The sequence below is a fragment of the Canis lupus genome, chromosome 26, assembly GCF_003254725.2.
Source record: "Canis lupus dingo isolate Sandy chromosome 26, ASM325472v2, whole genome shotgun sequence".
Lineage (NCBI taxonomy): Eukaryota > Metazoa > Chordata > Mammalia > Carnivora > Canidae > Canis > Canis lupus.
The window spans coordinates 17,320,154-17,388,240 of record NC_064268.1 but is presented as its reverse complement, the minus strand read 5'-3'; the positions used below and the strand labels follow the sequence as shown (position 1 = coordinate 17,388,240).

The 68,087-nt window shown below is 42.7% G+C and overlaps 1 protein-coding gene across 1 annotated transcript; it reads left to right on the top strand.

Annotated features, from left to right (window-relative positions):
* The first annotated feature begins 41,090 nt into the window (after nt 1–41,090).
* Nucleotides 41,091–67,525, top strand: LOC112676358 (piwi-like protein 1). Its single transcript, XM_035706759.2, has 21 exons — nt 41,091–41,284; nt 42,298–42,433; nt 42,814–42,835; nt 49,515–49,643; nt 50,236–50,450; nt 51,203–51,321; nt 51,952–52,032; nt 52,344–52,541; nt 54,356–54,467; nt 57,002–57,128; nt 57,341–57,458; nt 57,832–57,946; nt 58,421–58,608; nt 59,133–59,205; nt 61,351–61,551; nt 61,691–61,794; nt 64,418–64,488; nt 64,886–65,042; nt 65,698–65,823; nt 66,955–67,102; nt 67,251–67,525. Exons 1-21 carry the CDS (start codon nt 41,091–41,093, stop codon nt 67,365–67,367), a joined length of 2,751 nt encoding a protein of 916 aa, XP_035562652.1. The 3' UTR covers nt 67,368–67,525.
* The last annotated feature ends 562 nt before the right edge of the window (nt 67,526–68,087 follow it).

Genomic DNA, 68,087 nt, shown 5'->3' with positions numbered 1-68,087 from the left:
TCAATGCTCATCACACACATATGGGATGGTTTGTTGACTCTCCCTTCTCCTCGAGTGAAGAAACAGAGGCACAGAGATGAGGTTCATGAACTCTGAATTAAGGAGCCAGGATATGAACCCAGCTGGTAGTCCCAATGCTCATGCTCTAATTACTGAGCTGAACTGTAGTGATTGCTCAACCATGGGATCATTGGTTACTGTGCAAAGGAGCTTTAGCATCTGTATGTCAGGAATTATGTGATCCAAGGGGAATCCCAACACTGTCTACCATTACGGGGTAGTCTCAGTGGTCAGATTGCCAGGGAAGCTCTTGAGCCATAAAAATACAGATCTTGACATGGTAATTAATATGAAAAGGAAATCCAAAGCACGGTCAGTTCAAAGCCAGGGTTCTGGTCAGTTCAAAGATTCTGAGAGTTTGGAGGCACCATTTAGGACACCCTGGTCAAACTCTTGTTAGTTTTGGGCTACTCCTCAGCATCTGACCTCAATCTGGTCAGAATTGGGGAATTTCTTTCATTTGATGGCATTGCCAGTATGAGTGAGCCCTCATAATACTGAAATCCTGTGAGTCTACCATTGGGGCACTGAAAAGTAAGACTCAGAGTATCAGTTTATGGTTAGCTTGGTATTCACTATCCTCATTGCTATTCCTGTACAGCTGAGATAGAGAGATGGTCAGTGTCATGGCATAGTCACTTTTCAGGACATGACTCTAATATAATAAGAATTGGAAGCATAGTGGAGGGTTCCTGGCTGTTTCAGTCAGGGGAGCATTTGACTCTTGATGTCAGGGTCATAATTTCAGGCCCCATGTTTGGCATGGAGCCTACTTAAAAAAAAAAGAATCAGGGGCATATTGTAGTATATTAATAACACTATCACCATCAGCCCTAAGAAATGATTGAATGTCATCAACTACTTAATTTAGGGATAGTAACCAGTAAGAACTCAAACACTCATGACCAGTATGGTGTCCATCATTCTTGTTTTGACATTCTTTTCCAGATGGGTCAGGGAGTGTCCGTGATCAAGTGGAGCCTTTGCTCCTTTTCTCTCCCTTAATTTAAATCCAATGGCCAACATATATTACATCATAATTTTCAGATTTAGAGTTCAATAATTCATCAGTTGCATATAAAACCCATTGTTCGTCACATTCTGTGCTCTCTTTAATGCCCATCACCCAATTACCCTATCCCCCTACCCACCTCCCCTCCAGCAACCTTCAGTTTGTTTCCTATAGTTAAGAGTCTCTCATGAGGGTCATCTGGGTGCCTCAGTCAGTTAAGGATCTGCCTTCGGCTCACGTCATGATCTCAGGGTTCTGGGATCCAGTCCCGCATCAGTGAGGCTGATGCAAAGCAGTGAGGAGCCTGCTTCTCCCTCTCCCTCTGCATGCCACTCTGCCTACTTGTACTCTCTGTCAAATAAATAAATAAAATCTTTAAAAATACAAAAAAAAAGAGTTTCTTATGGTTTTCTTCCTCTCCGATGACTTCCCATTCAGTTTTCCCTCCCTTCCCCTATGATTCTCTCTGATTTCTTATATTCCACATGAGTAAAACCATAATTTTCTCTGATTGACATTTCACTCAGCATAATATCCCCCAGTTCCACCCACGTTGATGTAAATGGTAATTAATCATCCTTTCTGATGGCTGAGGAATATTCCATTATATATATATATATATATATATATATATATATATCACATCTTTTTTATCCATTCATCTGTAGATGGACATCTCAGCTCTATCCACAGTTCAGCTATTGTGGACATTGCTGCTATGAACATTGGGGTGCAGGTACCCCTTCGGATCACTACATTTGTATTTGGGTTAAATACCTAGTAGTGCAATTGCTGGATCATATTGTAGCTCTATTTCTAACTTCTAGAGGAACTTCCATATCATTTTCCAGGGTGCCTGTACTTTTTCTGATATTTGCAAATATCTTTTTCTATTCTGTAGGTTGCCTTTTAGTTTTGCTGACTGTTTTTTTTTTCTTGTTTTGCTGTGAAGAAGTTTTTTACCTTAATGAAGTCCCAGTAGTTCATTTTTGCCTGTGTTTCCTTTGTCTTTGGAGATGAGGAAATCCCGTGTCCTTTGTCTGGAAAGAAGTTGCTGCACCAAGGTGGAGGAGGTTGCTGCTTGTGTTCTCCTCTAGGATTTTGATGGATTCCTGTCTCACATTTAGGCCTTTCATCCATTTTGAGTTTATCTTTGCATATGGTGTAGAGAATGATCCCGTTTCACTCTTCTACGTGTGGCTGTCCAATTTTCCTAGCACCATTTATGGAAGAGACTGTCATTTTTCCATTGGATACTCTTTCCTACTTTGTGGAAAATTAGTTGACCATAGAGTCGAGGGTCCATTTCTGGGTTCTCTATTCTGTTCCATTGATCTATGTGTCTGTTTTAATGCCAGTACCACACTGTATTGATGATTACAGCTTTGTAATATAGCTTGAAGTCTAGAAATGTGACCCCCCACTTTGGTTTTCATTTTCAACATTCCTCTGGCTATTTGTTGTGTCTTTTTTACATTTTTAAATTTAAATTCAATTTGCCAACATATAGTATAACATCCAGTGCTCATTCCATCAAGTGCCCTCCTCATTGCCTGTCACCTAGCTACCCCATCCTCCCACCCACCTCCCCTTCTGCAACCCTTTGTTTCCCAGAGTTAGGAGTGTCTCATGGTTTGTCTCCCTTTCTAATGTTTTATTTGGGGTTATTTTGAGGTCATTTCCATACAAATTTTAGGACTCTTTGTTCCAATCTGTGAAAGCTGCTGATGTTTGACAGGGATTGCATTGAATGTGTAGATTGCTCTGGGTGGTATAGACGTTTTAGCAGTATTTATTTTCCAAACCATGAGCATGGAACTTTTTCCATCTCTTTGTGTCTTCCTCAATTACTCTCATAAGTGTTCTGTAGTTTTTAGAGTACAGATTCTTTACCTCTTTGGATAGGTTTTTCCTAGGTATCTTAAGGTGTTGGTGCAATTGTAAGTGAGATTGATTCCTTACTTTCTATTTCTTCTGTCTTAGTGTATAGAAATACAACTGATTTCTGTGCATTGATTTTTAATCCTGCCATGTTGTTGAATTCCAGTATGAGTTCTAGCAATTTGGGGGTGGGGTCTTTTGTGTTTTCCACATAAAGCATCATGTCATCTGGGAAGAGTGAGAGTTTGACTTCCTTTTTGCCTATTGGAATGCCTTTTATTTCTTTTTGTTGTCTGATTGCTGAGGCAAGGCCTTCTAGTACTATGTTGAACAAAAATGGTGAGAGTGGGCATCCCTGTCATGTTCCTGACCCTAGGGGAATAGTGCTCAGTTTTTCCCATTGAGAATGTATTTGCTATGGGCTTTTCAGAGATGGCTTTTATGATATTGGGGAATGTTCCCTCTATCCCTACACTGTGGAGAGTTCTAATCAAGAAATGATGCTATATTTTGTCCAATGCTTTTTCTGCATCAATTGAGAGGATCATATGGTTCTTGTCATTTCCTTGATTAATGTGATCTATCACATTGATTGATTTGCAAATGTTGAACCACCTTTGCTGCCCAGGAATAAATCCCACTTGGTCATGGTGAATAATCCTTTTAATGTACTGTTGGATCCTATTGGCTAGCATCTTCGTGAGAATTGTGGCACCTATGTTCATCAGGGATACTGGTCTGTAATTCTCCTTTTTTTAAACGATTTTATTTATTTATTCATGAGAGAGACACACAGAGAGGCAGAGACTTAGACAGAGGAAGAGGCAGGCTCCTCGCAGGGAGCATGATGTGGGACTTGATCCCAGGACTCCAGGATCATGCCCTGAGCCAAAGGCAGACACTCAACAACTGAGCCACCCAGGTGTCCCTGTAATTCTCATTTTTGATGGGGTCTTTGGTTTTGGGATCAAGGTAATGCTGGCCTCATAAGATGAGTTTTCCTTCCATTTCTATTTTTTGAAACAGTTTCAGAAACATAGATATTAGTTCTTCTTTAAATGTTTGATAGAACCCCCCTAAGAAGCCATTCAGCTCTGGACTCTTCTTTATTGGGAGAGTTTTTTGATTACTGCCTCAATTATCTTGCTGATTATGGGCCTGTTCAGGTTTTCTATTTCTTCCTGTTTCAGTTTTGGTAATTTGTAATTTCCAGGAATGTGCCATCTTTTCCAGATTACCTAATTTGTTGGCATATAGTTGATAATAATGTTCTTAAAATTATTTGTATTTCCTTGGTGTTGGTCTTGATCACTCCTCTTTTATTCATGATTTTATTAATTTGAAAATTAATAAAATTTCTCTTTTTTTCCTTTTTGATAAGTCTGGCTAGAGGTTTATCTTACTAATTCTTTCAAAGAACCAGCTTCTAGTGTCATTCATCTGTTCTACTGTCCTTTTGGCTTCTATTTCATTGATTTCTGCTCTATTCTTTATTTCTCTTTTTCTGCTTAGTTTAGGCTTTATTTGCTCTTCTTTCTCCAGGTCCTTTAGATGTGCAGTTAGTTGTGTTTTTGAGACTTCTCTAATTCTTGAGAAAGACTTGTATTGCTATGTACTTCCCTCTTAGGACTGCCTTTGATGCATCCCAAATGTTTTGAGCAGTTGTGGTTTCATTTTCATTTGTTTCATGAATTTTAAAATTCTCCTTTAATTCCTGACTGACCCATTCATTCTTTCATAGGATGCTCTTTAACATACACATTTTTGAGTTCCTTCCAAATTCCTCTTGTGACTGAGGTCAAATTTCAAAGCACAGTTGTGTGAAAGAGATCGGAGTAATCCCAATCTTTTGGTATCAGTCGAGACCTAATTTGTGACCCAGTTTGTGATCTATTCTGGAGACTGTTACATGTGCACTCAAGAAGGATGTGTATTCTGTTGCCTTAGGATGGAATGCTTTGTGTATATCTGTGAAGTCCTTCTGGTCCAATGTGTCATTCAAAGCTCTTGTTTCCTTGTTGATCTGCTTAGCTGATCTGTCCATTGGTGTGAGTGGGGTGTTGCAGTCCCCTACTATTATTGTATTATTCTCAATGTGTTTCTTTAATTTGGTTATTAATTGGCTTATATACTTGGCGAATCCCAAGTTAGGAGCATAAATATTTATAATTGTTAGAGCTTCCTTTTTTTTTTTTTTTTTTTTTGTTAGAGCTTCTTGTTGGATAGATCCTTTAAATATCATACTGTGTCCCTCTTCATCCCTTACTACAGTCATTGGTTTAAAATCGAATTAGTCTGATATGAGGATTGCTACTGCAGCTTTCTTTTGAGGTCTAGTAGCATGATAAATGGTTCTTCACTCCCCCACTTCAAATTTAGAGGAGTCTTTGGGTCTAAAATGGGTCTTTGGTAGACTGCATATGGATGGGTCTTGCTTTTTTTTCTGATTTGATACTCTGTTTCTTTTGAATGGAACATTTAGACCATTTACATTCAGAGTACCTATCGAAAGATATAAATGTAGTGTCATTGTATTACCTGTAAAGTCCGTGTTTTTGTAGATTGTCTCTGTTTCTTTCTGGTCTATGTTCCTTTTGGGCTCTCTCTTTGCTTACAGGATCCTCTTTAATATTTCTTTTTTTTTAAAGATTTTATTTATTTATTCATAGAGAGAGAGAGGCAGAGACACAGGCAGAGGGAGAAGCAGGCTCCATGCAACAAGCCTGATGTGGGACTCGATCCCAGGTCTCCAGGATCACCCCCTGGGCTGCAGGCGGCGCTAAACCGCTGCGCCACCAGAGCAGCCCTCTTTTTTTTTTTAATCAGGGACTGCCCCCAAGAATGTGAAGTACCAAAACTTTTTTCTTTTTTTAAATTTCTTTTTCTTTTTTTCTTTTTAAATTTTTTAATAAATTTATTTTTTATTGGTGTTCAATTTGTCAACATACAGAATAACACCCAGTGCTTATCCCGTCAAGTGCCCACCTCAGTGCCCGCCACCCAGTCACCCCCACCCCCCACCCACATCCCCTTCCACCACCCCTAGTTCATTTCCCAGAGTTAGGAGTCTTTATGTTCTGTCTCCCTTTCTGATATTTCCCACTTATTTTTTCTCCTTTCCCCTTTATTCCCTTTCACTATTTTTTTATATTCCCCAAATGAATGAGACCATATAATGTTTGCCCTTCTCCGATTGACGTATTTCACTCTGCATAATACCCTCCAGTTCCATCCAAGTCGAAGCAAATGGTGGGTATTTGTCATTTCTAATGGCTGAGTAATATTCCATTGTATACATAAACCACATCTTCTTTATCCATTCATCTTTCGATGGACACCGAGGCTCCTTCCACAGTTTGGCTATTGTGGACATTGCTGCTATAAACATCCGGGTGCAGGTCTCCCGGCGTTTCATTGCATCTGTATCTTTGGGGTAAATCCCCAGCAGTGCAATTGTAGGGAAGATCTATTTTTAACTCTTTGAGGAACCTCCACACAGTTTTCCAGAGTGGCTGCACCAGTTCACATTCCCACCAACAGTGAAAGAGGGTTCCCTTTTCTCCACATTCTCTCCAACATTTGTGGTTTCCTGTCTTGTTAATTTTCCCCATTCTCACTGGTGTGAGGTGGTATCTCATTGTGGTTTTGATTTGTATTTCCCTGATGGCAAGTGATGCAGAGCATTTTCTCATGTGCGTGTTGGCCATGTCTATGTCTTCCTCTGTGAGATTTCTGTTCATGTCTTTTGCCCATTTCATGATTGGATTGTTTGTTTCTTTGCTGTTGAGTTTAATAAGTTCTTTATAGATCTTGGAAACTAGCCCTTTATCTGATATGTCATTTGCAAATATCTTCTCCCATTCTGTAGGTTGTCTTTTAGTTTTGTTGACTGTATCCTTTGCTGTGCAAAAGCTTCTTATCTTGATGAAGTCCCAATAGTTCATTTTTGCTTTTGTTTCTTTTGCCTTCATGGATGTATCTTGCAAGAAGTTACTGTGGCCAAGTTCAAAAAGGGTGTTGCCTGTGTTCTCCTCTAGGATTTTGATGGAATCTTGTCTCACATTTAGATCTTTCATCCATTTTGAGTTTATCTTTGTGTATGGTGCAAGAGAGTAGTCTACTTTCATTCTTCTGCATGTGGATGTCCAATGTTCCCAGCACCATTTATTGAAGAGACTGTCTTTTTTCCAGTGGATAGTCTTTCCTCCTTTGTCGAATATTAGTTGACCATAAAGTTGAGGGTCCACTTCTGGATTCGCTATTCAGTTCCATTGATCTATGGGTCTGTTTTTGTGCCAGTACCACTGTCTTGATGGCCACGGCTTTGCAGTACAACCTGAAATCTGGCATTGTGATGTCCCCAGCTGTGGTCTTCGTTTTGAATAGTCCCCTGGCTATTCGGGGTCTTTTCCGGTTCCACACAAATCTTAAGATGGTTTGTTCCAACTCTCTGAAGAAAGTCCATGGTATCTTGTTAGGGATTGCATGAAATGTGTAAATTGCCCTGGGTAGCATGGACATTTTCACAATAGTAATTCTTCCAATCCATGAGCATGGAATATTTTTCCATCTCTTTGTGTCTTCCTCAATTTCTTTCAGAAGTGTTCTATAGTTTTTAGGGTATAGATCCTTTACCTCTTTGGTTAGGTTTATTCCTAGGTAGCTTATGCTTTTGGATGCAATTGTAAATGGGATTGACTCCTTAATTTCTCTTTCTTCAGTCTCATTGTTAGTGTATAGAAATGCCATTGATTTCTGGGCATTGATTTTTGTATCCTGCCACACTGCCAAATTGCTGTATGAGTTCTAGCAATCTTGGGGTGGAGTCTTTTGGGTTTTCTACGTAGAGTATCATGTCATCGGCAAAGAGGGAGAGTTTGTCTTCTTCTTTGCCAATTTGAATGCCTTTAATGTCTTTTTGTTGTCTGATTGCTGAGGCTAGGACTTCCAGTACTATGTTGAATAGCAGTGGTGAGAGTGGACATCCCTGTCTTGTTCCTGATCTTAGGGGAAAGGCTCCCAGTGCTTCCCCATTGAGAGTGATATTTGCTGTGGGTTTTTCATAGATGGCTTTTAAGATGTTGAAGAATTTTCCCTCTATCCCTACACTCTGAAGAGTTTTGATCAGGAATAGATGCTGTATTTTGTTTTTTTTTTTTTTTTTTTTTTTTAATTTTTATTTATTTATGATAGTCACAGAGAGAGAGAGAGAGGCAGAGACACAGGCAGAGGGAGAAGCAGGCTCCATGCACCGGGAGCCCGACGTGGGATTCGATCCTGGGTCTCCAGGATCGCGCCCTGGGCCAAAGGCAGGCGCCAAACCGCTGCGCCACCCAGGGATCCCGATGCTGTATTTTGTCAAATGCTTTCTCTGCATCTAATGAGAGGATCATATGGTTCTTGCTTTTTCTCTTGCTGATATGATGAATCACATTGATTGTTTTACGAGAGTTGAACCAGCCTTGCATCCTGGGGATAAATCCTACTTGGTCATGGTGAATAATCTTCTTACTGTACTGTTGTATCCTATTAGCTAGTATCTTGTTGAGAATTTTTGCATCCATGTTCATCAGAGATATTGGTCTATAATTCTCCTTTTTGGTGGGGTCTTTGTCTGGTTTTGGAATTAAGGTGATGCTGGCCTCATAGAACGAGTTTGGAAGTACTCCATCTCTTTCTATCTTTCCAAACAGCTTTAGTAGAATAGGTATGGTTTCTTCTTTAAACGTTTGATAGAATCCCCCAGGGAAGCCATCTGACCCTGGACTTTTGTGTCTTGGGAGGTTTTTGATGACTGCTTCAATTTCCTCCCTGGTTATTGGCCTGTTCAGGCTTTCTATTTCTTCCAGTTCCAGTTTTGGTAGTTTGTGGTTTTCCAGAAATGCATCCATTTCTTCTAGATTGCCTAATTTATTGGCGTAGCTGTTCATAATATGTTTTTAAAATCGTTTGTATTTCCTTGGTGTTGGTAGTGATCTCTCCTTTCTCATTCATGATTTTATTAATTTGAGTCTTCTCTCTCTTCTTTTTAATAAGGCTGGCTAATGGTTTATCTATCTTATTAATTCTTTCAAAGAACCAACTCCTGGTTTTGTTGATCTGTTCCACAGTTCTTCTGGTCTCGATTTCATTGAGTTCTGCTCGAGTCTTTATTAACTCTCTTCTTCTGCTGTGTGTAGGATCTATTTGCTGTTTTTTCTCTAGCTCATTTAGGTGTAAGGTTAGCTTTTGTATTTGAGTTCTTTCCAGTTTTTGAATGGATGCTTGTATTGCGATGTATTTCCCCCTCAGGACTGCTTTTGTTGTATCCCAAAGACTTTGAACGGTTGTATCTTCATTCTCATTAGTTTCCATGAATCTTTTTAATTCTTCCTTAATTTTTTGGTTGATCCTTTCATCTTTTAGCAGGATGGTCCTTAACCTTCATGAGTTTGAAGTCCTTCTAAACTTCTTGTTGTGATTTAGTTCTAATTTCAAGGCATTATGGTCTGAGAATATGCAGGGGACGATCCCAATCTTTCGGTATCGGTTCAGACCTGATTTGTGACCCAGTATGTGTCTATTCTGGAGAAAGTTCTATGTGCACTTGAGAAGAATGTGTATTCAGTTGCGTTTGGACGTAAAGTTCTGTAGATATCTGTGAAATCCATCTGGTCCAGTGTATCATTTAAAGCTCTTGTTTCTTTGGAGATGTTGTGCTTAGAAGACCTATCGAGGGTAGAAAGAGCTAGATTGAAGTCACCAAGTGTAAGTGTATTATTATCTAAATATGTCTTAACTTTGGTTATTAATTGATTGATATATTTGGCAGCTCCCACATTCGGGGCATATATATTGATGATTGTTAAGTCCTCTTGTTGGATAGATCTTTTTTTTTTTTTTTTGGATAGATCCTTTAAGTATGATATAGTGTCCCTCTTCATCTCTCACTACAGTCTTCGGGATAAATTTTAGTTTATCTGATATAAGGATGGCTACCCCTGCTTTCTTTTGAGGACCATTTGAATGGTAAATGGTTCTCCAACCTTTTATTTTCAGGTTGTAGGTGTCCTTCTGTCTAAAATGAGTCTCTTGTAGACAGCAAATAGATGGGTCCTGCTTTTTTATCCAGTCTGACACCCTGCGCCTTTTGATGGGGTCATTAAGCCCGTTCACGTTCAGAGTTACTATTGAAAGATATGAGTTTAGTGTCATCATGATATCTATTCAGTTTTTGTGGATTGTTCCATTGGATTTCTTCTTAAAGGGGAATTTTAAGAGTCCCCCTTAAAATTTCTTGCAGAGCTGGTTTGGTGGTCACATATTCTTTCAGTTCCTGCCTGTCTTGGAAGCTCTTTATCTCTCCTATTCTGAATGAGAGCCTTGCTGGATAAAGTATTCTTGGCTGCATGTTTTTCTCCTTTAGGACCCTGAATATATCCTTCCAGCCCTTTCTGGTCTGCCAGGTCTCTGTGCTGTTAATCTGATACTTCTCCCTATATAAGTTAGGGATCTCTTGTCTCTTGCTGCTTTAAGGATCTTCTCTTTATCTTTGGAATTTGCAAGCTTCACTATTAAATGTCGAGATGTTGAACAGTTTTTATTGATTTTAGGGGGGGATCTCTCTATTTCCTGGATCTGAATGCCTGTTTCCCTTCCCAGATTAGGAACATTTTCAGCTATGATTTGTTCAAATACATATTCTGGACCTCTGTCCCTTTCGGCGCCCTCGGGAACCCCAATTAAACATAGATTTTTCTTCAGCCTGAGGAAGGCTGTCGCTTATTTCCCTTAATCTACCCTCATTTTCTTTTAATTGTTTGTCTCTTTTTTCCTCAGTTTCCCTCTTTGCCATCAATTTGTCTTCTATGTCACTCACTCGTTCTTCCACCTCGTTAACCCTCGCCGTTAGGACTTCTAGTTTGGATTGCATCTCATTTAATTAATTTTTAATTTCTGCCTGATTAGATCTAAATTCTGCAGTCATGATGTCTCTTGAGTCCTTTATGCTTTTTTCTAGAGCCACCAGTAGCTTTATAATAGTGCTTGGCCTTGTGACATTGAATTGTAATCCAAATTTTGTAACTCTGTGGGAAAGAGGACTATTTCTGATTCTTTCTTTTGAGGTGAGGTTTTCCTTCTAGTCATTTTGCTCGGTGCAGAGTGGCCAAAAACAAGTTGTATTGGGAAAAGGAGAAAAAGAGAGAAGAGAAAGAAGGAAAGAAAAAGAAGAAAAGAAAAAAGAAAAAAAAAAGGTGAGGGGAAGCAAACAGAAATAAAAACAAACAAACAAACAAACAAAAAAACAAGGGGGAGTATCCTCTGATTCTGTATACTGTAAATCCCTCGACTTCTCCTGGAACTTTCCAGTGCTGCTTGGTTAATAATTTGTTTTTCCCCTGTCCATCTAGCTGGTCTTCTGGGGGAGGGGCCTGCTGTGCTGATTTTCAGGTGTTAGCACCTGGGGGAGCTGTTCAGCCCCCTGCCTGGTGCAGGGCTCAGTGAAAGATGTTTAAGCTGTTTATCCAGTGAGGCCACTGTGAGGCTCAGTGGGGGTTGTTTACCCTGTGAGGCCCCAGGAGGAACAACCCCAGTGGCTGCGGCCAGCTCTCCAGCCCTGGAGTCAGCTCCCACAGTAACTACAGAGCTCTCAGTCTGCAGGGGCCTGGATGCTCCGGGGGCGGGGCCGCTGATCTGCTCAGCTTGGGGCAGGAGTGTCCCTGCTGTCCTGTGCCCTCCCGGCTTCTGCCTGTCCCTGGGGGAGGCCGGATCCTGGGCTGAGCCTCCGCACCCTGGGCTCCCAGGCCTGCGCTGCTGGATTCGTGCTCCCGGCCGCGCAGCCCCCTCCGTGTGAGCTTCTGCCTCTGCTGCCGCCGAGATGCTCCCGGGGCCGTGCAGCCCTTTTTAATATTTCTTGCAGGGCTTGTTTAGTGATCACAAATACTTTTAGTTTTTTGTGTGTCCTGGAAGCTTTTTATCACCCCTTCCAATCTGAATGGTAGCCTTGATGGATAAAGTATTATTGGCTGCATGTTTTTCTCATTTAGTACCCTGAATATATCATGCTAGCCCTTTCTGGCCTGCCAGGTCTTTGTTGATAGGTCTGCTGCCAGTCTAATGTTCCTACTCTTGTATAAAAAAGCTGATATAAACACACTTGGGCAGTTTTTTTTGTGTGTGTGTGGACAGACCCAGGAGTGAGAAGGCTGGATTATTCTACAAGACTGTTTATCCATTTTACTGATATTTAAGAAGAACCAGCTTTTGTCTTGGTTTTGTTGACTTTATCTGAGACTTTTCTGTTTTCAACTTCATCGATATCTGCAATAAAGTTATTTTTTCTTTTGCTTGCTTTATATTACATACTTTTCTTTGTCTTGTTTCCTAAGGCAGAGACCTATTCACTTTAAGTCTTTCTTTTTTTCCAACATGTGGCATTTAGTACTATAAATTCCCGGGCAGCCCGGGTAGCTCAGCGGTTTAGCGCCGCCTTCAGCCCAGGGCGTGATCCTGGAGACCTGGGATCAAGTCCCACGTCGGGCTCTCTGCATGGAGCCTGCTTCTCCCTCTGCCTCTGTCTCTGCCTCTCTCTCTCTCTCTCTCTCTGTCTCTCATGAATAAATAAAAAATCTTAAAAATAAATAAATAAAAATAAATTCCCCCAAGCACTGCCATACCACAAATTTTTGTCAAATTATATTTTCATTTCATTTAGTTCAAAATATTTTTAAGTATCTCTGGAGATTTCTTCTTAGACCATTGTGTTATGCAAAAATATATTTCTTTTAAAAAAGATTTTCTTTCTTTCTTTCTTTCTTTCTTTCTTTCTTTCTTTCTTTCTTTCTTCTTCTTCTTTCTTTCTTCTTTCTCTTTCTTTCATAGAGAGCACAAGCAGCAGGAGCAGATCACACAGGGAGAGGGAGAAGCAGACTCCTCACTGAGCAGGGAGCCTGATGTGGAGCTTGATCCCAGGACTCCAGGATCATGACCTGAGCCGAAGGCAGACGCTTAACCTACTGAGCCACCCAGGCACCCCCAGAAGCATATTTTAAAATCTCCAGATATTTTGGGATTTTCCAATATTTCTTCCTGTTGTTGATTTCTAATTTAATTTCACAGAGGTCTGAGAGCAGTTCTTGTATTATTTCTACTCTTTTACATTTGTTGAGCTGCGTCCTATGGCCCTGCATGTTGGTTTTTTTTTTTTGTTTTTTTTTTTTTTTTGGTGAATGTTCTATAGGAGCTTGAGAAAAAAATTGTATTCTGCTAGAGAATCTTAGCTCCAGTAAAACTTGCTTCCCTGAATTCCCTTTTCTGTCTCCTGGGGGCCATGCATTGCCCTGTGTCCTCTCCTCTATTATGAAGCCCAGAAGAGTGTTTGATTTTTCAGTCTGTTGGGGCTTTTTCTTGCTGTTGGGATGGAGAGATGATTTCTATGCTCCCTGAATGTGGAATCTTCTACTTTTGTTTCCACATGTCTTCACTCTCCTCTTCTGAAATGTGTCTTGAGTATAGCATATTTGGGCACACGCTGCTTCTATTTGTAGAACTAGTTTTCCAAAACAGCTGAGAAGAATATATCTAATATAAGTTTATTTACCAAAACACACATTTTCTTTTACGTGTTGGCTGATATCCCATATTATACTTTTATGTAAATATCAGCAATATGCTTTCACTCAAACTGTTATCCTCCCTAGAGGAAAGTCCTGGTGAAAATAGAGAATATATTTATTCTATATGTTGGCAAATTGAATTTAACTAAAATATTTTTTAAAAGATCAAATCTAAAAAAAAAGAGAGAATATATGTATTTTTACATATATCCAGCCTTTCACACAAAATGATAGACGAAAAAATCCTTGACAGAGATTGATAGATAACCAAGTACACAGGGAGTTTGTAACATAGAAAAAAAAAACCCTAGAAGATAATGTGTTGAGATGAAAAGAGAAATAAAAAATTGTATATATAGATAATTACATACTTTCGCATATAGAGTTCCGGCTTTAAAAAAGAACAAGTTTCTATTGTTTTTTGATGTAATGTGCAACTCAAGTCCCCTGAGTCTTCATCCAGAGCTTTTTTTCAAAGGCTAAGCTATGGTTGTTTGCATGGGTTGGCAACAGGTCTTAGCTTGAGGTACTCACACTTAGGAGGAATAAATTTTACAAGATGATACTGTTTCACACATTTTAGAACACCAATATATTATGTAGATAATCCCTCTCTCCCCTCTGTTGTTCATCACGTTTGAACAGATAATCAGTTGATAATGAGTCTTCCATGCATTCTGGAAGCATCATGCACATTAATTTGGAAAATGGCCACTTTGTGTGTACTTAGGCAGTCACCAATAGTATTTTTGAGACCTTTATAGGACTCCTTAAAACCAGGTTTGCTTGAGATAAAGTGGTCATTTTTAGACAAAGCAGTTGTATGTCATGGAAAAAGCACTGACCTGGGTGCTTGGACCCCAGGGTCTGAATGCACCTCTGAGTTTTGTTAAGTTGTGGGATCTCAGACAAAACATTTCACCTTTAAGTGACCTTCTCGAGCATTTTCATAGCAGCTCTGTGTACATTAATCATTCAACCCTCATCACCAATGTGGTGGTTTGCTTGCTAATGGCACTCTTCAGATGGAGAAACTGAGGCATGGAAGTGAACGTGCCCAAGTACACAAGCTCTTAACTGGAAATGCCAAAATGGGAACCCAGATGTTTGGCCCCATGCTGATACTCTGAGATATTGAATTACACTTACCCTGACAAGGGTAGCTTTGAGGAATGGGATCAATAGAAATCATACAAGATCTTCTCAAGGCCTGTGTATATTTCTGGAACTGCATGAGTCTACAGAGATCCCCAACACTGTCTATCAGTATAGGTGGCCTGAGTGGTCACATGGACGGTCAACTTTGGCATAGCCATTAGTGTGAAACGCACATAGAATGTCCAAACTGTCTGGTCCACTCACAGATGTTGAGATTGGGAGACACTACATTGAAAAACCTGGTAAATCTCTCTCAGTGGTGGGTCACAGAAATCAAGAAATATTTTAGTGCTCATTGATGGCATGATCACCCTGAGCCCTAGAAAGGCTCAAATGCTGGAAACTACACATCCTAGCAACAAGGATAAATAAGAACTCAAAGTAGCATTTGGCTATTAACCCAGGGTCCATTATATTTCTTGCAATTCTCTTACAGATCTGGGTTAGATAATGCGGGGAGGAACCCAGGCCTCTCATTGTAAAGAGCCATTCCATTAGTGGTTGTCTACTGTTAGCATCAAGAGCTGCCCATTTTGGGATGCCTGGGTGGCTCAGCAGTTGAGCATCTCCTTTCTGCTCAGGGCATGATCCTGGAGTTCTAGGATTGAGTCCCACATCAGACTCCTGCGGGAAGATTGTGTCTCCCTCTGCCTATGTCTCTGCCTCTCTCTCTGTGTCTCTCATGAATAAATAAATCTTTAAAAAAAAAAAGAGCTGCCTATCTCAATAAATACACAGATGAGATGCTACTGGATGGAAAAATACCATAGGATTAATTACAGTTATTTTATTTATATTTGTGTTTTTAAACTTTTTTTTTACTATCTTCTGGTTTGAGGGAGTCTTTAATTATTATTTTATTTCATTATTTTATTTTGTTTATTTTATTTTTAAAACTTTTTTCTTTTTTTTTATGTTTTTTTTTTAAATTTTTTTATTGGTGTTCAGTTTGCCAACATAGAGCATAATACCCAGTGCTCATCCCGCCAAGTGCCCCCCTCAGTGCCTGTCACCCAGTCACCCTCACCCCCACCCACCTCCCTTTCTACCACCCCTTGTTTGTTTCCCAGAGTTAGGAGTCTCTCATGTTCTGTCTCCTTTTCTGATATTTCCCTCTCATTTTTTCTCCTCTCCCCTTTATTCCCTTTCACTATTTTTTATATTCCCCAAATGAATGAGACCATATAATGTTTGTCCTTCTCCGACTGACTTATTTCACTCAGCATAATACCCTCTGTAACTGCATATTTTTAAGCCAACCACATCTATCTACACTCTTCTCTCATTTAAGTCAAGCAGAGCTCTCTGAGTAATTAATGATATATGCCACTAAGGAAAGCCTGGAAGTTACTCTGTGTCCTTCTAGTTTGTCACCTGTTTGGATGGCCAGTTGGAGGAGCTTCCTTCTGGCAGGACAAATGAAAAAAAAAAAAAAAAGACTTCACAACGGGCAGAGGGAGGGGTGGGGCTCCCCCAGTACATCACAGTTTACATTCAGTCTACTCATTCGCAGAGCAACTGACTTGCATCAATTAGGTTGCCTTAAGCTAGGAGTCAAAGGCTCTGTTTATCCTTTATTTCCTATTCCTCTGTTTGCTTTTCCTTTTCCACCAAGGAGGATGGCCCAGCAGCAGCTCAGTATATGTTTATTAACCAGTCAGTACCATACAGTGTTGCGCTGTATCCATATAAACGGTGATCCTTCATAATTCCTGAGCAGGACCACCAATGGACTGATAGTTACTCTGTGTTCTCTTAGATCTAGCCAAGCATGTGGTGCAGGAACTTTGCGATGACACATCAGAGGAAGAGCCTCCACCTACTACTCTGGTAAGCTTGTCTATCTTTGCCTGATTTAGAAATTTTCATTTCTTGGTTTTCCTCTTTTTGAAGTGAGTTTAGATATGACAACATGACAGTTTACTTTTTAGATGTTAGATAATATTTTCTTGGGGTGTTGGAAGGGGAAGTTGTTTTTTAAAAAGATTTATTTATTCATGAGAGACACACACAGAGAGAGGCAGAGGCACAGGCAGAGGGAGAAGTAGGCTCCATGCAGGGAGCCCGACGTGGAACTCGGTCCTTGGTCTCCAGGATCATGCTCTGGGCTGAAGACGGTGCTAAACCGCTGAGCCACCCGAGCTGCCTGGAAGGGGAAGTTGTAAACTGTGTGGTAGGGGACTTTTTTTCAGAAGCAGTTTTCCTCCTTAAATTAAGAATTTTGTAATTGCTGTGTCAGTGAACTTGATAGATCTACCACCAACCCCCTCAGGAAAAGCTCATGTGGTTTCCATGGTTTACACTATGCTTGCTTTGAGGGCCTTTGACTTTACTACTGTTTTTTTGTTTGTTTTTCAATAGTCACCAAGAGAACCAATGACAGAGTACACACATGACCTGACCCTCATGGTGTCTTCTTTTCTGTAACTTCAGGTGATCTCAGAAACCAGTGAAAGTGGTACGTATTCTGGAATCGGTCTCTTGTTGGGAAAAATTCTAGATAGTAAGGCAGGTGGGGCATCATTGTTGTCCTCAGTCTGAAGAGCCACCCTGATTCCAGGTTCCTGGTAGAACTGAGGCTTGGTGAGGGGAAAGGCAGATTTTCCAGGTGAGAAACTATGTTCATGTTTCTACAATACTAGGAAGCCAATATATTAACTGTGTGTAGTGTGGGTATGTGTGTAGTGTGGGTATGTGTGGGGTGGGGTGTTTGTGTGACTGTATGTAGTGTGATTTTGAGGGTGTGTGTGCGTATGTGTGTGTGTGTGTGTGAGAGAGACAGAGAGAGAGAGACAGAGAGAGAGACAGAGAGAGAGAGAGAGAGATAAGTTTCTCCTGGATATATATCTGACAGATAAGTGCATGATGTCAACCTTCTCAGAAAAAAGTCTCTTCAGAACATGAGAGACTCCTAACTCTGGGAAACAAACAAGGGGTGGTGGAAAGGGAGGTGGGCGGGGGGTGGGGGTGACTGGGTGATGGGCACTGAGGGGGACACTTGATGGGGTGAGCACTGGGTGTTATGCTATATGTTGGCAAATTGAACTCCAATAAAAAAAAAGAAAAGAAAAAAGTCTCATTACACTGCACACTTTACAGCCTTTTTTCTGTGTGTGGCCCAAAAGAGGCAGTCAGTCCACACTTGTTAACCAACTGGCTCCATATGCTCTAGCCTCATGTCTATACCTAGCTACACTCCCTGAGTTATTCTTGAGCAGGACCACCAATATGCTAACAACTATCCTGTGTCCTAGATTTCTTTGAGGTTCTACTAGAAACACTTCCTCAAGACAGAGTTTATGAAGAAGACCTGTCTATTGCCAAGGTGAGCTTGACTGTCTTTGCTTTCTTGGTTTCTTTACAATTAAATTCAGATAAAAACCTGAGTGTATTTTTGAAATGATATATATAATTTCCCTGGTGGGGAGAGTGCTGAGTGGTTGTTTCTTGTCAATAATTACTGGATTTGAGAGGATATTTACCATTGGTGACACCAAACTGGTTACAAGTGTTGTGGTAGGATCCTTTCCCTTAGCAACAGTTTTTCCTGCTGAGATAAAGAATTTTGTAGTCACCATCCTGAATGGACTGGAGAGATCCCCAAGGAAAAGCAACTTCCTACAGGCATCCTCTTTACTTCCTTTGGGTGCCTTTGACTCAACCACTGTGTTCCATCTGGTTTTCTAAAGTCACCGAGAGAGCTAAAGATCAGTGAAGACAGAAAATGTACAGCATGACCTGAGCCTCATGGTGTCCCCTTTTTTCTGTACCTGCAGGTAGCCTCAGAAACAAGGGAAAATGGTATGTATTCTGGAACCAGTCTCTTGGTGAGAAAAATCTCTAGATGTTAAGGCAGGTGGGGCATCTTGTCCTCAGTCTGGATAGCCATCCTGATTCCATGTTCCTGGTAGACTGAGGCTTGTTTGTGTGTGGCAAAGGTAGATTTCCCAGGTGAGAAACTATGCCCATGTTTCTACAATACTAAGAAGCCAATATATTCCCTGTGTGTGGTGTGGGGGATGTGCATGTAGCTTGGGGATGTCTGGTGTGATTCCATGCAGTGTGATTGTGTGTGTGTATGCATGTGTGTGTATGTGTGTGAGAGACAGAGAGAGAGGAGAGAAAGAGAGACTGAAAGGCAGAGACAGACAGACAGACAGACACACATAATGGGAGATGGAGAGACAGAGCGAGAGAGAGGTTGTGTGTTTCCTCGGGAGATAGAGTCTACTGACATTGCAAAATGGCCAGTGTCAACATTCTCAAAAAAAAAAAAAATCTCACCACACTGCACACATTATAGCCATGTTGCCCTGTGTGGCCCAATGAGGCAGTTCAGCCCACGCTTGGTAACCAAATGCCTCCATATGCCCTAGCCCCTGTTCATGTTATTCTTGAGCATCGCCACCAATGTGCTGACAGGTACTCTGTGTCCTTCTAGATGCCCCTGAGGATAAAGTGCATTGGGCATGGCTTCTTAGGAACAGAGCAGAGGAGCAAGGCATGCCTATTGCCAAGGTGAGCTTGACTGTCTTTGCCCAAGGAACAAGTGTTGCTTTCTTTACAATCAACTTTTTTTTATTTTTTATTTTTTTTACAATCAACTTTAAGGAGAATCTGACAGTGTACATTCAAGATGATGTGTGTGTGTGTGTATATATATATATATATAATTATGTATATGTATATATAATATGGTTTTATAATTTCACATATATATATAAAATTGCCCTGGTGGGAGAGTGCTGAGTGGTTTCTCTTTCCCACCATTACTGGATTTGAGAGGATATTTACCATTGGTGACACCAAACTGGTTACAAGTGTTGTGGTAGGATCCTTTCCCTTAGCAACAGTTTCTCCTGCTGAGATGAAGAATTTTGTAGTCACCATCCTGAATGGACTGGAGAGACACATCCCCAAGGAAACACAACTTCCTATAGCCATCCTGTTCAATTCCTTTGGGTGCTTTTGACTCAACCACTGTGTTCCACCTGGGTTCCTAAAGTCACTGAGAGAAGTAAAGATCAGTTCAGACAATGTACAGCAGGACCTAAGCCTCATGATGTGTTCTTTTCTCTACCTGCAGGTGGCATCACAAACTAGTGAAAGCGGTACGTATTTTGGAATCCGTCTCTTGCTGTCTTTAGTCAGGAGCACCATTCTGATTCTGGGTTCTCATTGGAATGAGGATCAGAGGTTTAGTGAAAAAATGAGTCTTCCAGGTGGAGACCCATGGTCATGTTTTTACAAGCGGCTATGTAACATGCAACTAGTGAGTTTGTGTGCATGGCAATGGGGTGTGTCTATGTGTGAATTGACAGGGTATGATTCTGAGTGTGTGTGTGCTTGTGTGTGTGTGTCTTTATCTGTGTATATTTCTCTAGATTTATGTCTCCCTAAACAGCACAGTTGCTGGTGATAGCTTTGCCATTTAGAAAAAAAGAAAATCCCCTCATCTTGCCTCATTGGTGTGTATGTATGTCATAGCTTATTGAATTGTATGATTTAAATCTGTATGTTGTGTATTGAATGTGAACTATACCTTGTTTCATCTAAAAAAATCTGGGAAAATATTCACTGCACTCTGAACGACCACCTGGGCCCAGACTTGCCCACACTAACCATGACATTTGGGCTCCTTCTGAGCAGGGATGAGGCAGGTTGCACAGGTGGCTGATATGAGCACTGTACGGACATCTTCCTAAAAGTGTGGAAAGAGGGGATTCAAACTGTGGAAGGAGCCTCGGGGTCCATCGAAAATAAAGAAGACGTGGTCTATGTATATGATGGAATATTACTCAGCCATTAGAAACAACAAATACCCACCATTTGCTTCGACGTGGATGGAACTGGAGGGTATTATGCTGAGTGAAATAAATCAATCAGAGAAGGACAAACATTAAATGGTCTCATTCATTTGGAGAATATAAAAAATAGTGAAAGGGAATAAAGGGGAAAGGAGAAAAAATAAGTGGGAAATATCAGAAAGGGAGACAGAACATGAAAGACTCCTAACTCTGGGAAATGAACAAAGGGTGGTGGAAAGGGAGGTGGATAGGGGGTGGAGGTGACTGGGTGGCGGGCACTGAGGGGGCACTTGACGGGATGAGCACTGGGTGTTATTCTATATGCTGGCAAATTGAACACCAATAAAAAATAAATTTATAAAATAAAATAAATAAAATAAAATAAAAAGAGGGGCTTCCTTCCTATTCCGTCCTCTTCACTTATATGAGTGACAAAACAGGCAGAAAATGGAGTCAGGTCTCCTGTTCTCCCACCCAAGTCATATCAGAGGGATGGAAGCAGGGCCATGTAGACATAAGGAGGTTCCACCCAGGGCCTGATCCACCCAGGGCCAGGAGGGATCAATTTTTACTTTCCTCCTTCTGGGAGTCACCTGACAACCAGTCCTTGTCTACATGTTGTTGGTCAAGAGTTTTCTGGCTTGCAAACACATTTACACTGAAGAGATCTCATGCCATGTGGCCACAGTGGATGTAGAACATTCTAGTTGTGGGAGATGAGAGGGGCGCAGACTCCAGTGCTTGATGACCTTAGCACATGGGGGCTGATCCCAGAGTCAAGGTGCTCCTTGCTGCTTGCTTTCATGGCCCAGAGGACATCAGTTTGAGAGTTTTCTGAAATGGCCTTAGAATTCTCAGACCCAAACTCATGGGGACAGGAGCCCTTGCTTGTCTGGGGTGTGGGGCCCCACACTAAGCTAGGTTCCTGCCCAGACTCTAGTCAGGACCAGGAAGGGAAGGGTGGGCTCCTCAGAACAGTGAAGTATCCCCTCTCTTCCCCTTTGATCTGATTACCTCCAGTACATGTGTCCAGGGTCATGTTGTTCACCTCTGCTTACAAGTGGCCCCTGCTGGAATTCCTCTGGGACCTGGGTGTGGACATTCCTGCGAGTGTCCCTAGGAACTTAACAGAGCTGGCATGTGGGCAGGAGCCTAGGGACAACTTATAAATGAATGGTCAGATTGGGACAGCAGACTCCTCTGCAGGAACCACCAAGGTGTGGGGGGGTGGTCACATCTTCCTCATCTTTGGATCCTAGACCTGGCCTATCCAGGGGAGGTGGGGGTGGGTGGGCAGCAGCTAGCCAGACTTGCTGCTCTTGCTTAAATTAATTAAAGTCAATGAAGTTACACATTCCATCCCCCGTCATACCAGCCACATGTCAGGTGCCCAGTAGAGCATGTTTACAGCCCAGACCATTTCCGTGACCACAGACGGCTCTCCTGGGCAGCTGCTCCGGGCCTGCATAGGGACTGCACCTGGACCCCACCTAACCCAGCGTGTGTCCATCAGAGCTGGGATCTCAGGTGGATCCGTGTGCAGGTGAGAGCTGTCATGATCCTGTGGAGATGGGGAAGTGCCAGGTGAAGGGGGATCCTTTCTGTCACTGAAGGTTTGCAACTGTGGTCACTGTCCTGTTGAAGGGCTCTAGTCCACGGAGCCCAGGAAGGTCTGAGGACTTGGAGGAAGAGCAGGTGTTGCCAGGTAAGCCAGCCTGGCCTCAGCTAGAGTAGCAGCAACAGGGGAAATGCTCTCTAATAACCTGATGGCCATGCTTGTGTCTCTAAAGATTGGGTGGTGGAGAGTATATATCCCTCCAGTACTAAGGATGAAGACTCTTCAGATAGGGAACCCAGTCAGGTGGGAATCAATGGGAGATGGTTCCTGGGAGCAGTCGGGATACATTTGCTGCTTTGTAGACTGACAGTGGGAGGTATGAAATCAGATAGGCAAAGGAAGTAAAAGTATAGAATGGTTTTGTTCTTTTTCCCCCCTTTTTAAAAGATTTTATTTATTTTAAAGAGAAAGAGTGAGCAAGTATACGAATGGGTGGGAGGGGCAGAAGGAGAGGGAGAAGTCGACCCCACGCTAAGCAGAGAATATGCACAGGCCTGATTCCAGGACACTGGGATCATGACCCAAGCCAAAGACAGAAGCTTAATGGACTGAGCTACCCAGGTGCCCATGTTTGGTTCTTTTGGTATAATAGTAAGAGGTATTCTGTTTCTGGGCTTTGAGTGTGCTCTGTAATCATATTTTTTTATTTGGTATTTAAGATTATCTTTCCCAGAAGACCAGTTCTGGCTCCCTTTGTCACTGCCAAGCATGAAAGCCCTTGGTTATGTTTGATTAGCATCTTTTGGGAATAGAGCCAGAGAGGTTTGTGTTTGGGTTTTTTGCACTTACCTCTGATGGAGGCAATCTCTGGAAACACAGCTCTCCCATACACATCTGACCCTGGAGACAGAGGCTTCCGTCTGAGCCAGGTGCTGGGGGAAGCTATGCACCCTCTCCCTCTGCAGCTTCAGAGGGAGATGAATTGTACACTGATGAATGAAGCAGCACCTGCAGGGTCTACCGTCAGGTCTGCCCTTGGGTGAAAGGTGCTCCCGGGGTGGGCAACTCAGAGAACATTCCCTCTCAGCCTCCTGCACCTGCTCCCGGGTCCTGCTGCAGAAGTGAGGTGGGTGGCGTCCTGGAGCACATTTCTATCCTCTCTTACCCCAGACCTCCAGTCTGGCACATGAATAGAATCTGCACCTGTCTCCATGTGAGAGAGGCCCATGCGCAGCCTCCTGGAGACTGTCCCTGGCTGGCAGGAATCGTAGAGGCCTCTGTGAAAGCTGCTGGGCTGGCCACATTCAGTCCCTCTCAAAGTCCTGCAGATCTGGTCTCCTGGGACTGACTAGGCCCAGGACAGAGGCTTTGAGCACCAGAGCCAGAGTCCCTGCTTCTGTCAGTACCTGCTATTCCAGCCACACAGTGCTGGGCCTGCTCCCCACACCAGGGTCCTGGCCCCACCTGGGAACTTCCCTCAGGCCTGCCCAAGGCTCCCCTGCCTGGTCCTTCCAGGGCTCAGGGCAAATGCTGGCAGACAACCTGAGTTTATGTGGCCACATCCGTTTTAGAAAGTCCATCATCCCACTTTTAGACTAAAGGAAATCAGGCAAGTTACTTTACATCTACTGTCACCATTTCCTCTGTGGGCTAGGACACTTATAGGCTTCTATAAGGGTTAAGTGTGTCTCAAGTATATAAGATCATGCCAGGTACAAGGCAGTCAGTTTATATGCCCAGTGGGGTGTCATGGCCACATGCAACCCCAGGCTTCCAGGCCCATGGTAGCTGCCCTAGTGTTGGCTGGATTGGCTCTTTGATCAACTGATGGATTAGAGACGGTGGCAGTAAACCTATAATCATTCTTCTATTGTCCCCACATCAGATAACAAACTGGATGTTGGAGGTGACAAGAGAAGGGAAATGAGAAATTAATGATTAAGAGAAAGAAGTGGAAGTGAAGGAGGAGGGAGTAGAAGGAGGTAGGAAAACATGGGGACAAAGTCATGGGCACTGTGGCTGCCTCTTGGAACAATGGGATGACAAGCTTTGCTTTCTGGTCCCAGGAATGGAATCTGAGACCTGAGAAGGGCCCAGAGACCCTGGGCCCTATCCTTATTACAAGGGTGAAGGGATCAAGGTCTCAGGGGTGGGCAGGTGGGGGGACTACAGAATGAGGGCAGAATTGAGTTCTGGGGTTGAGGATATAAATCTCAGGAGCAGTGGCCCATATCTTCCTCTCACCTTGACTGTCCCCTTTCCTTTCCCCAGGCCACCCCATCCCCGTTCCTGTGGTTGTACACAAGGAAGACAATTTCACAGATTATGAAGATTTAGACCCATAGATCAACAATCTGTATGTAATTTGTTTCCTCTTTCATCTCTTTATACTTTCTTATTAAAAAAAATCATTTGGAGGGACACCTGAGTGGCTCAGCGGTTGAGTGTCTGCCTTCGGCTCAGAGCATGATCCTGAAGTCCTAGGATTGAGTCCCACATTGGGCTCCCTGCATGGAGCCTGCTTCTCCCTCTGCCTGTGTCTCTGCCCCTCTCTGTGTGTGTCTCTCATGAATAAATAAATAAATAATCTTAAAAAAATCATTTTGAGATAGAGCATTTAAGCAGGGGGAGGGGCAAAGGGAGGGAGTGAACCTCAAGCACACTCCCTGCTGAGTGCAGAGCCTGACACTGGGCTGTATCTCAGGATCCTAAGATCATGACCTGAGCCAAAATCCCACATTGGATGATTACGTGACTGAGCCACCAAGAGCCCCTATTCTCTCTCTTGTTGATAAACTCCTTTTGGTAGTTTTGGCTAATTTCCTCTTTCCTGCTTTTTATGATTCTCATCCTGACCTGGTCTCATCTAGTCACTTGATGTCCTTGGATTTTCAAATTTATAATCTTTCTCTTCAGCCCCGATCAACTATTTCCTTAGCATTTTCCCGGTTTCTGGCCCCCAGTCTGCATAAAAAATTGAATGTACAAATGGGCCATAGCCAGACCATACATAAAGATAGGTTTCTGATCCACAAACAATCCAGGAACCAACCCATCATCTTGTTGTCAGCTGAAGAAGCAGGACTACTATATATAAGTCAGGCTTGCAGGAAGTTTGGCTGCTGTATCTAGCAAATGACTTAGGATTCTATACCTTAACCTTCATAACAATTGGCCCCAAATGACCATATTTATATTTGAGAGTGTCTTTCTTATCCATCTTTGCAACCTAGGACTGACTGATCAACCAGAAACAAAACCAAAATACACTCCCAACAATCACATAGGATGCCTTGCTTCTGGACCGCTCACTACATCCTCTCCATACCAAAAGCCTCCCAACAGGGAGTAGCTGAAGCCTTTCTTCCCCCGTCCTCCCCAGAATGAGTTCCCACTCTTCTGTCTGATGTTGAGTCTCTGCCCAACACAAATGATGGTGGCTGACTCCCTTGCTGTAGGGAGCTCTGAGTAAATATTCTCTGCTTGTTCTCACTTGGTTACTTTTGCTTTCTGCACAGGTAATCACAGAGATCCCACTGAGACCCCATCTAATTTCCCTGTTGCTTTAAGACCCTAGCCTTCAAGCAAGTAGTGCTCACAGAAGCCCCCTGGGCCTTGCTGCTTGCAGGTTGTTTGGTCCATGATGACATGGTGAATGAGCACTGGATCTGAAAGTTGTTCTCTGAGTGAGTCCCTATGCTACCAAACTCGGTATGACACCTGGATCTTGTTTTTGGTTCCCATTTGTTTTGGCCTCCTTGGTGGAGTCAGCCCATTCCTTCTTGTTCCCCTTCTGCTGTCTTTTTTGTTACAATTTTGCGTTGTGCTGTGTAAAACTGTTTTTTGTCATAAGAAGAATCAGAGCATAGAACCACGAATTGGCCCTTGTGAATTTTGTCTGAGCCAGCCTCACATGCCAATGAGTTTGGTGACCTCGCTGGACTGACATCCACTCTGAGGAACTTTGCTGAAAGTTACCAATCAACTGGGAGAACAAGTTGAGGATCCCCTGCTATCACAATTTTGTGTCTGGAGAGTATTTTCGGTTTTCTATCATCTGGGGAGTACAGGTCACTGGGTCTGTGTTCAGAGGTGACCAACTGTCATTTTGGGGTTCAAGGCATGAGGTACACAAATGTTCTACTAACCAGCTCTTTTGGGTTCATCTAAACCTAAACTCTCTCCTCTACCAAAAAAGAAGTCTGCTTTTCACATGTACTTTCATCAGAATCTTTTTATTTTTTTAACATTTTAAAATTTAAATTCAATTTGCCAACATATAGTATGAAACATGCCACAACATGGACGGACCTTGAAAAAATATTATGCTCTGTGAGGTAAAGCAAGCACAGAAAGACAGATATTGTATGATTCCACTTATGGGAGGTTCTTAGGATAGGCAAACTGTTAGAGACAGAGCTTAGCAAGGGCTGGAAGAAGTGGGGGAGGTGGTGTCATTTCTTCCTGGGTATGGAGGTTATGTTGGACAGGATGAAAAAGTTTTGAGTGTAGTTAGTAGTGATGAGTGTACAGTGTGTGAAGGTAATTAATGCCCTGAATTGTATACTGATGAATGATTAAAAGGGATAAATGTATCATCATGATAAAAAAGTTAAAAATAAAAAAAGTTAAAAATCTAGTGGAATAGGTGATGAATACAGTAACTGCATATAAGAAGCATGGAAGGGGATCCCTGGGTGGCGCAGTGGTTTAGCGCCTGCCTTTGGCCCAGGGCGTGATCCTGTAGACTGGGATCGAATCCCACGTCGGGCTCCCGGTGCATGGAGCCTGCTTCTCCCTCTGCCTGTGTCTCTGCCTCTCTCTCTCTCTCTCTCTCTCTCTGTGACTATCATAAATAAATAAAAATTTAAAAAAAATTAAAAAAAAAGAAGCATGGAAGCCAAAATGATCTTGTAATATTTGAAGAAGTGGGAATTTTGCTAGGCTTTAAAATGGGCAGGAGTCACAGGACTCCATCATTGAAACAACATACATTTTAGTGTTTGCCTTTCTTTAGATTGACCATTTCACGTGGATTAAGTTCCCCTTAGGTAGAAAACCAAAGGCCTCATTTCTCATTTCCATCCTGCTCCTCCTCGATGCCTGCCTTCAGCCACTGAGGAGGGGAGTCCAGCAGCTGCTCAGTCCTTGCCGGATAACCAATGACATGCATACATTCTCGCCCTGTGTCCATAGTAAGCAAAGCTCTCCAAGTAATTCCTGAGTAGCACCTCCAGTGTCCTCACAGCTTCTCTATGTCCTCCTAGTGCCTTCCAAAGGCCCATCGGAGGAGCTTCCCAGAGTCCTAACAGAGGAAGGGGCCCCATCTACCCCCAAGGTAAGCTGACCTGTCTTTGAGATTGAAACTTTCCCTTGTTTCTTTCTTCAAAAGAAAATATGACAAAGTGCATTATACATGCTATCCACAATTTCCTTGTTTGGGTGGAATGTTGAGCCCATTATCAACTGACACCTGATTCAAAAGGGCATTTAAGAAGTTTCAAAGTGTATGGTGGTGAGCAGTTTCCTCAGCAGAAAATTCTCCTCCTTGAAAAAGAAGTTTGTATTCACTGATCGAAATGGACTTGAGAGATCTGCCATGGAAACCCCAAGCCTTTTCTTTTGAGGCTATTGACACAAGCACTGTGTCCCACCTGATTTGGTAAAATCAGGAGAACAAAGATATGTGTAAACAGCATACAAGATGATGTGATCTTCATACTGTTTTCTTTAATCATAGGTGGATACAAGAATAAATGAAAATTGTACATATTCTGGAATCACTTGTTGAGGAAGGATCTCAGTGCTGATGAAGGTGGGGCTTTCCTGTTTGCTTTGGCCTGCAGGACTACCCTGACTCTGGGTTCCTGCTGGGGAGGAGGGACAGGGGTGCCGTCAATGCTCAGCATAGAGCTATGGCCATGTTCTGTGGGTTCTGCAAGCAACTGTGTCACTTAGGTGGTGTGGGATTGTGTGTGTGAGTGTTGTGTGTATGTGTGAGTCTATGTGGTATGATTGGGAATGTGAGTGTGTGTGTTCCTTCAGGAGGTATTTCCCATGTACTCAGCACAATTCGAGGGTCAAATTTCCCCCCAAATGTCATCACCACTGCACACTTTACATATAGCACTGCATTGCTCCCTCACCATAGCTGGACCTGAGGGTTTGTTGGCTCTTCTCTTTCCTTGTGGAGATGGTACAGAGAGGGATGGCCCAAACTCTTGACCACCTAAGTTGTAAAAGCCAAAATGTGAACTCACAGTGTGGGTTTTGATGCTGTTGCTCTGGGCCACTGACCTGCACTTATCACTCAGCCATTGGATCATTAGCCATAGAGCAAGGGAGTTCCAGCATCTGTGTACCTGACTGGAAACATAAATGTATAGAGAGGTCCCACACACTGCTATCATGCTACAGTGGCCCCAGTGGTCCCATCACTCAGGGCAGCTGCATTTACCTGTCAACTAAAATGCTGAGGACAGAATCATCCTAAGATCGGGGACATAATCCTGAGAGCAGCAGGGTGCACCCTGAGTTCTTATTTCCACAAGTTCTCCACTTTGCTTTCCCAAGGACACTCCAATGTCATTACTGCCCTGAGCACTCAAACTACTCCAAGACCACATGGGCTGCTAAGGCTCTAGGTCCCTGTGTGGATGGTGGAGCCGACCTGGTAGCCCCTGGTGGAGCCTCTATGTGCTGCCCTGTGGAGAGGGAGGAAGAAAGGCTGTGCAGGTACAACCTGCCCCTGGAACTCCTAAAGCCAATGTGCTCCTCTTGAAGGAATGCATGGAAGGCTCTGTCAACCAGAGGTGGTTTGGTTGGGTGGGTGGCATGAGGCTTGCCCCTTTGGAGCTCTGAATCTTGTAAGGACTCCCCAGGCTGAGAGATGCTGGCATTTTGGCCTCTTGTGATCTCCAGATTGAGGAAGGCCCATCAATCTCCTGAAGTCACAGGACTCACTGTATGTCCCTGTATTGTGCCCTCTCACTACATTCTTCCAAAAAACAGACTTGGGGCTGTGGTCAAGGGCCTCCTGGGGCTGGGGATATGAACTTCCCTTCTCCACTGTACACTTTGGTAAGTGACAGTCACCTTTCTGAGCCCATGGTCCTCAGGTGTTAAATGGGGACAATAGCACTCCCTTGGAGTTCTTAGGATTTAATGAGAAAACAAGGCCTGGGGTAAAGGCCTAAAACTATTGCTCTCCCCCACTCCTCCCAAGTGCCTCATCAGGCCTAGGAGACCCCTAGTTGGTCTCTCCAGAAGCCCAGCCCTGCTGGTTGTTTGGGGGCAGAGCAGAAAGGATAGCTAAGGCCACAGGTGGATCCAACAAGAACCCATTTCCCTGAACCAATACTTGGGAACTCTGCTGGCTCAGGCACCTGGGCACTCTCTGGCCTCCAGGAATATTGAGACCCCACTCACCTGTGGTTCTGAACCTTTTCACCAATTAGGCCCTTTTGGGCAGGGAAGTCTCTTGAGGAACAGATTTCTAAGGGTCCAGATTTTAACTTCAGGGCTCTTCACTTTCCTGCAGCTGGCTTACACAAGCTCCCACCTCCACCCCGCCCATTATCCTCTGATATATCCCTTCTGTTTTACTTCTCCACACTCCACTGTGCAAAAATTTTTCACTTTTCTATTTGTAGAGTCAGCCATTCTTGCTTATATCTCAGCTTGATTTCACTGGTGTTCAGGATGGCTTGATAGTTATGTAGATAAATTTAGGGGACCAGCTGACATGAGGACCTCTACTCCACCATCTTCTATCCATCTGAAATATGCTTTTTAACAGGCCTAATCCAAACTGATTCAGGAGGTTAGTCCATGAAAACTGTCTTTCCCCCAAGAAATTCAAGTTTGTTTTCCAAGTAAAGTAAGCTTTATTTAGGATCACCCCAACTACAGACAACTAAGCTGTCCCTCTTTAAAAGAATGCAAAACAAACTTCAATCCATACAAGGAAATACTATTCTAATAAAAAGTGATTGGGCTTTTGGGGAGCCTATATGTCTCAGTCGTTTAAGCTTCTGACTCTTGATTTTGCCACAGATCTTGACATGAAGCCACATGACAGCCATGTGCTGAGCCTGGAATCTGCTTAAGATTCTCTCTCCCTCTTCCTCTCCCCTCCCCCCTACACTTGCACTATCTCTAAAAAATATTAATAATAAAAATAATTGATCTATCAAGCCACAAAAAGTCATGGATATATGTTACCTGAACAGTTAAGAGTGAAAAAAGTAAGGAAGTCCGAAACAGCGACATATATTATGGCTCCAAATGTGAGAAAAAGGAAAGCTATACAGATGACAAAAGCTCAATGATTACTAAGATTTCTATAGAAAGTGCAAAAGTATTAATAGTTGAATCATGGGAATTAAAGGCAGTAAACCTACAGTGTACACAGTGCATGCATGATGTTTTTTTTTTTTTTTTTTTTTTTTTTTTTTTTTTTTTATTCATGATAGTCACACACAGAGATCGAGAGAGAGAGAGAGGCAGAAACACAGGCAGAGGGAGAAGCAGGCTCCATGCACCGGGAGCCCGACGTGGGATTCGATCCTAGGTCTCCAGGATCACGCCCTGGGCCAAAGGCAGGCGCCAAACCGCTGCGCCACCCAGGGATCCCGTGCATGCATGATATAATGCATTTGTCAAAACCCACACTATGGCACAGCATAGAGCTGACCTTCATAGAGATGGTAGACTTCACCAAATAACAATATCACTCCATTGGTTTCTTCTTCATGAGAAATGTCCCACAGTGATGCAAGTTTTAATAATTATGGAAATTCTATGCCAGGGAACAGGGATATAGGAAATCATTTATATTGTTATTCCAACTTATTCTAAATAATAAAGTCTATTCATTAAAAAGTACTGAGATCAAATTTTGCTAATGTTTAACAACAAACACTGGCTGCAAAATATCTACCATGGAATGAGATCACATTTGAGTTGGAAATTAAATTTTTCTACTGTCATTGTAAACTATTGATTCACCAGAAAATTAAAATGTACACACATGAAACAAAAATAACACGCCTTAGTATTTTGTCTTAAGTACGCCACACTGAGTGAACTAGAATAATGTTTCATTTTATTATTTTTTAAGACAGAAAGAGCATGAAGAGAGGAGGGGCAGAGGGAAAAAGAGAAAATGTAAGCAGGCTACATAACCAACATGGAGCCCAACATCGGGCTCAATTTCAGGACCCAGAGATCATGACCTGAGTAAAAAGAGTTAGAGACTTAACTGACAAAGCCACCCAGCTGCCTCAAGAATAATTAATCTTGAATCAACTCAGTGAATGAATTTCCATGGTATCTTCGATTGAATCATTTGTATCCTATGTCCTTTGTTATCTCCAAGATACGGGTTTTGCTGGCCCACATCCTCAAGAAGATAGCAGATCGATTTGAACTGTTAGGAACGTTGTTGTCCCATGTACTTGAATAGGATCCTGGGAAATGCATAACAATACAATGAACTGTTGACAGTTTGCTGTCAAAACCATACAAAAATGAGTTATAATCTTTTCAAAGTTCAAATATTTGATCCCATTACTCATAATTTACCTTGTAGAGCCACCTGTGGGAGAGTGTGAATTAGAAAGGTCTTGGAGTTGACACACATTTAAACTACCCAAAAAACTGTGGAAGGAGCCTCGGTGTCCATCGAAAGATGAATGGATAAAGAAGATGTGGTTTATGTATACAATGGAATATTCCTCAGCCATTAGAAACGACAAATACCCACCATTTGCTTCGTCGTGGATGGAACAGGAGGGTATTGTGCTGAGTGAAGTAAGTCAGTCGGAGAAGGACAAACAGTGTATGTTCTCATTCATTTGGGGAATATAAATAATAGTGAAAGGGAATGTAAGGGAAGGGAGAAGAAATGTGTGGGAAATATCAGAAAGGGAGGCAGAACATAAAGACTCCTAACTCTAGGAAATGAACTAGGGGTGGTGGAAGGGGAGGAGGGCGGGGGGTGGGGGTGAATGGGTGACGGGCACTGAGGGGGGCACTTGACGGGATGAGCACTGGGTGTTATTCTGTATGTTGGTAAATTGAACACCAATAAAAAATAAACTTATTAAAAAAAAAACCTACGCAACAATGTAACTGCTGACTTTAGTATGAAAAACAATAGGGAATCCTCAAAAGACTGTAAGAAGCACTACATTTGATCCAGCAATTCCAATTTTGGGAAATATATCCCAAAGTCTTGACATCCAGACTTAGATATCTATGTTCTATTTTTCGTATATTTTTTATTGGAGTTTGATTTGCCAGCATATAGTATAACACTCAGTGTTCATCCCATCAAGTGCCCCATTCAGTGCCCATCACCCAGTCACCCCATCCCCCCACCTACCTACCATTCCACTACCCCTTGTTTATTTCCCAGAGTTAGGAGTCTTTCATGTCCTGTCACCCTCTCTGATTTTTTCCACTCATTTTCTCTTCTTTCCCCTTTAATCCCTTTCACTATTTTTTATATTCTCTAAACGGATGAAACCATATAATGTTTGTCCTTCTCTGACTGACTTACTTCACTCAGCATAATACCCTCCAGTTCCATCCACACTGAAGCAAATGGTGGGTATTTGTCATTTCTAATACCCGAGTAATACTCCATTATATATACAGACCACATCTTCTTTATCCATTCATCTTTCGATGGACACCGAGGCTCCTTCCACAGTCTTCAAACTTTTGATCCTTAAGTTCTTCAGCATTTAGCTAGAAGAACTAATTGAGTCAGAGTGGATTTAGAAATGTCTTAAAGTTGCTACATACTTAAAATACACAACAGAGAATGCCAACTGATGCAGTCACTATGACAAACAATACGGAAGTCCCTCAAAAAATTTGAAAAATGTAGTCCATATCATTTGATTTTGTCAAATAAGTCCCAAAGATTTGAAATCTGACCTTCAGAGAGATATGTGCACATGTTTTGCAGCACTCTTCACAGAAGCCAAGAATACAGAAATAAAGTCATGTCTACTGGTGAGCAAATGGATGAAGAAAATGGAGCCTATCCTACCATGTGATATTACCCTTCTTAAAAGGAAGGAAATCTCAAAATTTGTGACAACACAGATGGCCCTGGGAGCCATAAGGTTAATAGAAATAAGCCAGGCATAGGAATACAAATAATGCATGAGGTCACTTATATGTGGAACAAAACAGTCAAAGACATAGAAGCAGAGAGTATAATTGGGGTTGGGAGGAGGGACAAAATGGGGACATGTTGGTGATAGGGTGCTACCTTGTGGAAAGCTACCTTGCAACTGTTAATCAGCCTCCGATTAACAGCACTATAGTATATGCTTGAAAATCAGTGAGAGATTAGTTCAAAAGGTTGAGTGTCAAAGGCAAAGAAGAGGAGAAACCTTAGCAGACAGTGTGTGTGCAAATTCTTCTATGAGGTGAGACAACAGAGAAAGACAGAACAATATAGTCATTGAGAGCATGATGTTGGTCCCTTACCAAGAGTTATGAAAATGATTAGTGGTGGGTCCAGAACAGGAATGGAGTTGGTACCATGGGAAGAAGCATCTCATAACACCTGAGACTTCCCTTAAGCACCATAGATCACGTTCTACAACCCTGGCCCTGGAGTTCCCTTGGTTTCTTTCTCAAATCCTCCTGCATTAAGTACACTGGGGGAGATATTCCATATCTTGGAGGAGGTGCTTGAGCTAAGAGAAAAGTGCATATCCTAACTCAGTTTCCCAAATTCCACCCTGACCCAAAACGCAATGCACTTTATTTATTTTTATTTTTTTATTTACTTTTTTGTGTAAGACTTCTTTTTTTAAAAAAATTTTTTATTGGAGTTCAATTTGCCAACATATAGCATAACACCCAGTGCTCATCCCATCAAGTGCCCCCCTCAGTGCCTGTTACCCAGTCACTCCCACCCCCTGCCCACCTCCCTTTCCACCACCCCTTGTTCGTTTCCCAGAGTAAGGAGTCTCTCATGTTCTGTCTCCCTCTCTGATATTTCCCACTCATTTTCTCTCCTTTCCCCTTTATTGCCTTTCACTATTTTTTATATTCCCCAAATGAATGAGACCATATAATGTTTGTCCTTCTCCAATCGACTTATTTCACTCTGCATAATACCCTCCAGTTCCATCCACGTGGAAGCAAATGGTGGGTATTTGTCGTCTCTCATGGCTGAGTAATAATTCCGTTGTAGCCGTGGACCACATCTTCTTTATCCCTTCATCTCTCGATGGACCCCGAGGCTCCCTCCAGAGTTTGGCTATTGTGGACGTTGCTGCCATAAACATCGGGGTGCAGGTGTCCCCGCATTTCACCGCATCTGCACCTTTGGGGTAAATCCCCAGCAGTGCAATGGCTGGGCGTAGGGAAGATCTGTTTTTAACTCTTTGAGGAACCCCCACACAGGTTTCCAGAGTGGCTGCACCAGTTCACATTCCCACCTACAGTGCAAGAGGGTCCCCCCTTGTCCGCATCCTCTCCAACATTTGTGGTTTCCTGTCTTGTGACTTTTCCCCATTCCCGCCGGTGTGAGGTGGTATCTCATGGGGGTTTGGATCTGTAGTTCCCTGATGTCCAGCGATGCGGGGATGTTCTATTGTGCTTTTGGCCGTGTCTCTGTCTTCCCCTGTGAGATTTCTGTTCGGGTCTTTTGCCCGTTTCACGATCGGATTGTTTGTTCTTTGCTCTTGAGTTGAATATGTTCTTTATAGATCTTGGACACTAGCCCTTTGTCTGAGAGGTCGTTGGCAAGGATCTTCTCCCGTTCTCTAGGTTGTCTTTTACTCTTGTGGACTGTTTCTTTTGCTGTACAGGAGCTTTCGATCTGGGTGAAGTCCCAGTAATTCCTTGTTGCTTTTGTTTCCGTTGCCCTCGCGGATGTATCTTGCGAGACGTTGCTGTGGCCAAGTTGAAAAAGGGGGTTGCCTCTGTTCGCCTCTAGGCTCCCCAGTAACTCCCTCCGTCCCCAGTCCCTGCGGGCCTGGGTGCTCTGGGGTGGGGGCGCGGACCTGCACAGCTCGGGGCCGGCCGCCGGGGAGTCCTCGCTGTCCTGGGCCCTGCCGCCTCCGCCCGCCCCGGGGGGAGGCAGGACCGTGGCCGTGTCCCCCGCCCTGGGCTCCGGGGCCTGTGCTGCCGGCATCGCGCTCCCGGGGCCGCGGCGGGTGCCCGAAGGCAGCAGGCGCAGCGCCCGCCCGCCCGGAGCCCCCGCCTGCCCCCGCGCCCCCCGCGCCCCCAGCTTCTCCCCGAGGCCCCGCCGGCTGCGGCTCCAGCGCTGTCCCGAGCTCGGCCCGCGGGCTGTGGGGCGCTCTGCCCCGGGCGCGCCTCGTCTGCTCGTGACCCCGGGAGCCTGGGGGCTCCGCCGCCCCTCCTGGGGTTCAGCCCGACGCCCTCCTCTCCGGGGCTGGGCTCTAGGGGCGCCCAGGCTTTCCCGCCAGGCTGGAGCCACCTCCTCTGGCCCGCAGCTCCCCACCCCCCACCTGCCCCCAGGCTTCTTTTCTTTTTTCTTTTCTTTCTTTTCTTTTCTTTTCTTTTCTTTTCTTTTCTTTTCTTTTCTTTTCTTTCTTTTCTTTTTCTTTCTTTTCTTTCTTTTCTTTTCTCTTCTTTTCTCTTTTTTCTTTCTTTTCTTTTCTTCTTTTCTTTTCTTTCTTTTCTTTTCTTTTCTTTCTTTCTTTCTTTTTTCTTTCTCCCTTTCTTTCTTTCTTTCTTTCTTTCTTTCTTTCTTTCTTTCTTTCTTTCTTTTTTTTCTTTCTTTCTTTCCTTTTCTTGTTTATTTCTTTCCACCTTCCTGTCTTGTTAGAAGCCAAAACTTTTCTCTCTGTAGAGTTCTGGCTGTTCTCTTTTTAAATCTCAGGTCGCATTCGTAGGTGTTCAGGATGGTTTGAAACTTATCTAGGTAAGTTGGTAGGGACAGGTGACTTGGGGATCCTATTCCTCTGCCATTTTGCCCCCTTCCTCTCGAATTCTCTGGTGGTCAATGATGAGCTCTGGCTGAAAGCTTTGTCACATTCACTACATTTACAGGGTTTGTCTCCTACGTGATACCTTTGATGCTTTGTAAGAGATGAGCTCTGAATGAAGGCTTTTCCATATTCCTTACAAATACATAGTTTTTCTCCAGTATGAATGCCCTGATGCCCAATGAAGGTGGGATGGTCACAGAAGGACTTTCCCCATTCACTACATTGCCACAGTTTCTTTTCTGCACAGAAGCCTGCTGAATAATCAGGTTGAAATTTGGTGTCAGGCTCCCTACATGTGTACAACATATAGGGAGATATTTTTCTCCTGTAGGAATTCCCTATTGTCAAACAAGAACTGACTATAGACTGAAGCATCCCTCAAAAGCACTGCATTTATAGGTAGTGATCTCCCTGAAATTGTTCTTTTTCAGTATGACTCCTTGTCCTGAATGTCTCTGTAAGTGGTCCTCACATCCCCAAATTTCATGTAACAGAGTCCCAGGTACTGTTTCCTGTTAGTCTTTCTATGGTTGTTCCCTAGAATGAATCTTCTTCAAAAATGTCCCACTGGGAAGTTGATCCCTTAGTTGATCCCAGGTCTGGTTTCTCAATCTGAAAGCAATACAAAAGTGGCAGTTGGGCCAGGGACATGCCATGAGAAACAGTATCTGTAAGGCATACGTGCTGCCAACAATTTTCAGACTCATGTCTGTAGTTTATTTATTTATTTTTTTTTACATTTTTAAAATTTAAATTCAATTTGCCGGCAGATAGTATAGCATCCAGTGCTCATCCCATCCAGTGCCCTCTTCATTGCCTGTCACCCAGTCACCCCATCCCACCTCCTACCTTCCCTTCCACAACCCTTTGTTTCCCAGGGTTGGGAGTCTCTCATGGTTTGTCCCCCTCTCTGGCTTTTCCCACTCAGTTCCCCTCCTTTCTCTTATGATCTCTTCCACTATTTCTTGTATTTCACGTATGAGTGAGACCATGTGATGGTTGTCCTCCGATTGACTTATTTCACTCGGCATAGTGCCCTCCAGTTCCATCCATGTCAAAGCAACATCTCTGTAGTTTCAAAAGGGGATTAGAATAGAGAGGTGGACAAGCACGCAGACAAACAGATAATACAAGTTGTACATAAGAAAATCAGAGAGGGTGACAAAACATGAGAGACTTCTAACTCTGGGAATAGAACAAGGGGTAGTGGAGGGGGAGGTTGGTGAGGGGATGGGGTGACTGGGTGACAGGCACTGAGGGAGGCACCGGACGGGATGAGCACTGGGTGTTATACTGTATGTTGGCAAATCGAACTCCAATAAAAATATATACAAAAAAAATGAAAAAAATCGAATACCATTCCTTTACCCAGGTTTCTCTATTAATGTACAGAGGCATGCTAATTATTTTATCATCCCCAATCCCTCTCTGGTCGTTTCTTCATTCTCTTTTCAAAGATTCTCAGCATTTTCTTTTTGTCTTAATTAGGCTGCAGGTGGTTTGGCAAGAAAACAACTACCTTGGTTTCTTAAAGAACCACGTCTTTATTTAGTCTATATTTTTACCTCTAGATTCATTGATCTCTTCCATCAGCTGGCTTTCATTAGGCTTATTTTGGTGTATGATTGTGAAAATGTAAATACATACATACATAAATACCTACATAAATGGATGTCTAGATCCAAGATATTTACAAAATGTTTTTCGAACTTGCACTTAATTATCTCCAGCTTTTTGTCTGTGTATCCCCAATTTTCCAGCTTAAAATTACCACCTTCTCTGGCAGCCCAGGTGTCTCAGCAGTTTAGCACCTGCCTTCCACCCAGGGCGTGATCCTGGAGACCCAGGATCGAGTCCCGCATCAGGCTCCCTGCATAGAGCCTGCTTCTCCCTCTGCCTGTGTCTCTGCCTCTCTCTCTCTGTTCTCTTTCATGAATAAATAAATAAAATCTTTTTAAAAATAAAAAAATAAAATTACCACCTTCTCTCCCATGTCCTCCCCTCCTTTTGTAAAAAAAAAAAAATATATATATATATATATATATATATATTTATTTTAAAGACAGAGCAAGCGCAGTGGGGAGGGCAAAGGAAAAGAGAGAGGGAGAGGGAATCTCAAACCAACTCCATGCGGAGGGTGTGGAGCCTGACGCGGGGCTCAGTCCCATGACCTGAAACCAAGAGTCAGATGTTAGACCAACTGACCCACGTAGGTGCCTCTCCCCTCCCTTTTTTTTTTTTTTGCCCAGAAAGAACACTGGCAGATTCCTGCAAGTCATCAGGAACCTCATGATAATCAGATCCACTCTGGCATTTTGGGTTGTTTATGAGAGTTATAAATCAGATTTATAATTCATCATCAAATTGAACCATTCATGCATCCATCTATTCTCTTTTGACATGTGAATTGAGCACATAGTTTTGGCCTGGCACTATTATATCTACTGGAGAAGGAGCAGGGAAAGAACAGACCCAAGTCCCTTCCCTCGAGGCCCTTACATTCTGCTGGCCAAAGACCAACCATAAGCAGTGATGTAGACTCTATGACACTCAGGAACAAATCCAGTGTGTGACCTGTAACACCAGTGGGCAAGAAGTGGTACGACTTTTTTTTTGCATGGCATGAAAGACCTACCAGAAAGAGTCCGAAGTGCCATGAAGGGGTAGGTACTTACCAAAAGATGCATCCCAGGTGTGCTTAATGCAGATTCAGGAAATCTTTAAGAAGAGCCTGCTATATCCGAAGACTGGGCTAGACTCAGGACAGGACATGCAACAAGTGCACAGTGATGTCTGGGAGTGTCTCATCCAATTCTGTATTCCAGAGTTTTCTCCTCTGATCTCCTTCTCTTCTCTCTACACCCTTTCATCTGGGTTGCCTTCCACCAGACAAACTAAAATATATATTTTTATTTTTAAAGATTTTATCTATCCATGAGAGACACACAGAGAGGCAGAAATACAGGCAGAGAGAGAAGCTGGCTCCACACAGGGAGCCCGATGTGGGACTTGATCCCAGGACTCCAGGATCATGCCCCGGGCCGAAGGCAGGTGCTCAATATCTGAGCCACCCAGGCGTCCCGACAGACCAAAATCTTAGCAAACCAGAATACACACTAGTTATGGCCACTATCCAGCAGGCACCTTGGCTAGTTTCTATGGTGCTATCTACACAGCAACCTGGACACCCATAAACATCTTCCTTGGAATCACTTATGAGCACAAGGATTTTCCAGGAAACTCTTAGTGAGGGCTCTGCAACTCAGAAGAAGTAAATCATTATCTAAATTCAATCCAACCTCAAAGTAACAGGTCAATAGAATCTATTATATTCTGGAGCTTAATGCAATGACTGTAAAATTCACTTGAAAAAATAGCCAGGGATTTTCAAGTGCTTAGTCATTTGGCTTCTCTAGTCTTTAGAATAGTTTCAAGATAGAGCAAACAAAACATTGCATTATTGGCACCCTAGACAATGAATAATTGAGTTTGGAATTATGGCTAAGGGAGCATACAGGTATCTGTAGAATTATGATAGGACTTCAAAGCAGCAGGCAAGGTTAGGATTATTCAAGAAAAAGTTTCTTAATTAAAATGAGTGTCCAGTGGAACCTACTATAACACTGTATGCTAACTAACTGGAATTAAAATAAAAAAAAATTTTAAAATGAAATGGGTATCCAGTGTGTACATGAAGGATTTATTTATTTATTTATTTTTAAATTTTTATTTATTTATGATAGTTACAGAGAGAGAGAGAGAGAGGCAGAGACACAGGCAGAGGGAGAAGCAGGCTCCATGCACCGGGAGCCCGATGTGGGATTCGATCCCGGGTCTCCAGGATCGCGCCCTGGGCCAAAGGCAGGCGCCAAACCGCTGCGCCACCCAGGGATCCCTACATGAAGGATTTAAATGCAAAACAATGCAATTATAAAAACTAAAGAATTGGTGATTTTAAAAAATGTCAAAGAATGACAGAAACTTTGAAGCAATCAAGAAAAAAGACTGACACAATAAATATCATTAAAAAAAATTACTCCCAACTAGAAGCTTACACATCACTGCAACCCACTTGTAGGGACGTAGACCCAGGAGACAATGATGGGAGGAGCCTAGGTTTGGATCTAAGGATAATCACATTAATTACAATTTAGTTGTATTGGCAAGAGCAGGGAATTGGTTAAACTATTGAAGGGTAAGAGCCTAAGTTTCCAGAGCTCCAAGGGCACGTCATTTGCTAAAGTCACCTGGTGGGTTAATCTGGAGATTGGTTGATGGGGAGGTCGGGTGGGACAAGATAGCAGTTAGAAACACCCACTCCCATCCAACTGAAACTCAGAGCCCCTATGAACCTGCCAGGTTGGCCTCATTTGGGCCAGATGGAGGCAGGGCCGGAAGGGGCTGGGCCAGCAGGGTTGAAATTGAAATTGAAATGAGGGTGGGTGCCAGTGGGCCCCAGTCTTGCTGACAGCCAGAGCATCCCATTCAGCGGCCAGGCTAGTCCTACATCCACTTGGTGACCGTGGTAGGGTACAGGGCCTTTCGGAGAGAAGCTTTAGCCTCTTTGAACCCATGGATGTGAGCATCAGACTTTGTGAGGTTGGAGGAGAGGAACTCTAGGCTGCAGGGTGTAGGTGAACCACCCCAGAGCAGCCTCATTCTTGAGGAAGGAAGGAAGGTGAGTTGTGTCAACGGAGGACCTGTTCCGACTGCAGGAGCTCTGGAGTGTGTGTGCCTGTGTGTGTGGTGGGTGAGCGTTCAGGAGACACCTGGTTCCTCCCTGTGCGATGGGGATGTTATAGGCGAGAACAGTGTGCACACCTGACTCCTACAGGTAAGCGCCGGAACCCATGGGGTCCCGCCACTTTGTATGGGGAAAAGGATCACTACAGGACCCTTCTCTGACAACTTTGGAGTTCGCCCTCTTGTGGGTGTGGTGGGAAACCCTGCCTCGTTAGCACCTGACCCTTTCTTTAAAGTCCTCGTCTGTAGAAAGTTCCAGGCAACTACACAGAGATGTCTCCTAGAACCATGCTCTTCCAGGGCCTGTCCCCTCCGGGGTCCTCACCCTCAGGACCGCAATGTCCGGCCGAGCCAGGACTCGAGCTCGAGGCAGAGCCCGTGGTCGGTTCCCCTCCCAACCCGCGCCACCTGGAGCCGCAGCGCCACCTGGAGCCGCAGCGCCACCTGGAGCCGCAGCGCCACCTGGAGCCGCAGCGCCGCCAGTGAGCACAGTCCTGTTCAGTCTCCTCTATGCAGAAGATGCTGGATCTTCCTCAGCTGCTTCCTTCTCACGTGCCTTCACTCTCGCAAAGGGCTTTACTTTCATCCTGAGAGTATGGAAAGGTGTCTGAATATCTTGGCTCCAGCCAAGGACTCCTCTTTGAGGATGAATTCAAAACAGGCAGCTGACACCCCACAGGTGTCTCCCCGACATGCCCCACTCCTTTCATCTAAAGAAGCCCCATTCTGCCCGTTGCTGGGGCCTTCTAGATCCATCCTAGACTCCTCTAAAACCCTTCATGTAAATAACCAGAAAATACTGTCCTCTTCCAATTAAAAAAAAATCCTAGCATCTGACAATGTCTTACCACCTCTGTTTCCCCCCTCTGGCCCCAACCCCCAGCATCCTTTGCTGAACACCACAAGTGGCCTCCTAACTGGTCTTCCTGCATTTGCCCTCGTCATTTTTTCGGTTACTCAGCACAGAACCAGTAAGTCAGTCCATGCAGCTCCTCTGCCCAATGCCCTGTGCACGTTCCTGTCTTCTTAGTCCGAACACATTGTTCCAGATGGCCTTCCTCCCACCACCCCTGTGACTTCTCCTGCTTCTCTCCCCTTGTTCAGCTCATGCTTCCTTGGACATTGCTGCCTTAGAAAATTTGCTCTTTACCTGTGGCTCCCATAACCTTGTAATTCTCCTCCAAAGCTTTGGTTGAGTCCCAACCTCCTCCTGAGGCTCTGTTTCATACCCCATGAACTCACCCAGCCCCCCTTCACAAACCTACCTTCCCCATAACACGAATTTTCTGTACTTTGTTCTTTTACTTCATTTCCCTGGCCATTAACATACTAATGTTATATACATTATGATTTTCTGTTACTGGCGTGTGAGCCATTACAAGGGAATATGCTCCATGCCCTGATAGCACTTGGACACATAGCAGGCAAATAATTTTTGGATGAGGGACAAATTTCATTAACAGCACTCTTTATGTCTATCCCCTCAAATATGCAGACCCAGCAAACCAGCCGAATTCCACCTAGCCCGTGGCCACTGCAACCGGAAAGCCAAGTGGTTAAGCCTGCACAACGAAGAAGACCGAGAAGAGCATCTCGGCCTCCAGGTGACAATGGGGAAAGAGAGGGTTATGGTGAGGGGCAGGGAGATTTAATATCTGAGGGTGCACCATAGTGTTACCAGCCCAGCCAAGAGCCTCAGGATCCCCATAGAGTTTGACAGGATAGAAAGAGTGTATAGCCCTCAACTATTTTTCTTTTCTGCAATGAATTAATTGCTCAGTGTTTTCTTCCCCTTATATTTTAAAGCTTTATGGAAAAGTGGAGATGGATAACAGTCAGTCTAGCCAATTGTTCAATTATAATGTCTTTTCAGGTTTAGACAATGCATTCATATATAACTCCAAGTTAACTAGGAATTCTAGAAACATGAGTGGGTTTGAAATCAATGCACTAGAAGGTTGAGCAGCTGCTTGAGCCCCTCAGCCTTGCCTGCATTGTATTCTCCGCCTAGGTGGAAGGGTATCCTTATGCAAGTGAGCACTCAGACTTGTATATTAGCCAAGGGTTTGGCTAAAACTATTAAACCTCAGGTCTGATTCTCTAACTTGCTCCTATTTTTAAAGTGTTTTAAAAGAGCATTGGGAGGGGCAGAGGTACAGAGTGAATCTTAAACAGGCTCCATGCTGAATGTGCAGCTCGATGCAGGGCTTGATCTCAGGACCCTGAGATCATGACCTGAGCCAAAATCAAGAGTGGGGCACCTGGGTGGCTCAGTCAGTTAAGTTTTAAATTATTATTAATTATGGTGAGAATAGTTAACATGAGATCTGTCCTTAAAACTATGTTAAAGTGTACGATACAGTACTGTTAACTACAGGCATGATGTTGAATAGTAGATCTCTAGAACTTGGGTGATGGAGATTTTACACTTGTTGATTAGCAACTCCCCATTCCCCCTTCCACCTCCAACCCCTGAATGCCACCATTCTACTCTCTGCTTCTAGGAGTGTGACTATTTTAGATGTTTCCTATCAGTGGAATTCTGTAGTAGTCTCTTTCTAGGACTGACTTATTTCACTTAGCATAGTGTCCTCAAGGTCATGTTGTTGCATATTGCAGGGTTTCCCTTTTTTCCTTTTTTAAAGATTTTATTTTTATTCATTTATGAGAGTGAGAGTGAGAGGCAGAGACACAGGCAGAGGGAGAAGCAGCGTCCATGCTGGGAGCCTGACGCGGGACTCGGTCCCGGGGCTCCAGGATCGGGCCCTGGACTGAAGGCGGGCGCCAAACCGCTGAGCCACCCAGGGATCCCCCCTTTTTTCCTTTTTTAAAGGCTGAATAATAGTCTGTGGTATGGATATACCATGTTAACTTACCCATTCATTTGTTAGTATTTGGGTTGTTTCCAGGGCTTGGCTACTATTTTTAATACTGCTGCAGTGAACATGGGAGTGCTAATATATCTTTGAGATTCTGATTTCAATTTCTCTGAAAGAATCTCCCAGAAGTAGGACTGCTGGACTATATGGTGGTTCTACTTCTAAGTGTTTGGAGTAATCTCTATACTGTTTTCCATAGCAGCTGTACCATTTTTGCATTATCAAGGGGTTGAAATTTCTCCACATCTTCACCAGCACTTGTGGTCTTTTAAAAAAAATGATCTCTATCTCTTTCTCTCTCTCTCATACACACACACACACACACACACACACACACACACACACATACACACACTGCCATGCTTACAGATGGGAAGTGACAGCTCATTGTGCTTTGAACTGCATTTCCTGGTGACTTTGAGCATCTTTTCATGTACCTGTTGGCCAACTATATGTTTGTCCATTCAGGTCTTTTCTCCATTAAAAAGGGGGTTATTGAGATCCCTGGGTGGCTCAGCAGTTTAGCGCCTGCCTTTGGCCCAGGGCGCGATCCTGGAGTCCCAGGATCGAGTCCCAGGATCGAGTCCCAGGATCGAGTCCCACGTTGGGCTCCCGGCATGGAGCCTGCTTCTCCCTCCTCCTGTGTCTCTGCCTCTCTCTCTCTCTCTATCATGAATGAATGAATAAATAAATAAATCTTTAAAAAAAAGGTGGGGGTTATTATGTCGCCCCCCACCCCGCCACTCTTCAGTTTCAGGAGTTCTTTATATATTTTGGAAACTAACCCCTTATAAGATACATGGTTTGCAAATATTTTCTCCCACTCCATAAGTGGCTTTCATTCTGTTGATACATTAATTTGTTCAGAAACATTTTAGCTTGAAGAATTCCTACTTGTCTATTTTTGCTTCTATTGTCTCTGCTTTTGGTGTCTGATGTTATAGATGTTTTTATAAAACACGATACATAATATGAACTCCATGAAATGAATTTATCTGAATACACAATAGTGAAATACCCGTTTTTTCATCTATATCATGTCTGAAGAGTTATGTTTAATACTTCAATAAAGCATATTGTATGTAGCAAGTACTAATGAATGATGCCAGCTGTTTTCTCTCCCTGAAATTTGAGTGTGGTAAGTTTGACTGCTGGCTGTGTCCGGAGTGGTTGTGAATTTGATAAAAAGCATTTAAAAAACTTGTATGTAAAATGAAAGCTCTTCTATTGTACAAATTCAGACTCTGGTATTTTATAGGATCATCATTAACTAGGAATAATATCTTCCAGAAGGAACCTTTTGAAAAGAACCAGTTTCTGTAGCCCAGGGCATGGACTATCTTAGTCATTCAGGGGTGCAAGGTTTATGAATAATGTAGGTTATTTTAACGATATTTTTTGTATATTCTTTTATTGGAGTTCGATTTGTCAACATGAAGTGTAACACCCGGTGTTCATCCCAGCAAGTGCCGTCCTTGGTGCCCATCACCCAGTCACCTCATCCCCCTGCCCACCTCCCTTTGCACTACCCCTTGTTCATTTCCCAAAGCTAGCAGTCTCTAAGGATTTGTCACCCTCTCTGATTTTTCCCCACTATTTTTCTCTCCTTTCCCCTATGATTCCTTTCACTATTTTTTGTATTCTTGGTATAAGTGAAACCATATGGTAATTGTCCTTCAATTGACTTACTTCACTCAGCATAATACCCTCCAGTTCCATCCATGTCGAAGCAAATGGTGGGTATTTGTCGTTTCTAATGACTGAGTAATATTCCATTGTATATCTGATAGGTCATTTGCAAATATCTTCTCCCATTCTGTAGGTGGACTGTTTCTTTTTCTTTTTTTTTTATGATCATCATTGCCTTTTATTTTTTATTTTTTTTCATCATTGCCTTTTATTTGACTTTTATGACCAACCTCGTGGTTTCACACTGCAACAATATATGAGCACTGGAAAAGCAAAGTTGAATTTTCCGTTCCTTTTTTTTTTTTTTAAGAGTATAATCCTCTTACTTATTTTTATTTATTTTTTTATTGGAGTTCAATTTGCTAACATATACCATAATACCCAGTGCTCATCCCATCAAGTGCCCACCTCAGTGCCCATCACCCAGTCACTCCCATCCCCGCCCACCTCCCTTTCCACCACCCTTTTCGTTTCCCAGAGTTATGAGTCTCTCATGTTCTGTCTCCCTTTCTGATATTTCCCATTCATTTTTTCTCCTTTCCCCTTTATTCCCTTTCACTATTTTTTATATTCCCCAAATGAATGAGACCATATAGTGTCTGTCCTTCTCTGACTTATTTCACTCAGCATGATACCCTCCAGTTCCATCCACGTTGAAGCAAATGGTGGGTATTTGTAATTTCTAATGACTGAGTAATATTCCATTGTATACATAAACCACATCTTCTTTATCCGTTCATCTTCCAATGGACCCCGAGGCTCCTTCCACAGTTTGGCTATTGTGGACATTGCTGCCATAAACATCGGGGTGCAGGTGTCCTGGTGTTTCACTGCATCTGTATCTTTGCGGTAAATCCCCAGCAGATCTATTTTTAACTCTTTGAGGAACCTTTGTTGACTGTTTCTTTTGTGGTGCAGAAGCTTCTTATCTTGATGAAGTCCCAATAATTCATTTTTGCTTCTGTTTCCCTTGCCTTCATGGGTGTATCTTGCAAGAAGTTGCTGTGGCCAAGTTCAAAAAGGGTGTTGCCTCTGTTTGCCTCTAGGATTTGGATGGATTCTTTTTTTTTTTTTTAATTTTTATTTATTGGATGGATTCTTGTCTCACATTTAGATCTTTCATCCTTTTTGAGTTTATCTTTGTGTGTGGTGTCAGAGAATGGTCTGGTTTCCTTCTTCATGTGGATGTCCAATTTCCCCAGCACCATTTATTGAAGAGACTGTCTTTTCTCCAGTGCGTAGTCTTTCCTGCTTTGTCTCATATTAGTGGACTGTAAAGTTGAAGGTCCACTTCTGGATACTCTCTTCTGTTCCATTGATCTATGGGTCTGTTTTTGTGCCAGTACCACACTGTCTTGATGGCCACGGCTTTGTAGTACAACCTGAAATCTGGCATTGTGATCTAAATTCTGCAGTCATGAAGTCTCTTGAATCTTTTATGCTTTTATCTAGAGCCACCAGTAGCTTTGTAATTGTGCTTCTGAATTGACTTCCTGACATTGAATTGTAATCCATATTCTGTAGTCCTGTGGCAGAGTGTACTATTTCTGATTCTTTTTTGTTGTGAGTTCTTCCTTCTAGTCGTTTTGCTCCATGCAGAGTGGGGGTGTTAGCAAGCTAAGGCAAGAATATGAAACACGACCTAAGTAAATTTCACCCTAGATGACTCTGACGAGGTCAGAGACTAGAAAATGAAAACCAAATCAGAACATAATAAAACCAAAGGACCACTGAAGTGAAAAACAAACTTTAAAAGAAAGTGGTAAAAAATAAAAGGCCAAGAATCCCAAAGAAGTATAAAAACGAAAAAGCAAAAGAGAAGAGAAAAAAGCAAAAGTGAAGAGGAAAAGGGAAAAAAAAAAAGAAAAAAATGGAAGGAGGGGAATAGGAGATGGTGGCGATGAAGTTGTAGTGGAAGGAAAATATAGTCTACTTGAGGGGTCCTAGAGTCTGATCCTCTTGGTTCTGAGTGTATTAAGTTCTGTATGTTAGAAGATGTTCGGTCCCAAATTTATATAAACCAGCAATACTTGTAGAAAGCCCCAACGTTGACCACCAAAACATAAGGTAAAAGAGGGGAGCAGAATGGGAAAGAAGAGAGAATATAATCTCATAGAATGAACCAGCACGGTATAGTACTTGGTTCTGGGTGCATGCTGGTCATGTTTTAGAAGGTATGAACTTCCACCATTGGGGAACAAAAGGAGTCCAAGAAAACAAACAAACAAAAATGACAAAAAAACATAGCTCATAAATTTCCCACTATTAAACTGAGTATGTGGAATCTAGAAGTAGAAATTATATCTAGGACCTGTAATGGTAGAAATAAGAAAGTCAAAAAGGAAGAACGTTAAAAATGAAGTGGTAAAATATTGTAGTTAAGATGGGAAAAGGGGAAAAAAATGGAAATTTTTAGTCTGATATAAAAACGAGTTGTACTGGAAAAAGCGGGGCGGGGAAGGAGGGGAATCTCTAGTTCTACTAACTCTAAGTCCCTCTTCTTCCCCTGGGGCTTTCCAGCACTGCTTGGTCCAGAACTTGCTCTTCCCCGTCCTTCCAGCTGGTCTTCGGGGGAGGGGCTGCTGTGCTGACTCTCCGGTGTGTGCACCTGGGGACCTGCCCTCCCTCCCCCGCCAGGTGCCGGGCTTAGGGGGAGTTGCTTGTCCTGTGACGCCTCTGTCCCCTGGCGGCGCCGCCTGTCCCAGGCACAAGGTGACACAGGGAGGAACACAGCAGTGGCGGCGGCCAGCTCTCCAGTCCTGGAGTCTGCTCCCCCGTAACTCCCTCCGTCCCCAGTCCCTGCGGGCCTGGGTGCTCTGGGGTGGGGGCGCGGACCTGCACAGCTCGGGGCCGGCCGCCGGGGAGTCCTCGCTGTCCTGGGCCCTGCCGCCTCCGCCCGCCCCGGGGGGAGGCAGGACCGCGGCCGTGTCCCCCGCCCTGGGCTCCGGGGCCTGTGCTGCCGGCATCGCGCTCCCGGGGCCGCGGCGGGTGCCCGAAGGCAGCAGGCGCAGCGCCCGCCCGCCCGGAGCCCCCGCCTGCCCCCGCGCCCCCCGCGCCCCCCGCGCCCCCAGCTTCTCCCCGAGGCCCCGCCGGCTGCGGCTCCAGCGCTGTCCCGAGCTCGGCCCGCGGGCTGTGGGGCGCTCTGCCCCGGGCGCGCCTCGTCTGCTCGTGACCCCGGGAGCCTGGGGGCTCCGCCGCCCCTCCTGGGGTTCAGCCCGACGCCCTCCTCTCCGGGGCTGGGCTCTAGGGGCGCCCAGGCTTTCCCGCCAGGCTGGAGCCACCTCCTCTGGCCCGCAGCTCCCCACCCCCCACCTGCCCCCAGGCTTCTTCCTTCCTTTCCTTTCCCTTTCCCCCCTTCTTTTTCCCCCCTTCCCTCTTCCTGTCTTGTCTTGTTAGAAGCCAAAACTTTTCTCTCTGTAGAGTTCCGGCTGTTCTCTCTTTAAACTTCAGGTCACATTCGTAGGTGTTCAGGATGATTTGGAAGTTCTGTAGGTAAGTCGGGAGGACCTGGTGAGGTGAGGACCCTACTCCTCCATCATCTTCATAAATCCCCTCTTCCAGGGTGTTTGAAAGACTGCTTTGTCTTGTCCTCCAAATGGTGCCTCGTAAAATCTGTATACATATTTCAACGTAATTAAAAAATAGAGCCTTTTCCAGTAGCTGTTAATAAAAAGAACGTCTCAGTTATTTTGTATCAAAGGCAATTTCATGCACTTCTTAAAAATAAACTGCTTATTCAGTCAGCATTTTCCAGTGCTCTTGAGAGGGCAGTGAGGTGCCAAGTGATTGGCCTATAAAGCCGCTGGCTAAGGACAAAGTTTCTGCTTTGAAGCTTGCACTCCGAACAAGTGTCTGGCGCAAAAGTAAATTCCATGGGGATGGATGTGGGGCTGGCCAGGCCGGCCACTGATGTGGGGTGGGGTCTTGTTCAGAGGGGTTTCCAGGTCCCATTCCCCCTTTCTGGTGACCAATGACTGAAATACCCGTTAGATTGCTGGACAGTCCTCTTTCCTAACTCCAGCGACCTCAATTTAGTTTTACTCAATAGCTGGTGTTTAATATTGTCCTTTGTGGTTTTATGTTTCCTCCCTTTTTTTTTTTTTATTGTATAACACTCATGGCTTTCACATCCGTTTCCATGTAGAGGAACTTCAGCTGGCGACTAGACTGCAGGCAACCTCACTGAAGGAGAGAAAGCGTTTTGGGGGCATTTTTCGAGACCATGTGGTGGATACCCGACAGTACTTGGAACATGTTAGAGAGTCCACAACAGGTATGCTGGCCGTTAACGACCCAGCATGAGGGAATTTTTCACGTGAAACCTGTGCATGTTTGTGTTTAAGAGTGTGTGTAAAGCTTCATCCCATCACTGTGAGTGGAGGTAAGCTCCTAATCTGCTTACGTTGTTGTAATGGCACCCAATTTTGCAGAAACAGAGACAATTAGAGCGTCCTAGATGGACTCTCCATTTTTCTCTTCCTTTTATAGCCACTAAGACAGAATGACCCAGCTCTTTGAAAGCACTGAGACTTTAGAAAAAAGAAACCTGAACATAATTACGACATTAACATTATTCTGGCTCCCCACCCACTCCCCCTGTTGGAAGCCTTGTGTTAGAGATCTTTCTTCTGATCTCTTGTTAAATATTTTAATCTTCTATTTTAACTCTCTAAATGTCTGCTTGAGTGAGGACTCCTCTAAATGGATGATACATACTCTGGACATCAGCTGTATGTAAATGTTTGTGTTTGGTGGTTAATATCCTTGTTTGGCCTAACTTTGGCTTTCAGTATTGGGATATCCACATTATTTAGGTACAGTCGGTCTGCTTGTTTCATTATTGACACGTGGATTCATTTTTGCAGGCACGCTGGGTAGACCTGTAAAGCTATTCACAAACCATTTCCGAGTGACGTCCCGCCCCCAGCAGGTCACATATAAGTACAACATTGACTACCTGCCAGACATCGAGGATGGAAAAGTTCGTTCAGAATTGCTTTTGCAGCATAAAGCATTTATCGGAGAGTGCCATATATTTGATGGGAGCTCTTTATTATTACCTCACAAGCTACTGTTGCCGGTTAAGTACTGTTATTGGATGTTTTCTTTTTAAATTTTATTTATCTGAGAGAGCAAGAGAGAACCAGCAAGAGGGCAGAGGGAGAGGGACAAGCAGTCTCCCCACTGAGCAGGGAGCACAACTTGGGACTCAATCCCAGGACCTGAGATCACTACCTGAGCCAAAGGCAGATGCTTAACCAATTGAGCCACCCAGGTACCCTAGACATTTTCTTGACCTTTGTTCTCTTCCTCTCACATCTTCACTGTTTTAAAGCAAATACAATTTTGTACAATGATTTGAGGAGACCTGAAGATCTCTTGCCCATGGGATTTGTAACAAAACCCACATGCCATGTGTGCTTGTCACTGATGTTCCCTCCTGCCTCATGTCAGTGCTTAAAATGAATCTGAGCAAAATATATACCTGTTTTTACATTTTCAATGGCAAATATGGGTCAAGTGCTGATGAAGTATTGAATAGTTTTTCTCTTGTTCTCATCTTTCAGCAGAAACATTAGAAGGACTTAATATTTTTTCAATAAACATCTATTTACCAAATGAATCATCTACAGGGGCTCGTTTAAGTTAAAAAAAAGTAGTTGTAAATGTTTAATTCTGACTCCTCACTTTAGCCTCATAAATCTTGTATTGTCCCTGCATGTGTCACACTGGTGTGTTTCATACCCAGGTGACCTATTGATTTGTGGCTCAATAATGAGCTTATTGTCTTTGGAAGGACTGCTAGACCCTCCTGTTTTTTCTTTATCTCAGAAAACGGAATTGGTCAGCCTACTGAAAAACCAGGTTGTGAAGCTGACCATTGAATTCATCAGCGAACTCTCACCCAACTCACCGGACTGCTTACGCTATTACAACATTCTCTTTAGAAGGTGTGTTTATAAGCTTTAGTTTCCTTGAGATATGACTGTGTTCATGTGTCAGTGGCATTGAACATAGACATTTGCTCCTAGAATTTCCTGTTCTTGACACCTCCTCATCCTGAGAGGGCAAAGGATCTTGGGGATGAAATGGGACTTGACCCCTCACCTAGACATGTTTAAGTTCTGTGGCCTATCCTAAGTATTCTCCCTGCCTACCCCCATATCCTGTGCCTGGACCTGCCTGGAAGGAGGAGCATACATCGAATATGCATGCCTATGCATATTTCTCCTTAGAGCAAATGCACTGGTTTTTTATTTTGTAGTAACAGTGGTGGACAAATATCCCAAATTGGAGGCACATAATCTGCAAAAGATGTTTTGGTTCATTTCTGGGAATGGAGGACATCCTAATGGTCTTTCCATGACAGTTTGTTGTATACAAGGGAAAGGAGGGGAAAACAGAGGATAAATGGACCTTAATATCTACCTCACAATATAATTTACTTGTACCAGGTACATCTGTTTATTATGTGTAATACAAAGTTGCTGGCAGATTTTTCCCCCTAATGTATCCTCATGTGTATTACCGAATGCTTAATATTCATACATTTTCAACAAAACTTATTTTTCAATTTTTAGAATTTTGAAGCAGATGAATTTGAAGCAAGTTGGTCGCAACTATTATAACAAGCAAGAGGCCACTGAGTTCTTCGATCACAAGTTGGTATAAAATAGTTTCATGTAATGTTTGTAATGTATACATCTAAATCCCATAGATTCTCACATGCATACATATGTAGGTATATATGTGTAAGCCTGTGGTTGATAATAAAAGTGGTTTAACAAAAATTAGGTATAACTAGCACAGCAGGTAAATCTCTATTGGAAAGGTCCTTCAAAAGACCCTTTCTTACTAAAAATAAGAGATGAAACGGCTGGACTCCTAAGTGCCAATTTTAGGGCCCTGTGACACTTGCTCTATACTCAGAGCTTGGAGTTTGATAATCCTATCTAACGTGTTCTATTTGCAGGCTGGTCATCTGGCCTGGATACGTTACTTCTATTCTTGAGTATGAAACCAGCATTACCCTCTGTGCTGATGTGAACCATAAACTGCTCCGAATGCAAACAGCTTATGATTTAATAACAGGTCTTCGTGATCCACAAACCAAAAAGGAAGATGTTGAGCAAGTTTCTAAAGAATTAATCGGGTCAATTGTTTTTACACTGTAAGTCTGCTTTAAAAAAACAACAAACCTATCCCATTACTTTGGTCACCACCCCCACCCCGAGAAGATGTTCCCATAGTTTTCAAACCACTCAGTAAAGTTCAGAAGCTGACCTGACCTGGCAATGGCCAGAGTCAGTCCATGCTTTTCTCATCTAGGTCTATTGCATGAGAGAGTGATACGTGTCATTTGTAGACTTCGCCGTTCTTAATTCCTAATGCTGATCCAGTCATCTTGTGGAACCCTGTACTGCACATAACAGAATATATTCCTTCCAAATTTTTTGCTTTGTGTCTAACTAGTTTTAAAAAATCAGGGCTTAATTATATAGAACCTATGGGCAAATTTCCACTTGAAGTTAGTTTTTTCGTCTCCCTTTAGACCAGACACTTTGAGTGTGGATTGAAAGTTGTTTAGCAACATCATCTTAAGAGTAAAATTGAGGACTTTTGCTCCCTAATTTCAAAACATATAAAGCTAGTAATCAAGACAGTGGCAAAAGGACAGATGAAAAGATTGGAATAGAATTGAGTCCCAAGTCAGTTTATAGTCAGTTTATTTTTTTCCAACAAGAGTGTCAAGACTGTTTAATTAGAGAAGGAATACTCTTTCAACAGATATTGCTGTGACCACTGGGTATCCACCTGGCCCTTCCTGACACAATATACAAAATTAACTCCAATTTCATTCCAAGATAAACTCAAAATAGACCTCAGTGTAAGTGTTAAAAGTATAAAAGTCTTTGAAGAAACTATAGGAGTAAATCTTTAGGTGAGCAAAACCCTTATAGGACACCAACAGAGAAGGGATGACAAAAGAAAAGTATAAATTGTACTTCATCAAATTAAACACGTTTGTTCTTCAAAGTCAAAAGTGAAAAACAGTAGATAGAAAGGTGACTTGCAAATGTTTTCTCTCAATCTCATTACTTGCATCTATTTAAGTAAAGAACAGGTACAAGTCAAAAGATAACTTTTAAAAAATGGGTAAAGGATCTGAATCGACATTTCTCTGAAGAAAATATAAAAATGATCCATAATCACATGAAAAGATACTCAATGTTATTAGCCATGAAGGAAATGCACTAGGATGGCTAAAATTAAAAAGGCAGATACTAAATGTTAGCAAGGATGTGAAAAATCGGAACCAACCCTCAAACGTTGCTGGTATAAATGTGAAATGGTATGATCTCCTTGGAAAACAGTATGGCACTTCCTCAACATGCTAAATATAGTGTGGCCATATGATCCAGCAGTTCTATTCCTGGTTATGTACCCAAGAAAAATGAAAACTTATGGCCATTCATGTACCAATTTTGTAGACCTGACATTATTCATAATAGCTTAAGAGTGTAAACAATGTGAATGTTCATCCGCTGAAACAGATAATATATCCCATTATAGATATGCTATGTTTTTATTTGGCAATAAGTAGGAATTAAGTACAAGTATATGCTATAGCAGGAAAGAATCTCAAAAGACATTATGCTGAGTGGCAGAAGGCAGTCAGGAAGGGTCACATATCATATGACTCAATTCCTATGAAACAGGACAGGTAGGCAAACGTATAGGATGGACTTTAAACTAGCCGTTATCTAAGGACTGGGGAAGTTGAGTGGACATGAGGAGTGACTGCTCATGGTTGTGGTGTTTCTTTGGGTTGTGTTGAAGGGTGTACAACTCGGTGAATATATTAAATATAATAAAGCTGATCTATCCTGCAATTACCAGTAGTATTTAAAGCCTCTTAATTCTTGCCTGACCCCATGCTATGAATACATTAGGAATAATACCATATATTGTAATATTCCACAGGTATAACAACAAAACCTATAGGGTGGATGCTATTAATTGGGAGGATAATCCCAGAACCAAATTTAAGAAATCAGGTGGTGCTGAGATCACCTTTGTAGACTACTACAGGGAGGTATGCAATCTTTTATTTCAGTATATCTAAATATTTTTTTCTTATTTAATCAAATATGTCTCCTATGTATAACTGATAGTCACATATGTTAGATCATAAGTCATAATCTATATATTACAGGGTTTCTCTTGGAGGGTATTATAACTTACATGAATTTGTCCATGTATTTGGGTACTTGTGTATATGTTACATAACTAGAATGGCTCCAATACGACCTCTTTCATGAGTCTTGGACGTGGCTATGATAGTTTTAAACATGTTGATGGATTGTTGGGTTGAAAAGAAAATATGGCAAGATTTCAGATATGAGGACTTCACCTACGTAGAAGTTTCAGCTCTCTAGGACTTGGTTCAAAAAGAAAACATGAACAATTACTATCAGAAATGATGTCACTTATGTGCTAAATCTCATAACTCATGAATTCCTCAATCTTTGTTCACAAAGAAACCAGTAAACTTCATGAACAAAGATGCACTAGGTGGTGAGGTTGGTTTTCTAGCTTTGGCAGATAAAAGAGAATTCAAGGAATTAGAGATATTTATAGCAAATGGAAAGAACTTAGAAAAGTATAAACTGGGTTTTTTTTCCCCCTAAATTATATTAGGAATCCAAAACCTAGCTACTTGGAAGCACTGAGGGTACACAGCCATTCAAGGGTATGGTGCTATTATGGCATCATCCCCACTTGTACTCCACGCTTAGTACTTGTTTAACCTGAAAGCATGTAATGAGTGCTCATTATACAACTTGGGTATACATTGGTAAGACTACTGAGTCCTCTGTTCTTAAGGAACTTGCATCCTTGTAGCAGGAAGAGAGATGGCAGACAAGAAGAAAGCATGTATTGGGGAAAGTCTATGCAAATAATCAAGAGGTGTTATGGAGAATGTCTGGTGGCTTAGACTGCTGGTCATAGAAAGTTCTGAGTAGCTGGTATGTGACTGTCAGAAAGGAGCAAGCTGTGTGCAGATTGGTGAGAAGAGACACCACTTTCAGGATGGGCATGATGTATCCAGATCCCAAACAAGGCTAGAGTGTCCTGTCAAGAAATAAACCCAGTTGCGGGTGGGACGTGTACAGGGTTGCAGGATATGACGTCAGAGGAGGACGTGGGAGCCACATTGTATAAAGTTCTGTCCACCTACACGCATTGGATTTTACCGTTAAGTGACACTATACAGATAGATGAAATGGGGTACTTTATATTATAGATGTGCGTCTAATGTACAGGGAATGCACTGTATGTGGGTAAAAAGGGAGGCAGGGACACCAGTGGGGAGGTGCTTAAGTCTATTTAGATCAGTGATCAATGGTGACCTGGATTAGAAAGGGAATGGACGGGGCAGACGGGAGGACTTTTGATGGCTCAAATGTAGTGAGTAATGGTAAGAGGAGCCTCTGGCTTTATCTGAGGAAGTGAGTGGAGGCTGGCATCACTTATTGCAATGGGAGATTGTGTGTGAGGAGCTGGCTTGGGGATTGTTGGGATGACATAGCCTCTGATGGAGTTGCAGACAGGGATATCAGGCTGATATTTGCTTGCTCATTCTCCAGATTTTACTTCAAAGGTCATTGGTTGAGACGACCTTTGAAATGACTTGGGTAGTCTTGGGATGTCCTGGTGGGAACTCAGTATAATAACAGATGGCAATCTAGTTGTGTTGTCATGAGATCTATAAAAATCCTGAAATCCATAGATGAGCCCTTAAAAGCACAATCCTGGCTTGCAGAAAAGCGTTCATAGTAATGCAAAGTGGGACAAGGAAATTCCTGTGGAGATGCAGAAGTTGGTGTTGTAAGAGATCCGTCTGGGATATCACTGGATTTGAAGTCTTCTTGTCTCTGGAACTCCTTTGACATTCTCCAGATACTTAACCAATCCTACCAGAATTCATGTGGCTAACTGGTGACTGATGAGGATCTCACTGATCAGCATGGAAGGATCTATGACAGACCTTCACTTTATGTGGGAGAGGAAAGGCACTTTATTGTACAGGAATTGCAGCCTAGGGATAGGAGCTTCTGGATAGATGTCTTGGCAAATGCCTTTTCCTGCCGGAAAAGTTTCGATGATGCAGGAGGCATGTTTGGAATAGCTGTAGTATTGCAGCTGCAAGGAGTGACCAGGTTTGTCGTCCCCCATTAATGTGGGAATCCTCTTCAAAGTTCTTAATTACATCCTTAATTTTTTAAGGCAGTACTATAGTGAGAAATACATAATTCAAGGCTTGGTCCCACATTTACCTATAGCAAGTTAAAGAAGGCTGGTGCAGTGACCCCAACACAATGTTTATGAGAGTCTTGTTCTCCTGGGCCATGTGTGCTTACAGGGAAAAAAGAGGTCATCCCTGGGACATCTAAATTAAGAGACTATTAAGAGTATCTTTAACGTGTTCTTAAACTTGGGGAAATAGTCTTCCTAGCACACCCTGGGCCTCTGTTGGTGATCCAGACTTTTTTGTACCTATTTAGGTGACTTGACTAGCCTTTGCTGACAGTCACACCAGTGTTCTTTCTCACCTCTTTTGAGCAGCAGTATAATACAGAGGTTACCGACCTAACTCAGCCACTGTTGATCAGCAAAGGCAAATGGAAAAAGAGCCAACAGGACACACCCCATAAGCCTATAATGCTGGTTCCTGAGCTATGCTACCTGACAGGTACTTCAGATTTATGCAGTCCTCATAGAAGACCACCCCTTTCAAGCCCCAGATGTTACGATGTAGAAGTACAGGCTTCTCACAGTACTCCATAATGACCCAGAGCTGTGTTCTCTCCGTTGGCTCTTCCTCTTCCAGATAAAACCATCAAGGCTTCTTCACATACATGTTTATTCTTGCTTGTTTAGCTATATCTTCTTTACTTTTTAAAGGTCTATCAGATAAAATGCGAAAAGACTACAGGGTGATGAGAGACTTGGCTCTTCATATGAGGTTGGATCCAGAAAAAAGGCAGCACGAATTACGGAAACTGATGAATACTATACAAACGTAAGTCCTATTCTTCTGTGTGTTTGTGTGTATGTCCTGAAGTTGAGACCCGTGCAGAACTCTTGATATCTCAGATTCTCCAACTAAAAAACAACAGGTTGGAAGAAAACGACCTCTTGTGGGAACAACTCTATTTGTTCCATCGATGCAAAGTTAGAGGAGGTCTGGAGGGGAAGAACAAAATAGAAAGACCCTAAGCACAAATGTGAGAGTAAGGACATGACTTCAAAGTACTAGAGACCCTCTCTCTGCAACATGTCAATACAGAAGACAAACAACAAGGCATCTTAGGTTAAAGGAGAATTTTGCAAATGGATCATCACTTTTGCTTGTTTCCTTTGGTTCTATTCTGTGGAAATATTTTAACTTTCAGAAATAGGGAGGTACAACGGGAACTTCAACTCTGGGATTTGAAATTTGATACCAACTTCATGTCCTTCTCGGGAAGGATCTTGAAAGAAGTAAGAATTTTTCAAGGAAGAAGAGCGGTAAGACAGCTTCAAAATGGTCATGTTCTAGTTACTCGTGTAGTCATTTGGGGCCAAATGAATAATCATGCAGAGGACCTAAAGTCAGGTCAGTAACTCACTGCTCTCTCTTCTTGGGCTGTTTGTCCTTTCTCTAGGGGAGAGCAAGCAGGTGTTCAATTAGAATGCATGTAACATCCTTGGCATATAGTAAACTCTATAGTTTATCTTGGTTAGTTTTTGGACATTTATCATGGCATAACAATATGCTAAGTGTATCCTTAAGAGTCAAATAGCTAGAATCCAAACAATCCAGAGTAACCCATGATAGAATCCCAGTATTACTTACCACTATCTTAAGGAAAGAATATGTAATTCAGTTATGACCAAAGTTTAAAATTGTAATGTTTCGGTAGGAAGTAGCAAGGATTTGCAATAGAAAGGCTCTTTGTTGGTATTTCTTTAAAAACTGAAGTCTTATACTGTGTCTTCCAGTTTGACTCCCATCCACAGTTTGCAGATTGGTCGAGAGAGACCAGAAGTGGACCCTTACTCAATGTGAAGTCACTAGATCATTGGCTAATACTCTATCCTACGAGAAATTATGGAGCGGCCTCGTCCTTAGTACAGAGTCTACGGAAAGTCACACCCACCATGGGCATAGCTATGAGAGAGGCAAAAATGTAAGTAGAGCTGAAATTAAGATCTATAACAACCGATCTTCAAATCAGAGGTAAAGTGGAGTCAGACGATATTAAATTATAGGAATTGGTCACTGTATTAAAACCATGGAGGTTTGTAAACAAAGTCTAATCTATTCCAATTAACTGTAAAATAGGCTTTGGGGATATATAGTTTTGGCTATTGGGATACATGCTGAGGAAGCCAAAAATTGAACTTGTTTTTGTTTTAAGAACAAACTATCAGGGCACCTGGGTGGCTCAGTTAAGCATCTGACTCTTGGTTTTGGTTCAGATCGTGCTGGGTGCTCAGTGGAGAGTATGCTTAAGGTTCACTCTGCCCCTCCCCTTATGTGTGCATGTGCACAAGCTCTCCCTCAAATAAGTAAATCTTTCACGACCATTAGTTAAAAGTAGTTTTTTTTTTAACATTGTACCTTGTTTTTATGTGGTGCTCCATTGGGCTGCATAAAACATTTGTTACATATTTGCCTTTTGAATACAGATGATATATACTTATTTTCTAGGCTTGAAGTAAGTGATACAGTCCAGTCCTATACAACTGTCTTAGAAAATCATGTTTCCTCCAAAACACAGATGGTAAGTGTCTATTTGATAGCACTTCCTTTAAAAACAACAACAAAAAAAGATTTTATTTATTCATGAAAGTGACGGGAAGACAGGAGAGACAGGAGAGACAGAAGCAGGCTCCATGCAGGGAGCCTAATGTGGGACTCCAGGATCACACCCTGGGCCAAAGGCTGGCACTAAACCGCTGAGCCACCCTGGCATCCCATTGACAGCAGCTTGCTGTCTTACTTTGTAGTGTTATAAATCTCATCTGTTTAATTTTGAGTGGTAGACGCTCAAAATCTATCTCAAGTGCCCTTTCTTTGGCAGGGACTTGTCTTCAATTTCTGTCCTTTCCTGTCTCTGAGGCTGTCAGCCTGTTCATGGTCTCTGACCTTTCAACCATGTTCACTGGAGAGTGGGCAGACACTTTGGGAGAAAGTGGCCTCAATTGCTGAGATCACCTCTCTGGGTCCCTACTTCTTTCCTGTCTTAACCTAATAACTCTTTATGACCTTGTTAGACTGGCTGAGCCCCAAACAGGCACAGTCCCTGTGTTTTCATCAGTTTGAACAGCTCTTCTTAGGAGGAGACTGGCCTATGCTATTCCAGAAGCTGAAATTGTAGGATACGTTAGCTGATCACTCTCTGAAACTACTCAGAAATCATCACAGAAAAAATTAGAATCTAGATTTTGCACTTGTACTTAAAAGCTTGACTTATTGAGCTATTGAAATATACATATATGTGTATATGTATATACATAAATTTATATACATAAATATATATGTATATTTATATATGTGTATATATATAAATAAATGGAGGTGTGTGTGTGTGTGTGTGTGTGTAATCTGTACGCAAAAGATTAGGTGCTTTAAGAAAAGCATATCTGAACCTTAACGCACTAAGCGCAGTGAACCAAAACAAAGTAGAATAAAATAAACAAAAAGCAGAAACTAAACAGAATGACAGATCGAAAGCAAGAAGTGTTAAAACTTGGTGTTGTCAAGATTGAAGAAAACAGTCTGAGGGAGGCTTGGCAACATTAAGAACAAGGAGAGTTCATGATTAACAGATTTGCTAGAGGTTAAAGAAATATTAGGAGATGGGGCACCTGGATGGCTCGCTCAGTCAATTAAGTGTCTGCCTTCAGTTCAGGTCATGATCCTCAGGTCCTGGGATCGAGTTCCACTTCAGGCTCCCTGCTCAGTGGGGAACCTGCCTCTTTCTCTCCTCCTGTGATAGCTCTCATTCTCACTCTCTATCAGATAAGTAAATTAAAAATCTTAAAAGAAAAAGTAGAATACCATGGGCCTAGGGTAACAGTAAGCCTGAAATGCAATCTTCAGAAAAAGAAACAGTTAGTGTGGTGAATTATAGGAAAAATAATTGCAGATGAAATGTAAAAAAAAAAAAGTACAAAATGCATTTGATAGAATTCCACATTCATTCACGTGAAAAGAAAATTGTAAAATGAGAAAGGAATTTCCCTAGTCTGATTGAGGATTATCCCCAAAAAATCTTCCTAGAAGCATCATCATGTTAGAAATAATACATTGAGGATCTTCCATTATAGTTAGAAAGCAACCAAACAGTAATTGCTCTTTCTTATGATCCCATGTCCTGTTGGAGGTCTGAGCACGTGTTAGAAGTCTTGCCCTGCTGCCTGTACATCAGACAGTTTCCATAACTCCTGAGCTTATTTGCTTATCCCCACTAGTAAAATGGGGATACTAGTCTTGATCTCAGTAGGTTATTGAAGAATTAACTGAGTCAAGTACAATGCTTGGCAAGTGCTCTCACATAGCACCCATCATGTAAGTGGTGACGTTCCTGATGATGGTACGTTTCAGTCTGTGCTTGTTAACCCTCTGTGTCAACTTCATGATGAACTCCTAGAAACAGAATAGCCAGGATGTAAAGACTTTGCAAGTGCAAGTGATTCATGCATATTGCCCGTGCCTGGCTCCTAGGCTCTTTCTTCTTCCATATGCTCACCTTCGCCATTATTGAATGGAATGGGATTCCAGACCCTTTACCCTCCTGGGCCAGCTGTGGATTGAATGAACAGACTCTGTTCCTCCACCTAGGTAGTTTGCTTGACGTGACATCCACTTCTCCCATTACTGTGGTTTCATGTCTTAGGTAGTCTTGTTGCTGCTTTCTTTCAAGGTCCTTTGCGTGCTGTCCAGTGAAAAGAAAGACCTGTATGATGGCATAAAACAATACCTGTGTGTCAATTGTCCGACCCCAAGCCAGTGTGTCGTGGCACGGACCTTAGACAAACCCCAGACGCTGATGACCATTGCGACAAAGATTGCCCAGCAGATGAACTGCAAGATGGGAGGAGCCCTCTGGAAGGTGGAGACAGGAGTACGTTGGATTTCATTGCCTTCTCTTTATTTCACTTGTGTTCAGTGGAATTTAAGACTCAACCATCTTAAACGCAATTGCTTAATTGTGCTTCTATTGTGTTCTAACTCAATGTCTTACCTTTTTTTAAAAATTTCAGTTACAGAATGCGATGTTCATTGGTATCGACTGTTTCCATGATATTGTAAATCGGCGGAAGTCAATTGCAGGCTTCGTGTCCAGCATCAATCAAGAATTGACGCAGTGAGTGGGCGTAGGCAGACATTGTGTAGATGGTAACTAGCTGTAGGCCAAAGAGGAGAGGTGGGCCTAACTAATGTTTGTTGACAAGGGCCATGGGCAGGGTATTCTCTCCCTCTTCTGGCAAAGTTATGCTCCAAATACATTTGATGTGGAAGGATCTATATCATTTTTCTGTTGCTGCTTAACAGATGATAACAAACATGGCAGCTTAAGAGGACACTCCTGTGTCTGCGTGTAGGTGTGTCAGGCAGCCATCAGGTTGGCCATGTTGGCCAAGCCACATTCTCTCTGGAGGCTTGAGGTCCTATTGCAAGTGCACATACTTGTGGCAGAACCTTTTTTGTTTTGTTTTTGTTTTTGGTAGATGAAGGACAGAGGTCCTCATTTCCTTGCTGGCTGCCAGCTATAGGCCTGTCTCAGCTCCTGGGACTTCATCCATATTCCTTCTCAAATGCCCTGCTCCCCCAGAGCACACACTCCTCGTTCTGCTTCAAATCTCTCTTCCCCCTTCTGCTATCTTGCTTTTTCAGGGGGTTATGAAATTAGATAAGGTCCATCTGGAAAATCTCCCCTAAAGCCAACTGTGACATAGGGCATAATCACAGGGGCGATACAATAGTCACAGATTCCAAGCGTTAGATTTCTGCTCACTGGGGGCTCTGATGATCAGTGAGTCTCCCCATTAACACATGGGGAAGGACTCAGGCCCCACATGGGGAAGACAGACCTAGGAATACAATCAGAATCCTATAGGTACAGGATCTGCTCTTCACAGATCTATATGTAATGGATCTGCCGAAGAAGATATGCTTCCATATCTCATGTTTCTCCCTTGCTCCAGGGATACTTTTGTTTTCTGTGCTTAGAGTAGAACCTACCTTCAAAAGAGTTTGCACATTCTTCAGTTTAGTTTCTTGAGCATTAGCACGTGTTTAACCATCACCAGTCATTTTTATGCTTCCTGAGAATTGTGGCCCCCTAGGTATAATTACAGAGTATTCTTTAAGGGGGTCCATTTTTATTTTCATGAATGGCATCAATTATTCCAGTCTAGTTCCAGTTCTAGTTTAATATAATACTGGTTTGCTTTTTTGGTAGAAGGGCATGTGGAAAATAATGTTTCAATCATGGGAAGAAATTAAGCTCTCATTCAGTTCATTTTTAAATTTTTAATTCTTTTAAATTGGAGTTCAATTGCCAACATATAACACCCAGTGCTCATCCCGCCAAGTGTCCCCTCAGTGCCCATCACCCAGTCACCCCAGCCCCCACCCACCTCCCTTTCCACTACCCCCTGTTTCCCAGAGTTAGGTGTCTCTCATGTTTTGTCACCCTCACTGAGATTTTCACTCATTTTCTCTCCTTTTCCTTTATTCCCTTTCATTGACTTTTATATTCCCCAAATGATTTCATTCAGTTCATAAATAATTTTGAACCTTTGCTTTTTTTTTATGGTGAAAAAATTTATATTTAGATTTATAGTCGGCTGGACTCAGTTTAGATGATCCCAATTTTGTTGGCAACATCCAAAGCTCATAATCAGGAGCCTGTTGAACATATATATGCTTTCTTCTCTCCATCAGGGCTGATCAAGGTGTTGACCTTCGCCACATCAATGTCATAGAGCTTCTTCAGAGCCTGTTTTATCTGGTGCTTATTGGCCTTGACATCCACAATGAGCACAAGTGTATTGTTGTCTTCTATTTTCTTCATGGCTGACTCAGTAGTTAAGGGGAACTTGATGGCATAGTGATCAAGCTTGTTTCTCCTGGGGGCTCTCTTTCGAGGATATTGGGGCTGCCTTCGGAGACACGGGGTCTTGGGTCATCGGAATGTAGGTGACGTGTGGATCTTTTTTTTTTTTTTTTTTTTTTTTTTGTGACTGCATGCCTTTCAGCCCCGCTTTCTTAGCTTTCAAAGCCTTTGCTTTGGCTTCAGCTTTAGGAGGGGCAGGGGCTTCCTTCTTCGCCTTCGGTCCATCTTCATGGAAGGGCGAACCCTTGCTTTTTGGCACAACATTTCCACTGCTCTGTTCTCAGCATTTGAACATACCATGATTTCATCTTGTAGACTGTAAATTCTGGAAAAGAAGCAGACAAATGTATTATATCAGGTCATTGTAATACAATTAAGAAAGCAATTAAAAAAACAGGGGATAGAAACTTGAGACTGATATTGCTTGATCTGTTGGGAAGTGGTCAAGTAAAAATTACTGCTCCAAAGCAGATGGTTCCCATAAAGCATGATTATGGATGAACCATTTTTTAAGACCTCAGCCTGAAAGCGGCAATCTCCAGGAACACTGGCGATTTATTTTGGGTGTCCACCATGAGACAGCAGTAGTCCTGCACATTGAAAGTGTGTGTAATTTGTACCAATGTTAGTGAATGCTTCCATATTCCTATTTGTGTGCATTCACAATTTTAATAAATGCCTAGGGTACTAGAAGAGACCAATGCTTCGATCTCTGCAGAGGCATCAAAGAATGGATTCCTGATTGGATCTTCAGCTACCCATAGTGACTCCCCACCCCCCACCAGAGGTCCTAGATTAACTCAGGATGAAAAATAATGGAATTTTAAGACTCATATCTCAAACTGACAGCTTATTTTTCTCCAAACAGGTGGTTCTCTCAGTGCATTTTCCAGGAGTCGGGTCAAGAGCTTGTGAACGGGCTTAAAACCTGCTTGGAAGGTTAGTGTCCCATCAAGATTGGTGTGCCTGACTCCATCTGGGTAGTTGTCTGCCAGTGGACACACTGTGCCCCCAGAGACGTCTGGCAATGCCTAGAGATACGCTCCATTATAACAGCTGGGATGGAGGTGCTACTGGCCTCCAACTAGCGGGTAGAGACCAGGCATGCTACAGAAGACAGCAACACCCATTCTGCCCCCACAAAGAATTATCTGGCTCAGAATTTCTGTAGTGGTGCTGTTGAGAAATGCTGAGCTCACGTGAAGACCAAAAGGCAGTGAATGTGTCCTGGAGACTACAGGATTGAAAGAACATGAACCTAGAAGTTGTTACAAATAGCAGTGGCCAGTTGTTCTGAGTTACGGCTTATTCACCCGTGTTTCTGGTTTCCTTCCAGCTGCCCTGAAGCTCTGGTGTAAACATAATCAGTTTCTACCACAAGCTATCATTGTGTATCGGGATGGAGTTGGGGATGGTCAGCTTCAAGCACTGATGGATCATGAAGTCCCACAGATTGAGTCCTCCTTAAGATCTGTGTACCCTAAAGACTCTGGGTATATAAATTGTAAAGTGCAGATTGTGTAAACTCTACATTTCAGTCTCTGAAAGGAATATCACAGTTATGATCTGTGAATTAAGAGAGAGCATGGCACAGAGGGCATCAGTTGCTGGATGGGGAATTTATTCTTTGACTTTCTGGTCCACACCCAAGTCAGAGGACAGAGGAGAACTAGAACGTCCCTGATTGTGTCCTCCCCAGGGAACCCCTAAGAACCTGTTCCTTTTTTCTAATCTCCCTGCAAGCCTTGATGTAGGAGGGCTTGTTAAGCTCAGGTACTTATTAAAATCCATAAACACAGCCTGGTGATGGTTTGTGTTTAGGCAACTTCTTTATTCTGGAGTTTTGTAGGTCCTAGGGCTGGGGAATGCCTCTCTTCTGCTTGTCACTGGGGCCTGGTTCCCACCACAGATAGGAGCAGCCCCAACCTTGTGAGGAAGTTCCTCCCCCTAAGATGTGAGTGGCTGTGAATAGAAACCTCTCTTACTGCTTAAGTCAGGCTCATGGAGCTAGGACAGTAAAGTTGGTGTGTGGGGGGACTATACCTCCCGCAGATTCTTCTTAAGGAATCCTGTGTGTGTGTGGTGCTTCAATACTCTGAAAGCCTCTGTACAACAGTACATCTGGTGACACCTGTCATTACTTTTAAGGGTCAAACTAACTTTCATTGTGGTGAAGAAACGAATAAACACCAGATTTTTTGTGGAGTCTCAAGGAAGACTTCAAAACCCACTTCCAGGAACAGTTATTGATGTGGAGGTGACCAAGAGGCAATGGTAAGCCCCCCCCCCACTTTATTTATTTAGAGATTCTCTTTTTTTTTAATTTTTTTTAAAGATTTTATTTTTTTCAATGTTTTTGTTTTTGATAGAGATTTTCTTTTATTCAAATAGAAATAGAAACCTTTTTTTAAAGGTTTGCGTGGTTTGGTGGAGAATAGATTGACCTAAAGACGGTTTAAAAATTACACGAACAGATACACATGGGAATCTAGAGGTTTCTATCTTCCTTTTTTTTCTCTTAGAATTTAAGCCTATATTGTAAACATACTGAGATTCTTCAGTTGTTAGGAGCAATGGTAGAACTTCCGGTCAAGCAGAGATTTGTCGATTGTGCAAATGAATTAATGTAGAACCGTGGATGGGAAATGAAACAGGACCTTCATACCAGCAGACAGGGAGCAAGGAAGGAAAGACAAGCATCGATCAATCTAGTAGAAGACAGGAAAGGGATAAAGGAAAAAGCAGGTGGGAAAGTAGGATTAACATAAAGCATAGCGTAATACACATAAGAAATCTGGTATCTAGGGATCCCTGGGTGGCACAGTGGTTTAGCGCCTGCCTTTGGTCCAGGGCGCAATCCTGGAGACCCGGGATCGAATTCCACATCGAGCTCCCTGCATGGAGCCTGCTTCTCCCTCTGCCTGTGTCTCTGCCTCTCTCTCTCTGTGTGTTTGACTATCATAAATAAATTTAAAAAAAAAAAAAAAAGAAAAGAAATCCGGTATCTACAAGAACCTGGTGGATCTTGCCAATTCTATTAGGGGGTGTGAATGGGTTCCGTTGATCCTCGGGGAGGGGCATAAAGCATCCATCCCTAGAACTCTGAGTTGAGTTTCCCTGTGGCCAGATCCAATGTGTCAGTTTCAAGTTTCTGCATCAAGGCGTCAGCGCAGATGCTTCTATAGAAATCTCATGAGCATTTTTACATGAGTCAGTGGTTGCATTGCCCTTTATGGACTTGCTTTCCCAAATCCTCCCCCTACAGTTAAGCAGGCTTCTAAGTATAAAGGAAACTCTGTACAATGGATTTCTGTCCATTTGTGTCACATCAGATAGTAGGTTTGCGATGTTCTTTTTCTTCTGAAAATAAGCTATAGTCTATATTCATGTGTTCTGTGATTCCAGGTATGATTTCTTTATCGTGAGTCAGTCTGTGAAAGACGGTACTGTCACTCCCACTCATTATAATGTCATCCACGACACGGTTTGCTTCACCCCAGATAGGATACAGTATCTCACTTACAGACTATGCCACATGTATTATAATTTGCCGGTAAGTATTTTTATATGGATTTCCCTTTAGATCTCAAAGATTGTTCAACATTAAATCTATACTTTTTGAGCCCTCTGAATTGATATCTCTGAAACATTAAATTTAGATAGAAAGTTTTAAAAAATCTTTGTTCTTCTTTCTGCTGAAGGGTGTCATTCGAGTTCCTGCTCCTTGTCACTATGCCCACAAACTGGCTTACCTTGTGGGCCAGAGTATTCACCAAGAACCACACCATTCCCTGGCAAGCCGTCTCTTTTACCTGTGACTAAGAGAAGAAAGCCTGATGACATGTTGAAAACCAGCATTTGTAAATTTTTTCTTTTTAAGCTGTACTTCTGAAATGCCTTCCTAGATGCATAGTTATACATATGTATATATAAAATTTTGAGAGAGAGAGAGAGAATGAACAAACTGGGAGGGGCAGAGAGTTGAGGGGGGGATCAGATAGAATCCCAAGCAGGCTCCACTCTTAGCCTGGAGCCCAATATGGGGCTTCATCTTATGATGATCATGATCATCATAACCATGATCATGACCTGAGCGGAAATCAAGAGTTGGACGCTCAACTGACTGAGCCACCCAGGTACCCCAAGATGCATAGTTTTAAATTCTAATCATTCTTGATAGCACATGGAGATTCAGAGTGGTGTGTGCTTTTGTCACTACTACCACTGACTTAACATAACCCTTCTAGTTTCCAAGCAGGAAAATGGACCACGAGGGCTGTGTCTTTCAACTCAACCTTTGAAATGTGTTACCATGACTATGATTGACAACACTTGAACATGTGGCACTTTGAGCAAGCTACTCCACTCATCGTTGAGATTGGGCATTAGTCTCATGAATAAGTAGACTGGAAAAATGACATCTTTTTTTGAAAAATGACATCTTTATGAAACTTCATGTTTAAAGGGACAGCGATGCTCTAAAAGGCAAAATGAAATGATTTATTTGCTACCTAAAACTTTGTAGGAAAGGAATAACC

Excerpts from the sequence above, each read along its gene's own strand:
- LOC112676358 (XM_035706759.2), top strand. The coding sequence starts at position 41,091 with ATGCTCTTCCAGGGCCTGTCCCCTCCGGGGTCCTCACCCTCAGGACCG. Across the intron at positions 57,459-57,831 it reads CTGATGAATACTATACAAAC|AAATAGGGAGGTACAACGGG; the intron begins GTAAGTCCTATT and ends TTTAACTTTCAG. Across the intron at positions 67,103-67,250 it reads ACATGTATTATAATTTGCCG|GGTGTCATTCGAGTTCCTGC; the intron begins GTAAGTATTTTT and ends TTTCTGCTGAAG.